This window comes from Hyperolius riggenbachi, chromosome 5 (assembly GCF_040937935.1).
Source record: "Hyperolius riggenbachi isolate aHypRig1 chromosome 5, aHypRig1.pri, whole genome shotgun sequence".
Classification (NCBI taxonomy): Eukaryota; Metazoa; Chordata; class Amphibia; order Anura; family Hyperoliidae; genus Hyperolius; species Hyperolius riggenbachi.
In genome coordinates, this window is record NC_090650.1 from 433,048,678 (window position 1) to 433,120,766 (window position 72,089).

General features: G+C 46.7%; 2 protein-coding genes across 2 annotated transcripts; both read right to left on the reverse strand.

Moving 5' to 3' along the window:
- Nucleotides 1–6,720: 6,720 nt before the first annotated feature.
- On the reverse strand, nucleotides 6,721–9,605 carry LOC137517899 (E3 ubiquitin/ISG15 ligase TRIM25-like). The gene has a single exon (XM_068234976.1). It carries the CDS (start codon nucleotides 9,603–9,605, stop codon nucleotides 8,382–8,384), a length of 1,224 nt encoding a protein of 407 aa, XP_068091077.1. The 3' UTR covers nucleotides 6,721–8,381.
- Nucleotides 9,606–18,298: 8,693 nt separating this feature from the next.
- LOC137517900 (E3 ubiquitin/ISG15 ligase TRIM25-like) lies at nucleotides 18,299–25,039 on the reverse strand. The gene is made up of 2 exons (XM_068234977.1): nucleotides 24,145–25,039; nucleotides 18,299–18,354 (listed from the first exon to the last, which is right to left on the reverse strand). The coding sequence occupies exons 1-2, from the start codon at nucleotides 25,037–25,039 to the stop codon at nucleotides 18,335–18,337; spliced, it is 915 nt and encodes a 304-aa protein (XP_068091078.1). The 3' UTR covers nucleotides 18,299–18,334.
- Between the last annotated feature and the right edge of the window lie 47,050 nt (nucleotides 25,040–72,089).

Genomic DNA, 72,089 nt, shown 5'->3' on the forward strand with positions numbered 1-72,089 from the left:
ACAGCTGCTATTAACCTCCTTGCCGGTCTAAAAAATCCGGCAAGGAGGCAGCGCCGCACTTTTTTTTTTTTTTTTTTAAATCATGTAGCGAGCCCAGGGCTCGCTACATGATAGCCGCTAAGCGGCGGCATCCCCCCACCCACTCCGATCGCCTTCGGCGATCAGAGTATGCAGGGAATCCCGTTGAGAACGGGATTTCCTGCAGGGCTTGCGACCGGGCAGGATGACGTCACCGACGTCATAGACGTCGTGACGTCAGAGGGAACCCCGATCCGCCCCTTAGCGCTGCCTGGCACTGATTGGCCAGGCTGCGCAGGGGTCTGGGGCGGGGGGGGGGGCGGCTCGGCGCGGCGGGTAGCGGCGAATCGGCGGCGAGCGGCGGCGATCGGCTACTACACGCAGCTAGCAAAGTGCTAGCTGCGTGTAGGGAAAAAAAATTGTGCAAATCGGCCCAGCGGGGCCTGAGAAATCCTCCTGCGCAGGTTACCCCGAACTGAGTTCGGGATAACCGGCAAGGAGGTTAAGTCATGTGTCTGTGTGTGCTGTGCACAGAGACCAGGCCTGCTGCGGCCTGCTATTAGCCACAATATAGGTTAGGGAATAGGATTACTGTGTTATTGTGTAGTTAGACATTTAGTGTGCACTAGTGTCTTCTCCTCTGCTGTCTGTCACTCCGTGCTGATTTGCTTTAAAGTCCAACCCCGATTTTAATAAAGTACAAGTACCTGTATGAAGTGGCTGGGGATCACTATGTCTGCCTTACCACCCTTTACCACCACCACAACCTCCTGCTCCTCCTGATTGTTAACTATGACTAACTAAGCTGTCTGGTTCACAATTTATTTACAGCCATGGTACCAACGCTACGTGCCACGTACATGTGCCACGTGCGGCATGCTGCTGGGCCTGGCACACGTTACACCTGCTGCTGCTGTTGCATTGCCCTGCTCCTGCTGCCTGTGCTTCTCCCACCGCCAGGGTGCCACAGGCCACTGCTGCTGTTGATACTACCTATATTTAACCCAAAACACAATTGCTACGTAGTTTTTCAAGGTGTCTGGGCTAAAAACTGTCATGTCCCAGTTGTGCGGTTGAACTTTGGACTCAATGTGGGCTGCACGACCGCTGTCTGTAATCTAGGCCTGATGTTAATGTACAGCCCTTTTTTTTGCTTTTTTGTTTTGTATTTTAACTCCCCACATATTAAAGTGAACCTAAAGTCAAAGGAAAAAAATGACATTTACTCACCTGGGGCTTCCCTCAGCCCCCTGCAGCCGATCGGTGGCCTCGCAGCCCCGCTCTGACGCTCCAGGACCCGCCGGCGAACACTTCCGGTTTGGGAACGCGAGTGATTCTTCGCGTTCCCAGCCTGTATATCGCCCCCTATGCTGCTATTGCGACCTCCTGGCCGCAATAGCAGCATAGGGGGCGATATACAGGCTGGGAACGCAAAGAATCACTCGCGTTCCCATGCCTGTCGGCCGGTGACGGCCAAACCGGAAGTGTTCGCCGGCGGGTGCAGGAGCATCTGAGCGGGGCTGCGAGGGCACCGATCGGCTGCAGGGGGCTAAGGGAAGCCCCAGGTGAGTAAATCTCGTTTTTTTCCTTTGACTTTAGGTTCACTTTAAATTAGTGTTTCCCTTTAAAAAACCATGATGCTACATTACATGCATCATTTACCTTAAAAAACGTTTTGGAAGCAATTTAAAGGCCACTTCAGGTTTTCTATCCGGATATCCGAATCCGCCCGGATATCCCGGATATTAGGTTCCGATATCCGATATCCGCAAAATTCAGATTCGGATATTCAATCAGGATATCTGGGTATCCGGATCCGAATCAATTCGGATTTTAAAAAGGGGTATCCGAGCACCCCTGGTCTCAACTAACCGGCATGCCAGGCCGGCTTCCAGGTCGGGCTCTTCTGCGCTCCAAAATGCATCTCACTGGTGCGCGCTGACGTCATCGGACGTCCTCCGGGCTGTACTGCGCAGGCGCAGCACTACTGCGCCTGCGCAGTACAGCCCGGAGGACGTCCGATGATGTCAGCGCACACGCGTGAGACGCATTTTGGAGCGCAGAAGAGCCCGGCCTGGAAGCCGGCCTGGCCAGGTCAGGTGCGCCACCGAAGAAGACCGGGAGCCTCCTGAGCGGCGTCGAGGGCACGTCCTGCCTGCCATGGGCTGGAGGAAGCCCCAGGTAAGTGGATTAGCATTTTTTTATTTTTTTGTAGTGGACCGTGAACCTTCCCTTTAATTGTTTTTACCAAACCTTTGAATGAGAGTATATGTGTAATAAAAGTTTGTTATATTTTCATTAACTATTCAGGGGTCCCCAACTCCTGGGCCGTGTCCCACTGGTGGGCCGCAGGCTGCTCTGAGCTGGGCCGTGCAGTCTATCATGACTCATCACAGTGCAGAGAGAAGTGTCACTGAAGTTTGCCGGAAGCTATAGAGAAGAGCCGTCTGCAGCCACGGTTAATGCAGCCACCTGGTGTCTGTTATTTGTAATGCAGCATGCTTTCTGTCTGTCCGGACACCAGGTGGCAGCAGTGAGGACGACTGGGACGCTCTGGTCTCTTGCCAGCCACAGAGTTCAGTCTGCACTGAGGAGAGCAGCTGATGCTTGGAAGCTGGGGTGAGAAGAAGATTGGAAGGGTAAAAGTGAGTGTGGGGAGGAGGGAAGTGGGTGTAGGGAGGAGGAATGGGTGAATCGAGTGCGGGGAGGAGGGTAAAGGGGCTGTGGGGAGGATGGAAGGGGTACAAGTGAGGGGAGGCAGATGAGGGTAGGAAATGACTGTGCCAGTAGATAAGGAAGCCTAGGCAGAATCCCCCTTCACACCACCTGACACACCAAATGTACTCTTCCAAAGTGCTGAGGGTGATGAAGATAGTGGTTGGGGAGGGCTGGTGTTCCAGGACTTTTTTATGTAATGACCCTGCCTGTAGAACAAGCTCGCAACCCCCGGTGCAATAACCCCACCATCCCACGCATCTGCCCGGTCCTTGGAAAAATTTCCTGATGCTGATGCGGTCATTGGGTCAAAAAAGGTTGGGGACCACTGATTTATAGTGTAGTGCTGTTTCTATGTGCTTTTTTTGCTTCTCTTTGTATCCCAATATCCAGCTCCGTTACGAGTGGTGGATGGTAGCTGTACAGTTTTCTTTTCAACCCCTAGGGAGACTTCAGACTGGTTGGATACAAGGCCTAATCATGGTCAGGTTTAATATATTTTGCATTAAAGCTTAGATTGGCCACAGTATGGATCATTATTTATTTTTTATTTATTGTATTTATAAAGCGCCAACATATTACGCAGTGCTGGACATTAGTTTAGGTTACAGACAATATTTAGGGGTGACATACAGCAATAAGACAAATCAGGAATACATGCAAACCAGATCAGGCAGCACAGTATGAATACAAGGTAATGCTTAGTCAGTCACTGGATAGGAGCGTGGAGATAAGGCAAGCCGAGTTTACTCAAGAGTTCACTCAGATCCATAGGATGGGTGTACGGTGATGGAGGTGTGTGAACAGATAGGAGACATAAGGAGGAGGGCCCTGCCCGAAGGCTTGCAATCTAGATGGAACACTCTAGGTGCTGGTCATGATGCTGAATGACCTGAACTGCACCTTAAATGTCTTATATTGTTCCATTTGGTCCCTTTTTGTCTTCAGGACATTCAGTTAAATTATTCCCTATCTAAATCACTTAAAAAAAATCTGTAATGAAAAAACCTCCGTGGGGGGGGGGGGGGGTACTTACCTCGGGTAAGGGGAGTCTCCGGATCCTATTGAGACTTCCCCATCCTCCTCGGTCCCACGGCGGTGGTGAAAATCCTCCGGGGGCAGCGATGTAAATATTTACCTCCTGGGCTCCAGCGCAGGCGCAGTATCCGCTCTTCTGAAAGAGATAGACGCAAAATAGCCGATCTCCGTTGGGCCGCTCTACTGCACAGGCGCAAGTCTCCTGCACCTGCGGAGTACAGCGGACCCGACGGAGATCGGCTGTTTTCGCCTATCTCTGTCAGAAGAGCCGCAACAGCGCCCCCGCTGGAGCCAAAAAAGGTAAATATTGCACGCCTGTGCGTTCCGGGGGCTGCAGCAAGGCCGCCGTGGGACACAGGAGGACGGGGGAAGCCTCGATAGGGTCCAGAGGCTTCCCCCTACTGAGGTGAGTACCCCCAGGGAAACTTTTTTCACTACAGGTTTTCTTTAAAGAATAAATTACTTCGTACATTTTTAGCAGCCACCAGAATTTTCATAGCAGCCAAATGGTTTTTTGAAGATGTTGATTGGAATTCAATTGTCTCAAAAGTAAACCATATACAGTATGTCTAAACGAATATTTGACTAGCTACTTTATAAACGATATTGACTTCCTTCATGGAAATGTGGTATGTTTGGTTAAATTCCCCCCCTGGGTTCCCACTTAGGCCCGGTTCACACAAGCGTTAAAAAACGGTACATTTGCGGATCGGAACGTATCCTATCGGATGTAAATGGATCCAATGTCAACCTATGGATCCGTTCACATCCGTTCGTTCAAACTGATCCGTTCCGCACAATCCGCAAGCTTCCTACTGCAGCTATTTTTCCAGAGGATGAAGCCCTGCATTGGGGGCAATGAAAAAAACAACATTTCTTTACACTAGTGAAGTAACTGACTTTTCTAAAGCGCAAAATTCACTTTGGGGGTGGGGTTCTGGGGGGGATGTGGGGAAACGGAACGGAGGCAACGGAACAGAAACGGAGTGCCAAAGGATCAGATCGACCGGTAATCAGATCCATTTTCACGGTTCCGTTTGCCACTTTAACACAAGTGTGAACCGGGCCTTATGATCTCAATTACCTCAAAAAAAATCAGACATTACACATCCACCTATTCAGTCTGTGTAGGATACTTAACTGTTCTCATTTGAGATTGATTAATAATAATAATCCGAACATTTGTATAGTGCTTTTCTCCTGTCGGAGGCAAAGCGCTCAAGAGCTGCAGCCACTGGGACGCGTTCAAGAGGCCTCCCTGCAGTGTTGGGGAGTCTTGCCTTGAACTCCTTACTGAATAGGTACAGACCCTAGCCAGGATTGGAACACTCCATTACCTACGATGCCCAACTTTTCTCATAAATCTATTTAGATTGAACCTCATTCCCTCTATACTTGCTCCCGTGTCCTTTACTACCCTGCGATACAGGATTCCTTGATTTAATTTTCTCTATTTGTCAAGACAATTCAGTTTACTGCTTTGATGTAACTCTCAATATGTGTTCCATTGTTCTGGAATGTTTTTTCAATGTTTCAATAAAAATCTTTGAAAGAAAAAAATCCCACACAAAGAAACTGTAACTTGTGTAGAAAAACCATTCTATAGCATTGGTGAGGTGCCCATACACTCATCAATCTCCTGGTACATTGAGACACCACGATTAAATCCCCCAAATAGTCGTATTTTGAACAATACCCATCTGGCATCAATAAAAATTATTGATTGCTCTGGCCAGGAGGGGGAGCATCTATGGTTGGCTGATGAACCACAAAGGTCTACCTCACAATGGTGATCCCCGGGCCCATGCAGAGTGCTCTGTCTTCATCTCCATTGGCCGCCTGTTCTCTATGATTAGAGGGTATGTAGTGAGACTAATTACACACCGCGGGGTCACAGAGGACATGCACTCCGGGGGAGTCACAGAGGACAGCCCCCCCGGTGGGTCACAGAGGACAAGTGCCCCGGCGGGTCACAGAGGACAGGCCCCCCCAACAGGGTTACAGAGGACAGGTGCCCCGGCGGGTCAGAGAGGACAGGCGGGGTCACAGAGGACAGGCCCCCCCCAACAGGGTTACAGAGGACAGGTACCCCGGCGGGTCAGAGAGGACAGGCGGGGTCACAGAGGACAGGCACTCCGGCAGGGAAAAAGGCAGAAGGACATGGGAGGGGCCAGCAGATAGATGAGTGTGCTCTGCTGTGAGCACCCTGCAGGGGACCCTGCAGGGGATCACTATTAGATGGAGAGAACGCGGGGGTGCGTCAGCTGCAGTGTGTGGCAGGAACAGATCCCTCTATATTCAGATCTCTATCAGGGAGGGATCTGTCTGTTGGACACGTCGGGCAGCCATCTGCCAGTGTATGGCCACCTGTAGCAGCTAGAAGCGGTGATGAAGTTGTGGCTGAAGCAATAGGGACAGAGCTGAAATGTGACAACTGCTCTGGGCCAGAAGGTGACAACAGCCTCTAGATGTGACGTGGTGACTCTGCAGCTTCTATACACATCATACAGCATTATCTTATATTATACATAAATCGATGTATAAATGACTTGCTGCACCAACTCATAGATCTTCATCTCCTCCTCAGTGACCTCCAGCTGCCTGCTCACTCCCAGTCAGACTGAAACACCCCCCCTTTAGTCACATGGACATGTAGGAGGGAGAGTGATTGCTCTATCAGCTGAAGCCACACCTCCCTACTGCCTGATGGAGATGGGCCGAACGGTTTGCCGGCGAACGGTTCCCATGGAACTTCGGTGGTTCGCGATCGCGGCAAACCGCAAACTTTTCTGGAAGTTCGATTCGCCCCCATAGTGCATCATTAGGGTCAACTTTGACCCTCTACATCACAGTCAGCAGGCACATTGTAGCCAATTAGGCTACACTCCCTCCTGGAGCCCCCCCCCCCCCCCCTTATAAATGGCAGGCAGAGTCAGGCTTTTCACTCACTCATGTGCCTGCAGTAATTAGTGAAGAGACAGGTGCAGCTGCTGCTGCAGTCAGACTCTCATAGGGAAAGCTTAGTTAGGCTCTTGTAGGCTTCTTAGCTTGCTCATAGCTGATTCTTATTGCTAAAAAAGCACCCCTCAACAGCTCTTTGGAGAGCTAATCTTGTTCTTGTGATCTAATTTTTTTTTTTTTGTGTGGCCCACTTGCATTAGATACAGCCCTGTCAGTCAGTCGCAGCTGGCCTTTGGCCCCTTGGTGGTAATTCCTACTGTGCCACTGCCAGGCCGAGCACATTCAGTGAGTGACTACCTGTGTGTGTGACCGGCAGCTGCACATTTGTAATCCCAATTACTGCACCTGTTCACTGTTCAGTGCACCTACCTACCTACCTACCTACGTGAGTGCACACATTGTTAATACCACCAGTCATTGCACCTGTTCACGGTACGTGTGTGCGACAGGTGCACATTTGTAATACCCATCACTGCATATACCTACCTGTTGTTCATTACACCCACTTACCTACGGGAGTGCATGCAGTGTGATATTTAATACCAACAGTCACTGCACTTCACTGTACTGTTGTTCTGTCATTGAGCTACCTCAGCCCGGTGACCATATGGGCTTGAAAACTGCTATTGCCTGCACTCTGGCCATGGTGCGTAGTAGTCCAGCACGGCCGCCACTACACAAACAGCTGTTTGCGGTGCATTACACAGTGAGTTTGGTCTGTAAGTGTGAAGCAGTACACTAATTACACTACCTGATTGATGTATACCCATGCAGGATGTTTAAAAGCACTTTAGGCCTCCAATTACCATGCAATGTGATTTCTGCCCTTAAAACGCTGCTGTGCATCAAATCCGTAATTTTCCCCGGGACTTTTGGCATGTATCTCACTCCGCTATGCCCCCCTCCAGGTGTTAGACCCCTTGAAACATCTTTTCCATCACTTTTCTGGCCAGCATAAGTGTTTCTAGTTTTCAAAGTTCGCCTCCCCATTGAAGCCTATTGCAGTTCGCAAAAGTTCGCAAGTTCGCGAACCTTTGCGGAAGTTGCGAACCGAAAATCGGAGGTTCGGGCCATCTCTACTGCCTGATAACCTCTCATGGATGTCAGTCTCTAGCAGGGAGGTGTGGCGTTAGACATGGGTGGGAGAAGTGGGGAAGTGAGCAGGCAGCTGTTAGTCACTGAGGAGGGGAGGAGGAGCTATAAACTGGTGTCGCAAATACCTTGCCTGTTTTTAATAGAGCCATTTGAATAAACAAATAAAGCGTATATTAGCAGCCCTACATTATATTATCTCACATCTCCTGCTTGCTTCTCTTCCCACATATCTTTATAGAACCTTTTCCTACCCATAATGCAGCATGGAGGGGCTCAGTGAATGTAGCAGTGAAGGTGTGGAGGTGTCTGATCGGGACATACAGATCATAAAAGGACAACTGCCCCGCCTCATAATCCAGATATATCCTGACTCTATTACTGGAGACGTCAGGTACCAGATTACCTTTACTGTCATGGTGCACATAACACTGTTCCTTACACCTGAACAGACACCAGGACTTGTTATTATTTCCAAGCATTGACTGCCATTCTCCCCTGTCTATAATGGGGTAATACATTCCTACACCCCACCACTCTGTTTTACTGACATCCACTTACCAGTAATGTCGCCCTGAGGAGAAACTCTGTCTGCTTATCACCTGACTGCAACTCTCAAATCTCTCTGGTGTTTCTGGGCGATTCTGGCTGATACGGGAGCTGGAAATAATTTTCATGTCATCTGATATATGTAGACCATTACAAGCTGTGTTTATATCCAGTGATATGTCTGTAGCCTCCTGTATGATGCAGCCTCCAGTTACCCCTGCTATTATATCAGATAACCCTGTGTATAATGTGTGTGAGATGAGAGCCACATCCAGATCCCGCCCATCATGTCTCTCTCTGTCCTCCTTATCCCCCTCCTCAGTGTCACACAAGTCACCTGTGTGTGATTCCTGTAAGACAGTCAGTGGGTCAGTCATGTTACACAGCTCCTCAATGTGACACATCTTCCTGGACAGCTCGGCCTTCTTTATTTCCAGCTGCTGAATGAAATCAGCCAATGCCAGAGAAAGCTGCTCCTCCTGCCTGGAGACCTCTCTCAGGACTCTCTTCTCTAGGTCGTCCAGCTGTCTCCTGAGGTCTCTAAACAGGCCAGTGACTCTCTCTGTTACACCAGATGACTTTTCATGGACTTTTCTTTTGTTCTCCTGCAGACTCTGGACTTCTTTCTCAGCCTCCTCTGTCTTAGTGATCAGTTCCTGCAGATCATTTCTTAGTTTCTGCTTCTTCTTCTCTGAGGCCTCATCCAGCATCTCCACATTGTGACCCTGGTGGTCTCCGGCCAAACTGCAGGACCCACAGATACAGGCAGCATCTGCAAGGCAGTAATACTCCAATATCTTCTTATGGACGGAGCATTTCCTGTTCTCCAGAGAAGTGGTGGGGTCACACAAGACGTGTTCTGGTGACTTGCTGTGGACTCTCAGGTGATTGTCACACAGAGAAGCTTCACACATCAGACAGGACATAACAGCCGGTACAGGAGAGTGAATACAGTAAGTACAGAAGACTCCAGTCTCTTCCTGATCTGGCTGAGCAGAGCGGAAACTCTCCACAATGTTACACAATGTTATGTTCCTCTGCAGTGCCGGCCGTTCCTGAAACTCTTCTCTGCAGTCAGGACAGGAATAAACTCCAGCCCCCTCCTGTGTATCCAACACCTGATCTATACAGAGTCGGCAGAAGTTGTGTCCACATCTCAGGGTCACAGGATCTGTATAAATGGTCAGACAGATGGAACAGTCCAGCTCCTTCCTCAGATCAGCAGACGCCATTCCTGACAGCAGAGGAGAGAAATGAGAGTGAAAGTCTGAGAAGTGCAGAAACTAGAGGGAGTCTCACATTTCCTGTACAGGGTGTGGTGGAGATGACCTCCCAGCCTCTCTGTAGGACAAACACACTTATACTAGAACAGAAAATGTCCTAATGTTATAGATTCTCCTGAAATGCCTTTAAAAATGTGATTCTGGTGTCTTAAAGCAAATATGCCTTTACTGAAACAAGATAACTCAGTTCAGCTCCTGCAGGGACTTATGCTGGGCATACACAAGTCGATTAGCCGCCGAATCGACTCTCGCCGCGTCCCAGCGCATCCCCGCTCATCCCCGCGGCCGTCCAGATCGATTCCCACTCGTCCACACGGGCGCTTTCTTATCTCCGCTCGATTCCCCTGCTATTGTCCGCCCGCGGGGATCGAGCGTGGAATCGATCCGCCGCGTGATCGGACACGTCGGAAATTGTCAATCGAGCCATCAGCGGCTCGATTGATAAGCTTCTAGCTCGCCGTGTATGCCCAGCATAACAGCAAAAATTAATTCAGCTTGCTGACCTAATACTCAGCACAGCTATTCCAAAGTATTCTTAGTAGAAGCAGCAGATGCCAGCCTGCTGCAATCAGTGGATTTTGGACCCTGAAGAAGCAGTGGAGAACCACAACACATGTCAGGCCAGGCCTCTCCTCCACCTCCAGGCTGCCTTACTATGGATCCCTTTCCCTGGACATGGGGGATTATTCCCCATACACTTCCCTGAACTATGGCAGATTATGGCCATTGGGCATTGCACAGATTGTAGGATAAGTTACATTGGGGGAGATTAGTATAGACATGGGCAGGGCCGGCCCTGAGCAAGACTTGACTGTAATGCCCCTCCTGAGGAATTCGACCCCCACACTAGGTCATTAAACAGTACTGACAAATAAGTGACAGACAAGCACATTGGGGTATATTCACTAAACAGAGGTAACATTGCTGTGTGTATGAAGAGTACAGTAAATTCAATGCTGCCTTATACAGTATGTGTGGTTTTGGAGGGAAAAGTTGTTGTCTAATCGCCTTTAGAGTCACTTTGCCTATGTTTTGGGAAAAAACTCTGGGCCCTTTTGGGTTTCTGTTATAGTACAGTTGGCCATGCCCACCAGCAAAAATGATCACATTGAGTGGAGCAGAAAAAAGGCGCATGCAGCAAATTGACTAAATGGGCCCCGCCCTGAGCGCCTATACAAAATAGGGCCTTTGGGCACCAGAGCAGAAATTTGGAAATATTCGCTATATATCGGGCATTGTGGGTGCCCAAAAGCCGCTATCCTGCGGCACCTGACAACGTCTTGGTAGCTTTTAATGTGGTGCGATCATCATGAAATTTGAATATTAATCTCAGTCACCCAGTGACCAACTGTGCAGTTTGAGAACCCTACCATTAACAGTGTGAGGGCTGGTGCACACCAAGGGCTCGATATAAGCGCTTTTGCGCGTGATAACTAATGACTTCGCACACAAAGGCGGGAAATCACATGATAAGCATCAGTATCACATGATATCACTGCAGATCTGTAACGATTGGTGTCAGCACGCAGAGAGAATCTGATTATTGGTGATCTGCAGTATCACCAAGAATGCAGATATATACCTGATTATTGAGGTTGGGCAAGCCAGGTCGGCAACACACGGTCAGATAAAGTACATAGACAGAAGGCTGATTCGGTATCCAAGGCTAGCAGGGTTGGCAACAGAGTATCAGATATGCGAGGTACAGAATCAGAGATCAGAGGGATAGTCAGGAAAGCAGAAAGTCATAACAGATATCAAACAATGCCTAGTCTGGGTGTGAGGTCCTTGGTCTCTACACCCTGGAACTAGTCTGATGTATAACAGAATGATCGCACAAATTCCCTAGTCTTGGGTGTGAGGTCCGTGGTCTCAGCACCCCGGAACTAGTCTGGAGTAGAACACAGATGATAATGCAAGTTCCCTAGTCTGGGTGTGAGGCCCGTGGTCTCTACACCCTGGAACTAGTCTGGAGTATAACACAGATGATAATACAGTTCCCTAATCTTGGGTGCGAGGTCCGTGGTCTCAGCACCCTGGAACTAGACTGGAGTATAACACAGATGATAATGCAAGTTCCCTAGTCTGGGTGTGAGGTCCGTGGTCTCTACTCCCTGGAACTAGTCTAAGCATAAACAGAATAACAATTCAAGTGAACTGGCTCAGTGTGAATTCCTAGGTCCTCCTGGTTCAAACACTGTAGGATCTGACTAAGGTCTGATTGCTTCCACGTAGTGATCGCAACGGCAGACAACTTGAGACTGGCCAGCAGTAACTAAATATGGAGTAGTGCTCACCGGCACTACCCCTAATTGATCAACCAATAGTAACCTGCTCTGGAGTCAGCTGATCGGCGTGATCAGCTGACCTCTCCTTGCCAAGTATAAGAGTTCTGCCTCTCAGCGCGCGCGCGTGTATTCCTAAGCCTGTGTGCACTAACAGACCCAGCCACACCAGACACACGCTGCCGCGTGCAAACCGCCGCGCTGGACGCGGAAGCAGCCACCCTACTGTTGTTACATGCGGTGGCTTTTCCGCGTTCTGCCCTGTTACCAGCCGCACGCCTCCGCGTGCAAACCGCCGCATCGGACGCGGAAACAGCCACCTCCTCAACAGCACACGCGGCGGCTTTTCCGCGTTCTCTCACAAGATCACATGAACGGAATGCAGATCACGCGTTATAACTGCACACATCACGCGACCCACTTGAAACTTTGCACCCGATCAGCGTAGAACAAACCCCCCCCCCCCCCCCCCCCCTCAAAAAAACCCTTATTTGTACACACACACTAAATAGTCCAATTGAAAACAGCAGGAAACTAAATTACACACTGCACGCAAAGAATATCGCACGCAATGAATTATGCCGTAATTGAATTAACTCACATGTGCACTGTAGTCCCTGACCAGCCCCACTGGAAAGGTCTGGTTAAATTATACAGGCACATCTTCTGACAATACCTTGCCAGCTCCTCTGGTAAGGTTCCGTCAAACTATTAAGTACAGTGCTGCTAGGCCTCCCAGCTCCTCTTTGTTTACTGTTGCACCAATCACTATCACACAGTACCTTGTGAGTTATACTTGCATTATTGGTGATTCTGCAGATCACCACATAATCAGGTATAGTGTCTGCATTATTGGTGATACTGCAGATCACCCAATAATCAGACGTCTGAGTTGCAGCACCCAATCGTTACAGGTTTACAGTTGTGCCATACTCCTTCCATTTCTGAATGATCGCTTGAACGGTGCTCCTTGGGATGTTCAAGGCTTTGGAAATCTTTTTGTAGCCTAAGCCTGCTTTAAATTTCTCAATAACTTGATCCCTGACCTGTCTTGGACCTGTCTTGTGTGTTCTTTGGACTTCACGGTGTTGTTGCTCCCAATATTCTCTTAGACAACCTCTGAGGCCCTCACCGAGCAGCTGTATTTGTACTGACATTAGATTACACACAGGTGCACTCTATTTAGTCATTAGCACTCATCAGGCAATGTCTATAGGCAACTGACTGCACTCAGATCAATGGGGGCCAAATAATTATGCACACACCACTTTGCAGTTATTTATTTGTAAAAAATGTTTGGAATCACGTATGATTTTCGTTCCACTTCTCATGTGTACACCACTTTGTGTTGGTCTTTCATGTGAAATTCCAATTCATGTTTGTGGCAGTAATATGACAAAATGTGGAAAACTTCAAGGGGGCCGAATACTTTTGCAACCCACTGTGTATATATATATATATGTGTGTGTGTATATAGTCGAGTGGAGGTCAGCAGCTGTCACAGTAGTCCCTTAGTGGGTGGGTGTGCACGCAGCCAGGGGTGCCTAGTATAATATAGAAAAACAGACGTGGGGTTGCAGCACACAGCTCTTTTTTTATTAGAGCAATCACAGTATATACAGGCAAGGCAGACAGTTTCGGTCGTCCCCGACCTTTCTCAATACCAACACATAATGAAATGAAAAAGGTCAATATATACCAAACAGACAGGAAATGGTAATATGGTAATGTGGGACCATGCCCAGTAACAACCAGGAAGTGTTTGCATCACACTTAGCTGTAAAGCAATAGAGTCCATAGTCCATATTATCTGTATCCAATCGTTCCTGGTCCATATACACAGTTAGGTCAGGCAATCTAAGTCAGCAGGAGGGTGAAAGCTCTAATAGCGGAGAAGTTGGTTTCGGTCAGTGGGCTTTTGATAAAAATCTCAGACCAAGGCATTGTTCTGTAATTTGATAGTGGTATTGAGGAAATGTATCTCCAATTTGTCATATATCACATCAAATTTGATGTTCGTATGTGACCGGTTGCGGTCATCATGAAAGGTCAGTAGGGATCCAATGTCACCCCGCCAAACGGCAAAAACGTCATCAATGTAGCGCCACCACACGCCGCAATGTGTGGCGAATGCCACATTGTTGTAGACATATATGCTTTCAAATTGGTGCATAAAAGCACCTGCAAACGACGGAGCGACATTGGATCCCATAGCTGTACCGCGTCTTTGGAGAAAAAAGTCCTCTTTAAATAAAAAGTAATTATTGTCAAGAACAAAATGGAGAAGAGTTTCAAAAAACAAATCTGTTGTTCAGTGTATTCACCACTTGTTCTGACAAGATCAATACATGCCTTGATCCCCTCCGTTTGAGGTTTGAGGGATTGATGTGTATAGGGAGCGAACGTCCCAACTGACCAACCAGATTTGCGCAGCAGGATTCAAAGTTAAATTGGACACCTTGTGGAGGAAATCAGTAGTATCCCTGAGATAAGACCGTGTTTATTTGACCAAGGGGGACAGTACTCGATCCAATAGGGTGGCACAGGGTGTAAACACAGATCCTATGCCTGCCACTATCGGTCGGCCAGGGAGTTGTGTGGGATGTTTATGTACTTTTGACAAAGTATATAGTATAGGTACAATAGGGTGTTGTACAAATAAGTAATCACTTAAAGGGATACTGTAGGGGGGGTCGGGGGAAAATGAGTTGAAGTTACCCGGGGCTTCTAATGGTCCCCCGCAGACATCCTGTGCCCGCGCAGCCACTCACCGATGCTCCGGCCCCGCCTCCAGTTCACTTCTGGAATTTCTGACTTTAAAGTCAGAAAACCACTGCGCCTGCATTGGCGTGTCATCGCTCCCGCTGGTGGCACCAGGAGCATACTGCGCAGACCAAAGACCATACTGGACTTGTGCAATACACTCCTGGTGACATCAGCGGGAGCGAGGACACGGCAATGCAGGCGCAGTGGTTTTCTGACTTTAAAGTCTGCGGGGGACCATTAGAAGCCCCGGGTAACTTCAACTCATTTTCCCCCGACCCCCCCCCTACATTATCCCTTTAAATCCCTTGCAATCACCTGACTAGATACAGCTTTGTCAAAAGATGGCTCTTAACATGGTTTTGAGCCGAGGGGCGGGGTCACCTGGTAGTTTGCTATAAACGTTTGTGTCAGCAAGTTGTGACAAAATTTCTGCTTCATAATCCCTGGTATTCATGACTACCAGGGCCCCGCCCTTATCAGCAGGTTTCAAAACAATGTCTCTCGGTTTTTTCAAATCCTGCAATGCATTTCTTTCACCAGCAGTTAAATTGTTACAGGTATAGTCTTTACGAGTGCAATAAACGTTCAATGTCCTTTGTAGTTTTATCAATAAACATTTCCACCCCTGCAAAGGTAGTGGGGGGTATAAAGCGACTCTTAGAGAATAAATTGAAACGTTTACTGTTTAAAATGTAGCTGGGAACAGTCTTGGTGACACCAGGACGTAGTAGAAAATGGGCCTTGAGTCTCACTTGTCTAAAAAGTCTATAGACATCTTGTTTCAGCATAAAGGTGTCCATAGTGGCCCTAGGGGCAAACCCCAACCCCTTATTCAGGACACGTACCTCATCCTGGGTCAACTCCGCATCGAGAGAGATTCATTATGGCGTCTACCGGCGTTGACTGCGTGTCACCCGGCGTTCCGGCAACTCCCGTGATGGTGGTGGGGTGGAACCGGCCTCTCCGGTGTTTCCGGCCGGCACGATGATTGTATTGCGTCCTCTGCGGCGGCAACGGCTTTGGCGTGGACCCCGGCCTAAAAAACGGCTTGGTGCAGGGGAGGAGGATCCTGAGGACGGGACAGAAGGCGAGGATGGAGCGCGTTCAGCGCGTAACGTACGCCAGTCACGCCCACCTGTTGCGGTCCAATGATAGACCTCGTTTATATATATATATATACCTGCATTTCCTTAGTTACATCCGGACGCAAAGTTTTACGTAAAGTTGAAGCTTCGCTTAAAGCGGATCCGAGATGAAAAACTAACTATAAGGGCTCGTTTCCACTGTAGCGGTGCGGAATCGCCTGGATTCCACCGCTGAAGAAATCGCATGCGGCTGCGTTTCCGCATGCAGATTTACCCGCGATTTCGCATGCGATTTCGCATGGCAAGGAGCCATGCGAATTTAACCATGTCACTGCCTGTGTTAAGTTCCATTGGCTTTCATGCGAAATCGCATGCGAAATCGCGGGGAAATCCGCATGACAAAGCCGCATGCGATTTCCCTATTGAATACATTAGCGGCGATTCGCCCGCATTCCTGCCGCACGCGAATCTGCACGACCCTGTCGTGCAGATTTTCCCCGCACCGAAAAACGCCGCCGCCGCCGCACACGTGGAAACAGCCCCATCCACTAACATTAAGTATGCGAATCCGCATGCAGTGCCCGCATGCGGATTCGCTATAGTGGAAACGAGCCCTAACAAGTAACTTGTCTATATATCTTATCTAAAGTTTAAATAGTTTACACAGCAAATACAGCTGCAAACAGCTTTAATATAAAATGATTATTTCTTCCTGTGATACAATGACAGCAGCCATGTTGTTTGTAAACATTACACAGAGGCAGGCTTATCTGTATCTTGATCACTAAGCCTGTGAAAAAAAACTAATCCCCCCTCCTCCCCTCTGCCTCTGAAATCAATGGCTAGAAACACCTCCTCCTGCTCAGACTGAGCTCCCATAAGCCCTTGCTACTGCCAAGGCTCTCTGAAAACCTGTGGGTGTGGTTTATTTAGTTTAGAGGGAATTAGAGTATTAAAACAAAAACAAAACAGTATTTGGCTTGAGGAATGCTCTATAATCAATAGGAAAGGAACATAATTATACAATGAGTAAAAGTTCACCTCGGATCCACTTTAGAACTTCACAACCCTTCGTGTAACACTTAGCATTAATGCAAATTAGTAATCTAAGTTGGAAACGATATGGATTGCTAACTTCAATCGCAAAGGTGCCGTCTTCAAGCTCGAGGGGGGGGCATGGTCGAAGTTTAGAGCTTGAAGCAAGCACCACTTGTCTCAGGATGGGAGCAGCACAATACAACACTGGACTGCAGACAGGTGATATATAGTAATACTGGTACACGCTTCACTTGCCAAACCCTGCAGGGGAGGTGGGGGACCATCAGATGGGGGCACTATAAGGGACCACACTATAAGTGGGAGAAAATATCATCAAGATTGCTTTATAATGAGGTCACTGTATTTAGGATAGTAGAAACTACATGGACACATAAACTGGAAGCATGATTGAAGGTGATTATATTGGGGAGCACTATTAGGGGTTCACACTCGGGTGCGGTTCACACTCGGGTGCTTTTTGGGAGCATTTCTGCATTTTGCTGATCTGGCGATCTGCTGTGACAAATCTATTGCTATAGGATCATTCTCACTGCAGTGCTTGCAATTTGCATTTATATGCTGCAGGCTAAATTGTGGCAGCGGGCCGATGCGATAGCCTTTCTATTGATCGAACATCACAAATCGCAGTTGCATCGAAAAAAATGTACAATTTTTGCCCTGTTTTTCTGATCTTAGGGTGAACCCGGCCTTAGAAGAAAATTATAGAGGCCAAAGAAATAGGAGTCACTATAATGGGAGCACTGGAGGGAGACTCATGAGAATTGGGTCAGGTAAGAGGAACACATGGAATAAAAATGAAAATATTGTTTAAAGGATACCCGAAGTGACATGATGAGATAGACGTGTGTATGTAGAGTGCCAAGCACACAAATAACTATGCTGTGTTCCTTTTTTTCCTTCTCTGCCTGAAAGAGTTACATATCAGGTTTGCAAGTGGCTGACTCAGCCCTAACTCAGACAGGAAGTGACTACAGTGTGACCCTCACTGATAAGAAATTCCAACTATAAAACACTTTTCTAGCAGAAAAAATGCCTTCTGAGAGCAAGAAAGATAAAAAGGGGAATTTCTTATCAGTGAGGGTCACACTGTAGTCACTTCCTGTCTAAGTCAGGACTCAGTCAGCCACTTGCATACCTGATATTTAACTCTTTCAGGCAGAGAAAGAAAAAAAGGAACACAGCATAGGTATTTGTGTGCTAGGCACTGTACATACACATGTCTATCTCATCATGTCACATGTCACTTCGGGTATCCTTTAACACCTTTTATGACCATGCCCAGTTCAGGCCACACCCCCTACAAGATAGAAAAACACATACACAAAGCAGAAAAATATTTCTAAATCCATCACCATACATTGCAGCAGCTCCATGATTTATGTGCTGTGATAATCAGGAGAAAATAAATTCATAGTTTTATACACAGTCCATTTATTTTACAATTATAAATAGGTACAATCTGAGAAGGTGCGTATTCTTGTTTTCATTTTGCTTCTTTTGCCCCTGAAAATGATAAAACAAGATAATTTCTAATAAAAATCCCACACAAAAAAGTGTAACTTGTGTATGAAAGCCATTCTATACCTCAGTTCAGGTGCCCATACACTGATCAATTCAGACCCCATGATTAAATCCCCCAAATGATCATAATGTTAACCGATATCTGTCTGACATCAATCAACATTATTTATTGCTCTGGCAGGGGAAAGGGGAGGGGGCATAGACCTCACAGGTTGGCTGATAAACCCCACAGGTCTCCCCCCAAAAACAGTGATACCTGGGCCCCTGCAAAGTACTTCTCCCCTCCCCCCCAGGCCCCTGTCTTCATCCCCACTGGTCGGATGCCATGTGACTAATTATACACCGCAGGGTCACAGAGGACAGGGACCATTCCGGCACGGTCACAGAGGACAGGCGCCCCGGCGGGGTCACAGAGGACAGGCGCCCCGGCGGGGTCACAGAAGACAGGCGTACCAGCAGGGTCACAGAGGACAGGTGCCCCGGCGGGGTCACAGAGGACAGGCGCTCCGGCGGGGTCACAGAGGACAGGCGCCCCAGCAGGGTCACAGAGGACAGGCGCCCCGGCGGGGTCACAGAGGACAGGCGCCCCAGCAGGGTCACAGAGGACAGGCGCCCCGGCGGGGTCACAGAGGACAGGCGCTCCGGCGGGGTCACAGAGGACAGGCGCCCCGGCGGGGTCACAGAGGACAGGCGCCCCGGCAGGGTCACAGAGGTCAGGCGCCCCGGCAGGGTCACAGAGGACAGGGACCACCCCAGCGGGATCACAGAGGACAGGCGCCCTGGCGGGGTCACAGAGGACAGGCGTCCCGGCGGGGTCACTGAGGACAGGCGTCCCGGCGGGGTCACAGAGGACAGGCGCCCCAGCAGGGTCACAGAGGACAGGTGCCCCCGCGGGGTCACAGAGGACAGGTGCCCCGGCGGGGTCACAGAGGACAGGCGCGCCTGCGGGGCCACAGAGGACAGGCGCCCCGGCGGGGTCACAGAGGACAGGCGCCCCGGCGGGGTCACAGAGGACGCTCTGGTGGGGATGAAGGCGGAGGGACACGGGAGGGAGGGGCCATCAGACAGGTGAGTGCGCTCTGCCATGAGCACCCTGCAGGGGATCACTATTAGATGGGGAGACCTGGGGGGGGGGGGGGGGTGTCAGCAGGCCTTGCTGCGGCGGTTCCATAGATTGTGCAGTGTGTGGCAGGAACAGATTCCTCTATGATCAGATCTCTATCAGGGAGGGATCAGTCTGTTGGACACATCGGGCGGCCATCTGCCAGTGTATGGTCACCTGTAGCAGCTATAAGCGGTGATGAAGTTGTGGCTGAAGCAATAGGAACAGAGCTGAGATGTGACAACTGCTCTGGGCCAGAAGGAGACAACAGCCTCTAGATGTGACGTGGTGACACCGCAGCTTCTATACACATATCATACAGCATTATCTTATATTATACATAAATCGATGTATAAATGACTTGCTGCACCAACTCCTCATCTCCTCCTCAGTGACCTCCAGCTGCCTGCTCACTCCCAGTCAGACTGAAACACTCCACCTTTAAGGTGGCCATACACTGGCCCGATTCGCGCCCGCTTCGACAGCAGATTCGATCCTGGGATCGAATCTGCTGCCAATCGTTCGCGCTAAACGCACCCGCCGATCCTCCCGAAATTGGATCGGTCCGTCGATCGCGCCGTGCGTGAAATTACCGTCGATCGCCTGCGGGTAGGGTGCGCGTCGCTAGCGGCGGCCGATCCGATCAGGTATACATTACCTGACGCTGGCTCCCGGGCGTCTTCTCCGCGTCTTCTCCGCGCTGCACCCGCTCCATCCCGGCGCTTCCTGTCACTGCAGTGACCAGGAAGTTCAAATAGAGGACGCTCTATTTGAACTTCCTGGTCACGGAGTGACACAGGAAGCGCCGGGATGGAGCGGGTGCAGCGCTGAGAAGATGCGGAGAAGATGCCCGGAAGCCCGCATCAGGTAATGTATGCGCGGTGGGGGGGGGGGGGGGGGGACAGGCGGCAGCGGCGGCTCCACAGATTGTGATCGGTTTCAGGCTGAAATCGATTCACAATCTGTTTGCAGTAAAGGCAGCCATACGATCCCTCTCTGATCAGATTCGATCAGATAGGGATCTGTCAGCTGGTCGATCGAATGGCAAATCGACCAGTGTATGGCTACCTTTAAAGTCACATGGACATGCAGGAGGGAGAGTGATTGCTCTGTCAGCTGAAGCCACACCTCCCTGCTGCCTGATAGCCTATCATGGTTGTCAGTCTCTAGTAGGGAGGTGTGGCATTAGACATGGGTGGGAGGAGTGGGGAAGTGAGCAGGCAGCTGTTAGTCACTGAGGAGAGGAGGAGGAGCTATAAACTGGTGTCGCAAATACCTTGCCTATTCTTTTAGCAAAAAGTATGCTTGTATTACTTTCTTCATCCTGTTATTAAACTAAAGCTATATTACATACATATAACATCTCAGACATGGGCGGGAGGAGTGGGGAAGTGATCAGGCAGCTCTCGGTCGCTGAGAAGCTATAAACTGGTGCAGCAGCATTTTACTTTTATATTTTGCAAAAAGTTTATCTATAGAACATTCTATGAAATGCATATAAAATATCTCTGGCTAAACTCGTGTGACGTCCTGTATGAGAGACGCATCTGACAGTCTAATCTGCACATCTGTATGTTGTGTCCTCCTCAGGCCTCCAATGTGTGGCAGTGATTTAGAATGGAAGGACAAATCTGAATCCCCCCTTCAGCTTCACCAATCTTCTATATTACAGGAGCCTCTGTCCCTCTCTCATTATAAATGTTCCCTTACCGGGAAATTCCACTTTTCTTATAAATTACCATAACTATAGAGAAGTGCTGCACAAGTCTCTCTGCAATTTAATGTTACTAAACATTATCATTCACTCTGCAGCCGGCTAACAATTACCACATACAGACAGCAAATCAATTTACTGTTCTGTGTAACCATGGCAACTGTACTTTGGAGTACTGCCACGGTGAGCCTGTCAAGAACAGTGGTGGGCAAATTTTAAAGGAGAACTGTAGTGAGAGGGATATGGAGGCTGCCATATTTATTTCCTTTTAAGCAATACCAGTTGCCTGGCAGCCCTGATGGTCTATTTGCCTAAAGAAGTGTCTGAATCACACCAGAAACAAGCATGCAGCTAATCTTGTCATATCTGTCTAAATTTGTCAGAAACACCTGATCTGCTGCATGCTTGTTCAGGGCCTATGGCTGAAAGTATTAGAGGCAGAGGATTAGCTGAATAGCCAGGCAACTGGTATTGCTTAAAAGGAAATAAATATGGCAGCCTCCATATACCTCTCACTACAGTTCTCCTTTAAGTACTGCAGGCTGTGGACTGTGGACAGCATTTCTCTTCCTCTCCTTCCTGCCTCCCTCCCACCTTGTGGAGTTGCAAGCAGGGCAGTAATTACAGGGTTAACTCAACTAATCTCTGCATCCAGCACCGATCTACATGGCCACAGCAGCATCAGGAGATTCACTGTCAGTGCGTGTCTGCATGTCACATGACATAGCTGTTGCCATGGGCATTGGCGGTAGAAGAGGTGATTAGGTCAGTTAACCCTGTAATTACTGCTCCACTTGCATCTATGCAGGGAGGGGAGGGGGAGAGGAATCCGGCACTCCAGCGGCAGGCCGGGATCATAGCGCTTATGAATACAGCCTGTAGTTTGCCCAGCGCAGGTCTAGAAACACTCACCTTGCTGCACAAGTAATTTGCTGCTCAGAGGAGCATATAGGGAATTAGGGATACTTGTTCCTGTACTTTGCTCTGACTTCCTGTGAGATGTGAGACAGGAAGTGGTGAGAAATCCTCTCTATGGCCTCACAGACCGCAATATATACAAAGGCTTCCCCTGTCCTCAGTATTCAAAACACGAAAAAAGAAAACTAGATGTTCAGATCTCCTGGTAATCTGGTTGCTATGCAGTAATATCACCTGTTTTAATGCAGCAGTTTGAATAAATGAATAAAGTTTATATTAGCATTACATTATATCCAGGGCCGGCCCTAGACTTTTTGCCGCCTGAGGCAAATTTTGAAAAAATTATTGCTGGGGGGCGCCGCCGCCGCCGAGCTGGAGGGGTAACGGGTAGGAAGGGGGTATTGGGCCTAGCGGCGGGAAGGGGGGTTGGACCCACCCTTGCCTGGGTCCCCCGATTTGCGCTCCCCTCCAGCCTTAAAAAGATCAGAAGCAGCCGCTATTCGTAAGAGGCACGGGCGGGGGGGGACTCACCTCTTCCTCGTTCCAGGCCAGCGTGCGCTTCACTGACGTCACTTCCTTCAACGTCGCCCACTGTATTGTAAGTGGAAGGCGTTACAGGAAATGACGTCAGTGGAGCGCACGCTGGAACGAGAAAGAGGTGAGTCCCCCCCGCCCGTGCCTCTTACGAGTAGCGGCTGCTTCTGATCTATTTTATGCTACGTACACACATGCGACAACGATCGTTCGTTGAGAACGACGAACGAACTTTTAATTGATGAAAGAACGACCTAAGTAAAGATAGTTTTAAAAGGTGTGTAACGATCTGATCGTTAGAACGAACGTTACATCACGTAAAGCAACTATTGCGCCTGCGCATAAAATTGAAAAGTTTCACAGAGAAATAGTGAAATGCACATGTCAAGCCTAGTACGAACGACCGTTTCCAACGATGTACCACTTTTGCAAACGATCGTCGTTGGTTAAAATCCGCTGAGACAGAACTTTCTTTTGTAGCGATTTGGCTCGTTCATCGTTTGCCTTAATAGTCGGTGGTTCGTTTTTTGTAACGATCGTCGTTGGTAAAGATCGGGGAACGATCGTTACAAACGACTATAGTCGCATGTGTGTACGCACCTTAAGGCTGGAGGGGAGCGCAGATCGGGGGACCCAGGCGAGGGAGGGGGGGTCCGACTCCCCTCCCCGCCGCTAGGCCCAATAACCCCGTCCTGCCCGCTACCCCTCCAGCTCGGCGGCCGGCTCCCCGCACCTACTGACGGGCGGATGCCGCCCCTAGAAATGTGCCGCCTGAGGCAAAAGTTTCACCCTGCCTCATGAGCGGGCCGGCCCTGATTATATCACATCTCCTGGTTGCTTCTCTCCACACATATCTTTATAGAACCTTTTCCTACACATAATGCAGCATGGAGGGGCTCAGTAAAGTTTGCAGTGAAGGTGTGGAGGTGTCTGATCGGGACACACAGATCATAAAAGGACAGCCGCCCGGCCTCATAATCCAGATATATCCTGACTCTGTTACTGGAGACATTGTCAGGTAACTGGATACCTTTACTGTCATGTCCCACATAACACTTATTCTTCCTACCCAAACACCAGGACTTATTACCCCTTAACCATGACTGCCCTCCTCTCCTGGCTATACTGGGGTAACACATTCCTACACGCCACCTCTCTGATTTACTGACATCCACTTCCCAGTAATGTCGCCCTGAGGAGAAACTCTGTCTGCTCATCACCTGACAGTATCCCTGAAATCTCTCTGGTGTTTCTGGGCGATTCTGGCTGATATCTGACCTGGATACAATTTTCATGTCATCTGATATATGTAGATTATTATGAGCTGTGTTTATATCCAGTAATATGTCTGTAGCTCCCTGTATGATGCAGCCTCCAGTTACCCCGGCTATTATATCAGATAACCCCGTGTGTAATGTGTGTGAGATGAGAGCCACATCCAGATCCCGCCCATCATGTCTCTCTCTGTCCTCCTTATCCCCCTCCTCAGTGTCACACAAGTCACCTGTGTGTGATTCCTGTAAGACAGTCAGTGGGTCAGTCATGTTACACAGCTCCTCAATGTGACACATCTTCCTGGACAGCTCGGCCTTCTTTATTTCCAGCCGCTGAATGAAATCAGCCAATGCCAGAGAAAGCTGCTCCTCCTGCCTGGAGACCTCTCTCAGGACTCTCTTCTCCAGGTCGTCCAGCTGTTTCCTGAGGTCTCTAAACAGGCCAGTGACTCTCTCTGTTACACCAGATGACTTTTCATGGACTATTCTTTTGTTCTCCTGCAGCCTCTGGACTTCTTTCTCAGTCTCCTCTGTCTTAGTGATCAGTTCCTGCAGATCATTTCTTAGTAGCTGCTTCTTCTTCTCAGAAGCCTCATCCAGCGTCTCCACCTTGTGACCCTGGTGGTCTCCATCCAGCCTGCAGGACACACAGATACAGGCGGAGTCCACAGTGCAGTAATATTTATACAGTTCTCTATGGACGGAGCATTTCCTGTTCTCCAGGGAAGTGGTGGGGTCACACAAGACGTGTTCTGGTGACTTGCTGTGGACTCTCAGGTGATTGTCACACAGAGAAGCTTCACACATCAGACAGGACATAACAGCCAGTACAGGAGAGTGAATACAGTAAGTACAGAAGACTCCAGTCTCTTCCTGATCTGGCTGAGCAGAGCGGAAACTCTCCACAATGTTACACAATGTTATGTTCCTCTGCAGTGCCGGCCGTTCCTGAAACTCTTCTCTGCATTCAGGACAGGAATAAACTCCAGCCCCCTCCTGTGTATCCAACACCTGATCTATACAGAGCCGGCAGAAGTTGTGTCCACATCTCAGGTTCACAGGATCTGTATAAATGCTCAGACAGATGGAACAGTCCAGCTCCTTCCTCAGATCAGCAGACGCCATTCCTGACAGCAGAGGAGAGAAATGAGAGTGAAAGTCTGAGAAGTGCAGAAACTAGACAGAGTCTCACATTTCCTGTACAGGGTGTGGTGGAGAGAACCTCCCAGTCTCTCTGTATGGAAAACATACTTAGGGGCTGCAGTAGTGTCTGAATCACACCAGAAACAAGCATGCAGCTAATCTTGTCAGATCTGACAATAATGTCAGAAACACCTGATCTGCTGCATTCTTGTTCAGGGTCTATGGCTGAAAGTATTAGAGGCAGAGGATCAGAAGGACAGCCAGGCAACTGACATTGCTTAAAAGGAAATAAATATGGCAGCCTCCATATACCTCTAACCTCAGGTTCACTTTAAGAGGCCTGATTGTGCAGTCCACATACTGAATACGACATATCAAGTGAAAAATCATACATACAACAAGATGGAATGGAATAGTACTCCTAGGTCACCAAAACCAATCCGAAGGAGTGGTCCTTTGATGTTTAACTCTTTCAGGCAGAGAAAGAAGAAAAGAAACACAGCCTAGTTATTAGTGTGCTAGGCACTGTACATACCCATGTCTATCTCATCATGTCACTGCGGGTATCCTTGAACCCCTTCCCGACCACCTAATGCCGGCATCAGGAAGGTGGCAGCCAAAGGACTGCCTAATGCTAAAAGGCGTTAAGAGCAGGGGGCGGGGATTGAAGGGGATCGCATCACCGCTGAGTGACAGAGTGGAGTTCCGTGATCATTGTTTCATCACTGCTAATGGTGATGAAACATTTAAAAAAAACTTTTTTTATATTTGTACAGCGATGCAATCTAGTGCAGCACTGTACAGGGGCCATTTAACTGTCCCTCCGAGCGGCTTCCACTGAAATCCCGCCAATGAGAGAAGGATAAGCTATGCGATCGCTGCATAGGGTCAATTTAGAGGGGGGAGGGAGGGTTAAGTACTGTATAGTAATTTAAAAAAAAAAAAGTCTCCTTTTTACATAAAAAAACTAACGATCGCAGCAGTGATCAGACACCACAACAAGGGAGGCCTGTAAGTGACAAGAAAAGGAGGTAAGACACACTTGTCTGCTAAGTTGTATGGCTCTGCAGCGAGCATTTAAAGCTGCAGAGTGCTGAATTGTAAATAATCGCCTGATCACTATGGGGTTGTAAGCCTGCGGTCCTCAAGTGGTTAAAGTGTAGCTGAAGGGAAGAAAAGTGCCCTTAGGGGGTATTTACCTCGGGAGGGGGAATCCTAAAGAGTCTTACCCTTCCTCCTTGTCAGGAACCGGCCCGCGGCACACCTGCGTATACGGTTCCCGCCTGCGGGTTTGACCAGATCAAGCGGGGAACAGCCTTATTCAAGCTACAGACAAGGCTGGGACCCCTCAAACGCTCCTTACTGCCACCACTAGCTGTTGCTAGAAACGTCCACTCTGCGGTCGAGTGCTCATGCAATCCGCGTTTTCGTATTCGGGTCAGCTTTGGGCTTAGGCCGAATACGGGAACGCCACGCACGCACACGCACACTTGCAATCTTACACTGTAGTGAAGCAAAACCACTAACAGTCGTTCCGAACGATATTGTTAGCCGCTCTGCTGTCGAGCTGCTCGCACTGGCGTTTTCGTACGTTGGGTCAGCTGCGCGCTTTAGACCAGCGTATGACAAACGCTTCCACACACAATGCAATTACAATCGTATACGGTAGTGTCGCTCAATCATACAATCAGGCATGAACTTAGTTACACTTCAGTCTCTTCTAGGCTATGAGTGTTAGTTTAGTACAGCAGAAGTCAATTTTATTAAATAACAATTTAATATTCCAGAAAAAGAAATGGAACAATGCAGAAAATAATATATACAAGATGTACAAAAAAACAAAGTAAAAAAGTTACAAAGTAAAAGTTACAAGATACACACAAGACAAGTTGCCAAAAATAAAAATGGAATAAACGTAAAGTGAACTTTTACCATCGCAAATGTCCAACCGTGGAGAGACACGGATTTACCGATTTCCTCGGGATCATCTCTAACGATGAGCTACTCTCGGGAGAAGATAATTTTTAGGTATCTGGCCCTGCTTTTTATTCTGGGATATACGCCTGGAGGCTGCAAATTCCTTGGGAAGGGGAGGAACTAGTTTTAATTAACTTTCCAGACAATTCCCCTCTCCCCATCTCTAATTTCCACAGGTAAAAGTGTATTTTAGCACATACATGAAAAGACTTCCCTAGTCCAAGTTACAGGTGACAAACACATTGTTGACAGTATTTCCTAGCCAACCAAAGGTAAGGGGACGGCTGCTATTGGCCTGATAAGCCATCTCCTAATTAGAGGCTGGGTAGACAGTCCCTAATTGCAGAGATTTCCCATCTCCCAATAGATGTAATTTACAGGCTATAGTTTGCACCTCCACCAATAATTTAATTTCCTCACAATGAAATAGTGTTTAACACACGTCAAATGTTTGGTGAGGAGGCTTTTCCTGGCTAGTCTAGAGTTCTTCACAATGCTTTAATATCCTTCATCAACAGAAGTGTAAATGTTTCAGTTGTCAATGACTTCAAAGCTTCAACTCCAGATAAGGTGGAACAAAACCCTTCACTTCTGCCATTGTCTGATTAACCATGTCCTTGCTGGAGGCTAACACCCCAGCTCTATTCACTGAAGTCCGCTTTAGATGCAAATGTAGTACAGCCAGATGACAATCGCTTCAAAGCAGAATACACATGTGAGAAATAGCAGACAAACAAGATGGCAGTTACCTCTAATATCATGACAATATCATAAATAGTCGCCATGTTCTGCGTATTACTGTACATATCGTCATCACCACATATATCATCCATATCCTCACACCATATCCTCACACTCCTCACCAGAGGGGATCCGCTTCCTCCCCCAGAAGTTCCCTTATCGCTGCTTGTCAGAGTTGAGAGCAGGCGCAGTAGCAGCTTTCCAATGGGCTCAGTCGGAAATAACTGAGCCTGATTGGGAAAGCGATAGTGTGCACCCGCCGCATGTACTGTATATTCTGGCGTATAAGACTCATTTTTAATTCTTGAAATTCTTCAGAAAAGTCAGGGGTCGTCTTATAAGTCGGGTGTCATTGATGCCGGGTGATACGCCCTATCCTGTTACAGACTCTCAGATCTTGCAGCTGAGGACTGTAGTGAAACAGTGCTTGTGCACATGTGCAAGATCTGAGAGGCAGAGGAAGCGGTAAATAGGATACAAGGGCGGGGCCAGAAGGGTGAAAGAGGCGTGTTTTATGGGCACAGCGGGCAGAGTAGTGCTTTTCAGCGCTGCTAGATTTTGGCGCAGCAAGCGCCGGCTTAGACTATAATGGGAATCAGTCTAAAGTGGCGCTCAGTGAGTAACGTCGGTGCCGAGGTTGCTTAAAAATCACAATAATTCGGCCTCTAGCAATCGCTGAAAGCCGAATTATTTCATTCCCTACCATCCATGGCGGCCTGGAGGGGGAATAGTAATTAACACGGCCCGGACTTGTGCAGAAGCAGGACCAGCCATATACTGGCTGTGTCCTGCGCCGAAGTCTACTGGCGCCGATTTCAAATGTACTCACAGCGGGATCTATTCTTCCATACCGCTCTGATAAACAAGTAGACAAGGAGAGCTGACCAATCCGCTTAGGGAGAGGGAGAGTTGACCAATCCAACCAGTCAATCACCTGTATACTGTTATATGCTGGGTACCACATACAGTACAACACCAGTATCTGTTCATACATAGCACCAGTCAGGGCCGTTTCTTGGGCAGTGCAGGCAGGGCGACCGTCCTGGGTGCAGACCAGCAAGTAAAAGAAGGGGGGTGCAGGCAGAAGGAAATAACCGCTATGGAACTGGTGATGCGCGATGCAGAAAGAAGATTACCAGGGCGATCACCTTCCTTGACTCCTCCTGTGCTGCCTGCGTCAGATGTCAAGTCATCATCACGCCCCCACCGCCCCCCCCCCCCCCCCCCACGGTGGGGGGTAAGGGGGTGCAATTTTTACATCCTCGCCCTGGGTGCAATTTAGCCTAGAAACTGTCCTGGCACCAGTATATGATTTTTTACATTTGTATTTGGTGTGTGTTGGAAGAGGGGTAGTCTAATACGGTGAGTATATCCCAAACTCTACATTTTAGCTGGAAAAGTTGGGGGGTCGTCTTATACGCCGGAATATACGGTAATTATTATTGTGTGTGTCGCTGCGGGGGAGCCAGCACTGGAACAAGCTGGCTGTGGATGAAGGGGGATGCCTCAGTATCCTGAGGCTTCCCCCTCTCAAGGTAAGTACCCCCCAAGGAGCACTTTTTTCCATACAGGTTTACTTTAAGCCTGTCTGGATAGGTGCACAGCTACATACAAGATTTTTCAATCTAAAAAGTTTTCCAAACATATTACTGTACTTATAATTTACACTAATCAACATGATTGCTTTTAGGACTTTCCTTGTTTAACCTCCCTGGCGGTGCATTTCTGTCTGGAATTATGAGTCAAAAGCAGTCCATTTTTTTCAAGAATTTTGTGTGTGCGCGCGCCGCGATCACTCGAAAACGGCTTGACCGATTTCAACGAAACTTGGTATACAGATCCCTTACTACCTGGGATAATATGTTCTGGGGGTCTCGCAGCCCCCCTGCACACGTGGGCGGAGCTACAAACAGCAAATCAGATTCCACCCATTCAAGTCACAGGAAAAAATGTAAAAGGCTGCCATTCTGACAGTACTCAAGCCAGAGTCCCCACACATGGCACAGTTGGTCACTTGGTGACTGAGGATACAAATCCAGGAAAAGTTGGCGGAGCATAAAACAGCCAATCAAATTTCAGCCGTTCATTTTAAATGGGAAAATGTAAACTGCAGCCATTCTTACACTGTTAGTCGCAGGGTTCTCAAACTTGGCACAGTTGGTCACTGGGTGAATGTGATTAAGATTCAAGAAAATGGGTGGAGCCTACAACAGCCAATCAAAATTCACCTATTGATTTTCAAGGGGAATATTTAACCCATTCAGGTTCCGTGGTTTTCACGTGAGAAATGTTCACCTCCCATTCATTAGCCTATAACTTTATCACTACTTATCACAATGAACTGATCTATATCTTGTTTTTTCCGCCACCAATTAGGCTTTCTTTGGGGGGTACATTTTGCTAAGAGCCACTTTACTGTAAACGCATTTTAACAGGAAGAATAAGAAAAAAATGGAAAAATGCATTATTTCTCAGTTTTCAGCCATTATAGTTTTAAAATAATACATGCCTCCATAATTAAAACTCACGTATTGTATTTGCCCATATGTCCCGGTTATTACACCGTTAAAATTATGTCCCTATCACAATGTATGGCGACAATATTTTATTTGGAAATAAAGGTGCATTTTTTCCATTTTGCATCTATCACTATTAACAAGTTTAAAATAAAAAAATATAGAAATATTTCATCTTTACATTGATATTTAAAAAGTTTAGACCCTTAGGTAAATATTTACATGTTTTTTTTTTTTTTTATTGTAATGGTTTTTTTTTTTTTATAGTAAACATTTTATTTGGGTAGTTTAGATTTATAATGTAAGTGTGTGTTCATTTTAATTTATTTTTATTTTCAGTTGTAGTATTACTTTTTGGCCACAAGATGGCGGCCATGAGTTTGTTTACATGACGTCACTCTAAGCGTAACACACGCTTAGAGTGACGCATCGGGGAGGGAACGGCCAGAAAAGGCGCAGCTTCCGAGAGAAGCTGTCGCTTTTTCAGCGGGGAAGAGGAATCAGTGATCGGGCACCATAGCCCGGTACATTGATTCCCTGGCTACCGAATCCGCGGCTGGGATTGCGCGTGCACGCGCGCCATCGGCCATGGGAGCGCGCGGTGGCGCGCATGGTTCCTGGACGTAGTTCCTACGTCCAGGAACCAAACTAGGTTAAACTGCTGCTATTCTTACACTTTTAATGGCAGAGGCTTCAAACTTGCTACAGTCGGTCATTGGGTGACTGGGGTCCAAATTCACTAAAGGGGCGGGGCCACCTACAGCCAATCAGATTTCCTTGGTGGATAAACTGCTTCCATTAACACATTTTTGATGCCAGGAACCTGAAAGCTCACAAACTTGGTCATTGAGTGACTGTGTGTCCAGGTTACACAAAGTGGGCGGAGCCAAAACAACCTTTGCTGGGAAAATATAAACTGCAGCCATTCTTACACCGTTAATGGCAGGGTTCTCAAACTGTGCACAGTTGGTCATTGGGTGACTGAGATTAAGATTTTGGAAGGTGGGTGGAGAATACAACAGCCAATAAAAATTCACCTTTTGATTTTCAAAGGGAATATTTCATCTGTTACCATTCTCTTATACTGTTAAAAGCAGATGCCTCAAACCTGGTACAGTTGGTCACTGGGTGACTAGGGTCCAAAATCAGAAAGGGGGGCGGAGCCACAAACAGCCAGATTTGTTTATTTTTCATTGGGAATATACAAAGTATTGATACCAAGGACCCCAAAGCTGATAAACTTGATAATTGAGTGACTGTATGTCAAGGTTAGAAAAAGTGGGCGGTGCCAACAACTACATTTTTAACATGGCAGGGTTCCCAAACTTTACACAATTGGCCACTGGGTGACTGGGATGAATATTCAGAAATGTGGGTGGAGCCTACAACAGCCAATCAAAATGTACCTATTGATTTTCAAAGGGAATCTTCACATTGCTACCATTCTTACACTGTTAGTGGCAGAGGCCTCAAACCTGATACAATCAGTCATTGGGTTACTGGGGTCCAAATTCACTAAAGGGGTGGAGCCACAAACAGCCAATCAGATTTGTTAGATTGATTTCAGCCATTCTGTTATTGGCAGGGTTCTCAAACGTGACACAGTTGGCCACTGGGTGACTGGGACTAATATTAAGAAAAGTGGGTGGAGCCTACTGCAGCCAATCAAAATTCACCTTTTGATTTTCAAGGGGAATATTTACATTGCTGCCATTCATGCACTCTTAATGGCAGAGACCTAAAATCTGGTACAGTCAGTCACTGGGAGACTGGGGTTTAAATTTTTAAGGGAGCTGGCCAAAAACAGCCAATCAGATTTGTTTAATTTCAATGGTAAAATGCAACTTATTGATGCCAAGGACCCCAAAGCTCATAAACTTGGTCATTAAGTGACTGTATGACAAGATTAGAAAGATTGGGCGGAGCCAAAAACAACTAACTTTTTACATGGGGAAATGTAAACTGCAGCTTTTCTTACACTGTTAATGGCAGGGTTCTCAAACTTCACACAGTTGGTCACTGGGTGACTAGGATTAATATTCGGAAAAGTAGGTGTAGCCTATAAGAGCCAATGAAAATTCATCTATTGATTTTCAAGGGTAATATTGAAACTGCAGCCATTCTCACACTGTTAATAGCAGAGGCCTCAAACCTACTACAGTCGGTCGTTAAGTGTCTGAGGTTCAAATTCAGTAAAGGGGCGGAGCCAAAAACAACCATATTTATTTGCTGGATAAACTGCTTCCATTAGCACAATTTTGATGCCAGGAACCCAAAAGCTCACAAAATTAAGTAGTGACTGAGGTTACAAAAAGTGGGTGGAGTTAAAAACAGATTTTTCTGGGAAATTGTAAACTGCAGCCCTTCTTCACCGTTAATGGCAGGGTTCTCAAACTTAGCATAGCTGGTTACTGGGTGACTGGGATTAATATTCAGAAAAGTGGGTGGAGCCTAAAAATGCCAATCAAAAATCACATGTCACTTTTCAAGGAGAATATTAAAATTGCTTCCATTCTTGCACTGTTAATGGCACAAGCCTCAAACCTGGTACAGTTGCTCATTGGGTCACTGGGGTTCAAATTCAGAAAAGGGGACAGAGCCACAAACAGTTATAAATCCATGAAAAGTGGGCGGAGCATAAAACAGCCAATCAAATTTCAGCCGTTCATTTACAATGGGAAAATATAAACTGCAGCCATTCTTAGACTGTTAATCGCAGGGTTCCCAAACTTGCAACAGTTGGTCACTGGGTGAATGCGATTAAGATTTGAGAAAGTGGGTGGAGCCTAAAAAAGCCAATCAAAATTCACCTATTGATTTTCAAGGGGAATATTTAAACTGCTGCTATTCTTACACTGTTATTGGCAGAGGCTTCAAACTTCCTACAGTGAGTCTTTGGGTAACTGGGGTCCAAATTCACTAAAGGGACGGGGCCACAAACAGCCAATCAGATTTCCTTGGTGGATAAACTGCTTCCATTCACACATTTTTGATGCCAGGAACCTGAAAGCTCACAAACTTGGTCATTGAGTGACTGTGTGTCCAGGTTACAAAAAGTGGGCGGAGCCAAAACAAATTTGTTGTAGGCATTCTTACACCATTAATGGCAGGGTTCTCAAACTTTGCACAGTCAATTTGCTACAGTCGATCATCAAGTTTGCACAATTGGTTACTGGATTGCCCGGCGTTGCCTGGGTATGTATTTGGCTGGTGTTGGCTCTGCATACTTCTTCTAACCCTAACACACATTTACTCACTGACCAAGTTTGTGATTTGCATTGAAATGAAAAAATCTGATTGGCTGTTTGTGGCTCCACACCCTTTTCTGAATTTGAACCCCAGTCACCCAATAACCAACTGTACCAGGTTTGAGGCCTGTGCCATTAACAGTTCAAGAATGGTAGCAATTTAATATTCCCCTTGAAAAGCAATAGGTGAAGTTTGATTCACTTTTGTAGGCTCCACCCACTTTTCTGAATATTAATCCCAGTCACCCAGTGACCAACTGTGCAAAGTTTAAAAACCCTCCCATTAACAGTGTAAGAATGGTTGCAGTGTACATGTCCCCAGTGAAATTTGTATTTGTCTCCACCCACTGATGACCCGGCGTTGCCCAGGCATGTATTTGACTGGTGTTGGCTCCGCCCACTTTCTAACCCTAACACACAAACACTCAATGACCAAGTTTGTGAGCTTTGGGGTCCTTGGCATCAATAATTTGTATATTCCCATAGAAATTAAAGAAATCAGATTGGCTGTTTGTGGCTCTGCCCCTCTCCAGCATTTGAATCCCAGTCACCCAATGACCAACTGTACCAGGTTTGAGGCATCTGCTATTAACAGTGTAAAAATGGCAACAATTTAAATATTCCAGTGTTCCACTTGAAAATCAACAGGTGAATTTTGATTGGTTATTATAGGCTCCACCCACTTCCCTGAATATTAATCTCAGTCACTCAGTGAGCATCTGGGAAAAGTTTGGGAACCCTGTTTGTGGCTCTGTCCTCTTTTCTGAATTTGAACCCCAGTGACCCAATGACCAACTGTACCAGGTTTGAGGCTTGTGCCATTAACAGTGCAAGAATGGCAGCAATTTTAATATTCTCCTTGAAAAGTGACATGTGATTTTTGATTGGCATTTTTAGGCTCCACGCACATTTCTGAATATTAATCCCAGTCACCCAGTAACTATCTATGCTAAGTTTGAGAACACTGCCATTAACAGTGAAGAAGGGCTGCTGCAGTTTACAATTTCCCAGAAATTTTTTTTTTTAACTCCACCCACTTTTTGTAACCTGGACACACAGTCACTACTTAATTTTGTGAGCTTTTGGGTTCCTGGCATCAAAATTGTGCTAATGGAAGCAGTTTATGCAGCAAATAAATCTGGTTGTTTTTGGCTCCGCCCCTTTACTGAATTTGAACCCCAGACATTCAACGACTGACTGTAGCAGGTTTGAGGCCTCTGCTATTAACAATGTGAGAATGGCTGCAGTTTCAATATTCCCCTTGAAAATCAATAGATCAATTTTGATTGGCTCTTGTAGGCTACACCTACTTTTCTGAATATTAATCCTAGTCACCCAGTGACCAACTGTGTGAAGTTTGAGAACCCTGCCATTAACAGTGTAAGAAAAGCTGCAGTTTACATTTTCCCATGTAAAAGTTAGTTGTTTTTGGCTCCGCCCACTATTTCTAATCTTGACATACAGTCACTTAATGACCAAGTTTATGAGCTTTGGGGTCCTTGGCATCAATAAGTTGCATTTTACCATTGAAATTAAACAAATCTGATTGGCTGTTTTTGGCCCGCTCCCTTCAAAATTTAAACCCGTCTCCCAGTGACTGATTGTAGCAGATTTTAGGTCTTTGCCATTAAGAGTGCATGAATGGCAGCAATGTAAATATTCCCCTTGAAAATCAAAAGGTGAATTTTGATTGGTTGCAGTAGGCTCCACCCACTTTTCTGAATATTAGTCCCAGTCACCCAGTGTTCAACTGTGTCACGTTTGAGAACCCTGCCAATAACAGAAGGGCTGAAATCAATCTAACAAATCTGATTGGCTGTTTGTGGCTCCAACCCTTTAGTGAATTTGGACCCCAGTCACCCAATGACTGATTGTATTCTTACACTAACAGTGTAAGAATGGTAGCAATGTGAAGATTCCCTTTGAAAATCAATAGGTACATTTTGATTGGCTGTTGTAGGCTCCACCCACATTTCTGAATATTCATCCCAGTCACTCAGTGGCCAATTGTGTAAAGTTTGGGAACCCTGCCATGTTAAAAATTTAGTTGTTGGCACCGCCCACTTTTTCTAACCTTGACATACAGTCACTCAATTATCAAGTTTATCAGCTTTGGGGTCCTTGGTATTAATACTTTGTATATTCCCAATGAAAAATAAACAAATCTGGCTGTTTGTGGCTCTGCCCCCTTTCTGAATTTGGACCCTAGTCACCCAGTGACCAACTGTACTAGGTTTGAGGCATCTGCTTTTAACAGTATAAGCGAATGGTAGCAGATGATTCCCTTTGAAAATCAAAAGGTGAATTTTTATTGGCTGTTGTATTCTCCACCCACCTTCCAAAATCTTAATCTCAGTCACCCAATGACCAACTGTGCAAAGTTTGAGAACCCTGCCATTAACGGTGTAAGAATAGCTGCAGTTTATATTTTCTCAGCAAAGGTTGTTTTGGCTCCGCCCACTTTGTGTAACCTTGACACACAGTCACTCAATCACCAAGTTTGTGAGCTTTCAGGTTCCTGGCATCAAAAATGTGTGAATGGAAGCAGTTTATCCACCAAGGAAATCTGATTGGCTGTAGGTGGCCCCGCCCCTTTAGTGAATTTGGACCCCAGTCACCCAATGACCGACTGTAGCAAGTTTGAAGCCTCTGCCATTAAAAGTGTAAGAATAGCAGCAGTTTAAATATTCCCCTTGAAAATCAATAGGTGAATTTTGATTGGCTGTTGTAGGCTCCACCCATTTTCTTGAATCTTAATTGCATTCACCCAGTGACCAACTGTGGCAAGTTTGAGAACCCTGCCATTAACAGTGTAAGAATGGCTGCAGTTTACATTTTCCCATTTAAAATGAACGGCTGAAATTTGATTAGCTGTTTTATGCTCCGCCCACTTTTCCTGGATTTGTAAGCTCGGTCACCAAGTGACCCACTGTGCCATGTGTGGGGACTCTGGCTTGATTACTGTCAGAATGGCAGCCTATTCCATTTTTTCCATTGACTTCAATGGGTGAGATCTGATTTGCTGTTTGTAGCTCTGCCCACGTGTACGGGGGGGGGGGGGGGGGGGGGGTGGACGCGAGACCCCCAGAAAGAACATATCATCCCAGATAGTCAGGGATCTGTATGCCAAGTATCGTTCAAATCGGTCAAGCAGTTTTCGAGTGATCGCGGCACATACACACACACATACATACATACATACGATTTTATATAGATACTAGCTGATTGCCCGGCGTTGCCCCGGGAATATATTTGGCTGGTGTCGGCTCCACCCACTTTTTCTAACCCTAACAATTAATCAATGACCAAGTTTGTGAGCTTTGTGGTCTTTGCAGGGCCGGCCCTAGACTTTTTGCCGCCTGAGGCAAAAAAAATTTTTCCGCCGCCACCCCCCCGGGGCGCTCTGGGGGGCCGCCGAGCTGGAGGGGTAGCTGGCAGGACGGGGGTATTGGGCCTAGCGGCGGGGAGGGGGTCGTACCCCCCCCTCCCTCGCCTGGGTCCCCCGAACTGCGCTCCCCTCCAGCCTTACATAGAAGAAGCAGCCGCTATTTGTAAGACGCACGGGCGGGGAGGACTCACCTCTTCCCAGCGTGCGCTCCACTGACATCACTTCCTGCAGCGTTGCAGGAAGTGACGTCAGTGGAGCGCAGGCTGGATCGAGGAGGAGGGGAGTCCTCCCCGCCCGTGCCTCTTACAAATAGCGGCTGCTTCTATGTAAGGCTGGAGGGGAGCGGAGGACGGGGGACCCAGGCGAGGGAGGGGGGGGGGGGGGTCCGACCCTCCCCTCCCCGCCGCTAGGCCCAATACCCCCGTCCTGCCAGCTACACCTCCAGCTCGGCGGCCGGCTCCCCGCACGGACGGGCGGATGCCGCCCCTGGAAATTTGCCGCCTGAGGCAAAAGTTTCACCCCGCCTCATGAGCGGGCCGGCCCTGGGTCTTTGGCATCAATAATTTGTATTGAAATGAAAAAATATGATGGGTTGTTTGTGGCTCCACTCTCTTTTCTGAATTTGAACCCCAGTCAGCCAATGACCAACTGTACCAGGTTTGAGGCCTGTGCCATTAACAGTGCAAGAATGGCAGCAATTCAATATTCCCCTTGAAAAGCAATAGGTGAAGCTTTATACACTACTAGCTGATTGCCTGGCGTTGCCCGGGAATATATTTGGCTGGTGTCGGCTCCATGCACTTTTTCTAACCCTAACAATTAATCAATGACCAAGTTTGTGAGCTTTGTGGTCTTTGGCATCAATAATTTGTATTGAAATGAAAAAATATGATGGGTTGTTTGTGGCTCCACTCCCTTTTCTGAATTTGAACCCCAGTCACACAATGACCAACTGTACCAGGTTTGAGGCCTGTGCCATTAACAGTGCAAGAATGGCAGCAATACAATATTCCCCTTGAAAAGCAATAGGTGAAGCTTTATACACTATTGTAGGCTCCACCCACTTTTCTGAATATTAATCCCATTTACTGAGTGAGCAACTGTGCAAAGTTTAAGAACCCTGCCATTAACAGTGTAAGAAAGGCTGCAGTTTACATTTTCCCAATGAAATTTGTATTTGTCTCCACCCACTGATGACCCGGCATTGCCCGGGTATGTATTTCACAGGTGTTGGTTCCGCCCACTTCTTCTAACCCTAACGCACAAACACTCAGTGACCAAGTTTTTGAGCTTTGGGGTCTTTAGCATCAATAATTTGTATATTCCCATAGAAATTAAACTAATCAGATTGGCTGTTTGTGGCTTCACCCCCTCTCCAGCATTTGAACCCCAGTCACTCAATGACCAACTGTAGCAGGTTTGAGGCATCTGCTATTACCAGTGTAAAAATGGCAGCAATTTAAATATTCTCCTTGAAAATCAACAGGTGAATTTTGATTGGCTATTATAGGCTCCACCTACTTCTCTGAATATTAAAGCGGAATATAACCCTGCATTTCAACTTTGCTCTAAATCATTATTTACAGCATATTATATGCAACAAGCTTTTTTTTTTTTACTAGACCAGCATTGGAAGGGTTAAACACAGATGGAGAGATATGCAGAAGTTCAGATTGTTACATTCTATTTAGTTAAATGTATCTATTGAGAAATGTTACACACTCTTTGGCTGTCCTCCAGCTCCTGAGGGAGTGAGTCACATTCAACACTTAGATACATTTATGTAAAGAAAATGTATCTTTGTCAGCTTCGGATGCGTCTGCAGAAATCTCCAGGAACTTTAAAGCTGTGTGTAACCCTTCCAATGCTGGTCTAGTAAAAAAAAATGCTGGTTGCATATAATATACTGTAAATAATGTTTTAGAGCAAAGTTGAAATGCAGGGTTATATTCCGCTTTAATCTCAGTCACTCAGTGACCATCTGGGCAAAGTTTGGGAACCCTGCCATTAACAATGTAAGAATGGCTGCAGTTTACATTTTCCCAGTGAAATTTGTTTTTGGCTCCGCCCACTTTTTGTAACCTGGACATACAGTCACTCAATGACCAAGTTTATGAGCTTTGGGGTCCTTGGCATCAATAATTTGTATTTTCCAAGAAATGAAACTGTTTGTGCCTCTGTCCCCTTTTCTGAATTTGAACCCCAATGACTAACTGTACCAGGTTTGAGGCTTGTGCCATTAACAGTGCAAGAATGGCAGCAATTTTAATATTCCCCTTGAAAATCAACAGGTGATTTTGATTGGCTTTTTTAGGCTCCACCCACTTTTATGAATATTAATGCCAGTCACCCAGTAACCAATTGTGCAAACTTTGAGAACCCTGCCATTAACAGTGAAGAAGGGCTGCAGTTTACAATTTCCCAGAAAATCTGTTTTTGACTCCACCGACTTTTTGTAACCTTGACACACAGTCACTACTCAATGACCAATTTTGTGAGCTTTTGGGTTCCTGGCATCAAAATTGTGTGAATGGAAGCAGTTTATCCAAAAAAAGCAAATCTGATTGGATTTTTGTGGCTCCACCCCTTTAGTGAATTTGAACCACAGTCACTTGATGATCGACTGTAGCAAATCGACTGTGCAAAGTTTGAGAACCCTGCCATTAATGGTGTAAGAATGCCTACAACAAATTTGTTTTGGCTCCGCCCACTTTTTGTAACCTGGACACACAGTCACTCAATGACCAAGTTTGTGAGCTTTCAGGTTCCTGGCATCAAAAATGTGTGAATGGAAGCAGTTTATCCACCAAGGAAATCTGATTGGCTGTTTGTGGCCCCATCCCTTTAGTGAATTTGGACCCCAGTTACCCAAAGACTCACTGTAGGAAGTTTGAAGCCTCTGCCAATAACAGTGTAAGAATAGCAGCAGTTTAAATATTCCCCTTGAAAATCAATAGGTGAATTTTGATTGGCTTTTTTAGGCTCCACCCACTTTCTCAAATCTTAATCGCATTCACCCAGTGACCAACTGTTGCAAGTTTGGGAACCCTGCGATTAACAGTCTAAGAATGGCTGCAGTTTATATTTTCCCATTGTAAATGAACAGCTGAAATTTGATTGGCTGTTTTATGCTCCGCCCACTTTTCCTGGATTTGTAACCTCGGTCACCAACTGTGCCATGTGTGGGGACTGTGGCTTGATTACCGCCAGAATGGCAGCTTTTTACATTTTTTCCATTGACTTGAATGGGTGAAATCTGATTCGCTGTTTGTAGCTCCGCCCACATGTGCAGGGGGGCCGCGAGACCCCCAGAACATATCATCCCAGGTAGTAAGGGATCTGTATACCAAGTTTCGTTCAAATCGGTCAAGCCGTTTTCGCGTGATCGCGGCACATACACACACACACATACACACATACATCCGATTTTTTATATATAGAAGATAATATATACTAGCTGCTTGCACGGCGTTGCCCAGGTATGTATTTGGCTGGTGTTGGCTCCACCCACTTTTTCTAACCCTAATAATTACTCAATGACCAAGTTTGTGAGCTTTGTGGTCTTTGGCATTAATAATTTGTATTGAATTGAAAAAATCTGATGGGTTGTTTGTGGCTCCACCCCCTTTTTATGAATTTGAACCCCAGTCACCCAATGACCAACTGTACCAGGTTTGAGGCCTGTGCCATTAACAGTGCAAGAATGGTAGCAATTAAATATTCCCTTGAAAAGCAATAGGTGAAGCTTTACCCACTTTTCTAAATATTAATCCCATTCACTGAGTGACTGTGCAAAGTTTAAGAACCCTCCGATTAACAGTGTAAGAATGGCTGCAGTTTACATTTTCCCAGTGAAATTTTATTTGTCTCCACCCACTGATGACCCGGCATTGCCCGGGTATGTATTTGACTGGTGTTGGCTCCGCCCACTTTCTAACCCTAACACACAAACACTCAATTTCCAAGTTTGTGAGCTTTGGGGTCCTTGGCATCAATAATTTGTATATTCCCATAGAAATTAAACAAATCAGATTGGCTGTTTGTGGCTCTGCCCCTCTCCAGCATTTGAACCCCAGTCACCCAATGACCAACTGTAGAAGGTTTGAGGCATCTGCTATTACCAGTTTAAAAATGGCAACAATTTAAATATTCCCCTTAAAAATCAACAGGTGAATTTTGATTGGCTATTATAGGCTCCACCCACTTCCCTGAATATTAATCTCAGTCACCCAGTGACCATGTGGGCAAAGTTTGGGAACCCTGCCATTAACAGTGTAAGAAGGGCTGCAGTCTACATTTTCCCAGTGAAATTTGGTTTTGGCTCCGCCTATTTTTTGTAACCTGGACATACAGTTACTCAATGACCAAGTTGATGAGCTTTGGGGTCCTTGGCATCAATAATTTGTATTTTCCAAGAAATGAAACTGTTTGTGGCTCTGTCCCCTTTCTGAATTTGAACCCCAATGACTAACTGTACCAGGTTTGAGGCTTGTGCCATTAACAGTGCAAGAATGGCAGCAATTTTAATATTCCCTTTGAAAATCAACAGGTGATTTTGATAGGCTCCACCCACTTTTATGAATATTAATCCCAGTCACCCAGTAACCAATTGTGCAAAGTTTGAGAACCCTGCCATTAACAGTGTAAGAAGGGCTGCAGTTTACAATTTCCCAGAAAAATCTGTTTTTGACTCCATCTAATTTTTGTAACCTTGACACACAGTCGACCAAGTTTGTGAGCTTTTGGGTTCCAGGCATCAAAATTGTGTGAATGGAAGCAGTTTATCCAAAAAAAGCAAATCTGATTGGATTTTTGTGGCTCCATCCCTTTAGTGAATTCGAACCACAGTCACTTGATGATCGACTGTAGCAGGTTTGAGGCCTCTGCCATTAAAGAGGAACTGAACCAAAAAAAAGTCACTAAATTGAGCCTCCTCATCCCTTTGAAATGAATGATTAGACCCAAAACACTTGTGAAGGGCAATATAAAAGTAGATATATTAGTGCAATACAACTATGAATAAAAGAGAATGGCAGGCTCCATCTTGCAACTCTCTCCCTCCATTTTGCAGCTCTCACTCCATGGGAGGTGCAGAGTCTGATTCTGTGGGCGGTGTTATTATTATTATTATTATTATTTATTGTATTTATAAAGCGCCAACATCTTACGCAGCGCTGCACAATAGATAAATGGGTTAACATACAGGTAGAACATACGGAAACTCACAACAAAACAAGATCATGCAAATGATTTGATAACAATACAGTATCATAGGTCAAAATAGAGACTGTTCGAGTCTACAAGAGGGGTGGTTGCGAGTAAGATTGCATAATCAAGCTGGATACGTTAGGGAGGAGGGCCCTGCCGGAGGCTTACAATCTAAGGGGTGAGGTTGGAGACAATAGGTGCATCTTTTGAGAGGGGGTCTAACAGAACATATTATGGTGCTGGTGTAGGGGGGTATGCGAGCGTGAAGAGGTGAGTCTTGAGAGCTTGTTTGAAGGAATTAAAGGTGGGGGCGAGTCTGACGGATGGTGGGAGAGAGTTCCAGAGAGTAGGGGCAGCCCTGGTGAAGTCCTGCAATCGTGCGTGTGACTGAGTTATGCATGGTGCGACTAGGCGCAGGTCATTGGAGGATCGGAGGGGGCGGGCTGGTATGTGCCTGTGGACCAGATCAGAGATGTAGGTTGGGCAGGTCTTGTGCACTGATTTGTAGGCAAAGCACAGGATTTTGAAATTGATCCTAAAGCTGATGGGGAGCCAGTGTAGTGCTTTACAGAGCGGAGTTGTAGAGGCGCTGCGGTGAGAAGAATGTATCAGTCTGGCTGCCGCATTCATTACCAATTTAAGTGGGTCAGTACGGTTAGAGGGGAGGCCAGATAAAAGAGAATTGCAGTAGTCTAGGCGGGAGATGACAAGGGCGTGGATAAGGAGTTTAGTGGTGTCAGGGGACAGGTAGGAGCGGATCTTGGAGATGTTGCGGAGGTGGAAGTTGCAAGATCTGGCAATACAGTTGGAGTTAGACATGCCCATTCACGCCCACAGAATGAGATTTGCAGCCCAGTGTCATGAGGCCATCATCAGTCGCCCTGTTACAGGAAAGTGACAGCTGTGGCTTCTGCTGCTGCCCTGCACTGTACAGGCACATGCCTTGATAAAGTATTATTTTTTCTCTAACTATGCCTCCTGCAGTGTGAGATCCTCTGCTTGTCATCCTGTAGCTCTCCCCATTCGTTTTGTGCCAGATCCCATATCATGTCCTGTAGTCATGCAGCTCTCCCCTTTATTACTTCACTCTTGTTAATTTCAGGAAAAACTTTTTTTTTTTTGCCAAAAAGCAACCCACAATCTCCCCCTCTCGCTATCAGTTTACATACTGTAAGGCTTGGTGGTGTATTCTCCACAGTCAGCATGCAACGCATGAGCTGACGTGGAGGAGGTACACACACTAGCACCAGGAAACAGGCTATCCCTAGTATAGTGGAGGGGAGGACTGACTCCAATAGGAGATTGAGGCGCACAGAGCCGGTGCAGATCTGACAGCCACAAACAATGCTTTCGTTATAACGTCTCAGCGCAAAGTAGCGCTGAGCGCATAAACCAGAACTGAGGAGATCAGGACAGGTAGACAGAATGAACGCTTGCTAGCTAGCGGCTACTTAGCGACAGCAAGCGTCCAAAACCAGACAGACTGGAATGAGGCAGCCAATGCGTTGCGGCGATGGCGTGCCTCACAAAGACAGGACAGGATAGTCAGGAAATAGCAGGATCAAGATAGATGAACGTAACACAGATAAATATACAATAAGTATGTTTTCCTAGCGTATTACAATTACAGCTATCAATGAAACTATTTGTAACGTCTGACTAACATATGTATATATCGGCAATGAACCGATATATGACATAAGCAGGAACGCTGACTAGGACTGGAGTAATACAGGGAACAGGACTCAGAAGGATTCGCTATCTCTTCGCAGAGATGAACGCAATCCACAAACGGTAACAGAACAGGATTCAGAAGGATTCGTTATCTCTTCGCAGAGATGAACGCAATCCACAAACAGTAACAGAACAGGATTCAGAAGGATTCGTTATCTCTTCGCAGAGATGAACGCAATCCACAAACAGGACCAGGAACAGGATAACTAGCTCAGCACGGGTGCTCACGGTACGCGCAAACTACCAAAACGTGCTGGAAGGCTGACTAACTGAACACAGGAAATAAACAGTTCGTGTACGTATATATCAGCGACACTGATGTATCAACGTAACACGAATACAAGGAAAATAATAAACGTGCTGGTATGCATATATATTGGCAATGAACCAATATATGATGCAAAACCAGCAAAGTATCTTTAGAACAAGAAACACGATCGGGGGCTGAAGCGACAGCAAGACATGCTTAAACTGAAGCTATGAAAACCCAAGGAAACCCTGCAGGAAGCAGATCTTTATACTGAGGTCATCCAATGGGAGCAGACATGCAGATTCCCACACAGGTGAATGATAATCAGTCACAAGCTGACAGCAGGGAAAGGCAGACAAAGCTATGCAGCTTGCATGAAAAGAGATCAGAACTGCCTGAGCTGCAGCACTACTACTTCCAGCAATAGCTGCTGCAGCAGCGATCATTACACATACACACTAATAGAGGTTTGGCGCTTCACAGTGTAAAAAGGACTGTTATATTTTTTTATTGGATATTTGTTTAGTTTTATATAGAGTGAAGCATTAACAGTGAAGCATATATATTCATTCATGTTTTTTTCTGGGAAAACCGTGTTCAGTCCTTTTTACACTGTGAAGCGCTTCACTGATATTACTTCACTCTTGCTAATTTCAGAAAAAAACTTTTTTTTGCCAAAAAGCAACCCTTTTATATACACAATAGGCTTGATTCACAAAGCCGTGCTAACTGTTTAGCACGGGCGTGCTAAACAGTTAGCACGTGAAGTGCCGCTCGCGGACTTTTGCGCGTGCAAAGTGCCGCGATATCGTGCGCAAATGTCCGCAATCGCAGCACTTCACGTGCTAACTGTTTAGCACGCCCGTGCTAAACAGTTAGCACGGCTTTGTAAATCAAGCCCAATGTCCCTCTCTCGTTATCAGTTCACATACACACTGAGAGGTTTGGTGCTTCACAGTGTAAGAAGGACTGTTATATGTTTTTAGTGGACATTTGTTTAGTTTTATATAGAGTGAAGCATTAACAGTGAAGCATATATATGTATTCATGTTTTTTCAGGGAAAAACTTGTTCAGTCCTTTTGAAGCACTATAAGCGCTTTTATGAGCACTTTGTAGCCATCAGGGCTCCCATTGGCTTACATTAAAATCGCGATCGCGGTAAAATCGCTCAGAAAAGCGCTTATAGTGTGTCTGAGCCCTTATGCAGAGAAGGGGAGAAATGGTGAGGAGAGAAAAGCTGAAAGAGAGGGGAAAAGATAGTTAAGTGACAAGACAATATGCTCTGTACAGCACTGAGAAAGATGGCGCTATATAAATCCTATATAATAATAGGCAACTGTCCCTGCGTACAGCAGGGACAGTTGTCTCTGTTAGAGATGTAGCGAACGGTTCGCCGGCGAACGGTTCCAGGCGAACTTTGGGGGTTCGCGTTCGCCTGCACCAGGCGAACTTTTGCGGAAGTTCGATTCGCCCCATAATGCACTATGAGGGTCAACTTTGACCCTCTGCATCACAGTCAGCAGGCACATTGTAGCCATTCAGGCTACACTAAGCCCTGGAGCCCCAACCCCCCTTATATAAGGCAGGCTGCGGCGGCCATTAGCCTCACTCGTGTGCCTGCTAGAGACAGACTAGAGACAGCTGCTGCAGACTTGTTCTTCTAGGGACAGATTAGTTAGGTTCTTGGCTGCTTAGCTTGCTCCTGGCTGATTGTTATTGCTTTTATAGCACCCCTCAATAGCTCTTGTCAGAGCTCATCCTGTATTTTTTTTTTTTTTTTTTTGTGTGTGTGTGTCAAACTGACACTTTTGTTGCATGCACAGCCTTGCTAATTGATAGTGTGTGTGCCACTGCCAGCAGCCCAGCACATTCAGTGACTACCTGTGTGTGTGACAGGGAGCTGCACATTGTACTGCCCAGTACTGCATATACCCCAACAGGGGCGTAACTAGGCCCCACCGGGCCCCCTCTGCAGATTTTCAGAGCGGGCCCCCCCTCCCCCCCCCCCTGGGGCCCGCTCGGAGTTTTGTGGGTGCTGGAGGGGTGGCAGCATGAGGGGAAAGCCTTGCCCACAGTCGGCGGGGAGAGGGGTAGTTCCCCCCTCTCCCTCACCTCGGGGCTCTCCCCTCTGCGCTCCCCTCCAGCTCGTAAGTGTGTGGGGCTGTGGTGGGCAGCGGGCAGCGGCGGGCAGATACATACCTGCTTCCGTGCGTTCCATCGGAGACTTCTCCCTCTAGCGGCTGACGTCACTTCCGGAAGTGACGTCAGCCGCTAGAGGGAGAAGTCGTCGATGGAACGCACGGAAGCAGGTATGTATCTGCCTGCCGCTGCCCGCTGCCCACCACAGCCCCACACACTTACGAGCTGGAGGGGAGCGCAGAGGGGAGAGCCCCGAGGTGAGGGAGAGGGAGGAACTACCCCTCTCCCCGCCGACTGTGGGCAAGGCTTTCCCCTCATGCTGCCACCCCTCCAGCACCCACAAAACGGCCCCAAGCGGGCCCCAGGGGGGGCCGGGCCCCCCCGCGGGCGCAGGGGCTGCAGGGCCTATTCCTACGCCCCTGTACCCCAGTACCTGTTGTGTTTACTTAACCCACCTCATCACTGCATATACCTACCTTTGTGTTGAGTGAACCCAGCTCACTGCATCTAACTACCTGTTGTGTTCAGTGAACCCACCTCACTGCATCTAAGTACCTTTACTGTTCAGTGAACCCGGCTCACTGCATCTCGCTACCTGTTGCGTTGAGTGAACCCACCTCACTGCATCTAGGTACCTTTACTGTTCAGTGAACCCAGCTCACTGCATCTTACTACCTGTTGTATTCAGTGAACCCACCTCACTGCATCTAAGTACCTTTACTGTTCAGTGAACCCAGCTCACTGCATCTTACTACCTGTTGTATTCAGTGAACCCACCTCACTGCATCTAAGTACCTTTACTGTTCAGTGAACCCAGCTCACTGCATCTTACTACCTGTTGTATTCAGTGAACCCACCTCACTGCATCTAAGTACCTTTACTGTTCAGTGAACCCAGCTCACTGCATCTTACTACCTGTTGTATTCAGTGAACCCAACTCACTGCATCTAAGTACCTTTATTGTTCAGTGAACCCAGCTCACTGCATCTTACTACCTGTTGTATTCAGTGAACCCAGCTCACTGCATTTAAGTACCTTTACTGTTCAGTGAACCCAGCGCACTGCATTTTACTACCTGTTGTATTCAATGAACCCAGCTCACTGCATCTAAGTACCTTTACTGTTCAGTGAACCCAGCTCACTGCATCTAACTACCTGTTGTGTTGAGTGAACTCAGCTCACTGCATATACCTAGCATCCCCCGAGATGGACAAAATGGACAAACCAGGTAGAGGAAGAGGTAGAGGTAGACCCAGAGGAAGGCCACCAGGCACCGACAGGTCTGTGCGAGGTGGTGTTGCTGTGATTTCGTGCGGACCTGGCCCAAAATACAGTGCTCAGAAGAAGGCACGTGCCATCACTTCCCAAGATCAGGACGTGCTTGACTATTTAACACAGAACACCTCATCTCCCGCAGCCACCAGCGCTACAACAAGCACCACATCTGCTGCATTTGACACTTCGCAGGAGTTATTTGGTGGTGGTGGTGAAATCACTGATTCACACCCACTACTGCAACAACAAGAAGAAGGCGCAGGTACACCACCTCATACGTCTGAGTTAGGTGGCGATAGTATGGATGTAACGTGTGAGGAGGGGGATGATGAACCACCTGAAGTTGGTGCAGTTGAGGAGGTGTCTGAGGAAAGCGAAGCTGGCCAGGAGGATTATGATGACGATTATACTGATACCACATATGTTCCCGGTAGAGGAGATGACCATGGGGACAGTTCAGAGGAGGAGTCAGAGAGGAGTAGGAGGAGACGACTCCATGATAGAAGCAGAGGGAGCTCGTCCTCAGAAACAGCTGGGGGCAGTGTCCGGCGCCATGTATCGCCAGCTATGGCCAGCCAGCCAACATGCCCTTCAACGTCAGCTGCTGATGCCACCGTAGCGCCATCACCCCAGGGGGGCTCAGCGGTTTGGAAATTTTTTCACGTGTGTCTCAGATCGGAGCAAAGCCATCTGTTGTCTCTGCCAGCAAAAATTGAGCCGTGGAAAGGCCAACTCTCACGTAGGGACAAGTGCCTTACGAAGGCACCTGGAGAGAAGGCACAAACAGCTATGGCAAGAACACCTGAGGAAAAGCAGCACCCCTCAAAAGACAAGCCACCCTCCTTCTCCTCTTCCTCCTTCAGGTGCAACGTCTTCATCCACTTTCTCCCTTGCACCTTCACAGCCACCCTCCTCCACACCGCCTCTCCCCTTTAGCGGTTCCTTCTCCTCTGCCCACAGCAGTACCCAGATGTCCGTGAAGGAAGTATTTGAGCGTAAGAAGCAAATGTCTGCCAGTCACCCTCTTGCCCGGTGTCTGACAGCTGGCGTGGCGGAACTATTAGCTCGCCAGCTATTACCATACAAGCTGGTGGAGTCGGAGGCTTTCTGTAAGTTTGTGGCCATTGGTACACCGCAGTGGAAGATACCAGGCCGCAATTATTTTTCACAAAAGGCCATACCCAAACTGTACCGTACAGTTGAGAGGCAAGTGGTGTCATCTCTGGCACACAGCGTTGGGTCAAGGGTCCACCTGACCACGGATGCCTGGTCTGCCAAGCACGGGCAGGGCCACTACATTACATACACAGCCCATTGGGTCAACCTGGTGACCGATGGCAGCAAGTAGCGGACCGTCTTTTCACACCTCCACAGCTTGCAGGCAGGCCTCCAGCCACCTCCTCTCCACCTGCTACCACCGCTTCGCTGTCGTCATCCTCCTCCTCCTCCTTGGCTGGTGCTGCGATCTCCTCTCCAGCTACACAGCCCCAGCACCCCAGGGCCTATGCTGCATGCCAGGTATGACGGTGTCACGCAGTGTTAGACATGTCTTGCCTGAAAGCGGAGAGTCACACTGCAGCAGCTCTCCTGGCTGCTCTTAACAAACAGGTGGAGCAATGGCTGACCCCGCACAAGCTTGAGATCGGCAACGTGGTGTGTGACAACGGCAGCAATCTCATTGCTGCGTTGAATTTGGGAAAGCTGACACACATACCCTGCATGGCACATGTGCTGAATCTGGTCGTGCAAAGATTTGTGTCCAAGTACCCAGGCTTAGAGGACGTCCTGAAGCAGGCCAGGAAGTTGTGTGGGCATTTCAGGCGCTCTTACAAGGCCATGACACGCTTTGCGGACATTCAGCGTAGAAACAACTTGCCTGTGAGACACCTGATTTGCGATAGCCCGACTCGCTGGAATTCAACCCTGCTGATGTTCTCTCGCCTGCTAGACCAGGAGAAAGCCGTCACCCAGTACCTGTATCATTACAGTACAAGGACACAATCTGGGAGGATGGGGATGTTGTGGCCCAACAACTGGACACTGATGCGAAATGCATGCAGGGTCATGGAGCCCTTTGAGGAGGTGGCCAAACTGGTGAGTCGCGATGAGGGCACCATCAGCGACTTGATCCCCTACGCTTACTTCCTGGAGCGTGCCATGCGTAGAGTGGTGGATACAGCTGTGGAGGAGCGTGAACGAGAAGAGTTACGGCAGCAGGAGTCGTGGGAGCCATTTACACCCGAACCCGATGTTCCCACAACACCTGCGGCAGCACAGAGGGGGGAGGAGGAGGAAGAAGAGGAGTCGTGTGGGGAAGGAGAGGAGTCAAACTCTGATGATAGTGATGATGAGAAAGGTGTTTCTGTGGAGGAGGAAGAGGCGGCGGAAGAAGAACAACCGCTGCAGCCGTCACAGGGGGCTTCTGCTGCTCCACGTTCCCGTGGTATTGTTCGTGGCTGGGCGGAGGAAGAGGAGTTGCATCCCATCACTGAGGAAGAGCAAGAGGAGATTGAGAGTACGTCTGCATCCAGCTTTGTGCAGATATCCTCTTTCATGTTGTCCAGCCTGTTGAGGGACCCCCGTATCAAAAAACTCAAGGCGAATGACCTGTACTGGGTGGCCACGCTACTAGATCCTCGGTACAGGCACAAAGTGGCGGACCTGTTACCAACTCAACACAAGGCGGAAAGGATGCAGCACTTGCAGAACAAGCTGTCGATGATGCTTTACAATGCGTTTAAGGGTGATGTGGCTGCACAACGCAATCAAGGTACCACAGGCAGTAACCCTCCTCCTCCCAAGTCCACGCAGGCAAGGACAGGACGCTCCAGCGATCTCAGGGTGATGTCGGACATGCAGACGTTCTTTAGTCCAACTCCTCGCCATAGTCCTTCTGGATCCACCCTCCACCAACGCCTGGACCGGCAGGTAGCCGACTACCTGGCCTTGAGTGTGGATGTAGACACTGCGAAAAGCGACGATGAACCCTTGGACTACTGGTTGCGCAGGCTTGACCTGTGGCCAGAGCTGTCCCAATTTGCCATACAACTTCTCTCTTGCCCTGCCACAAGCGTCCTGTCAGAAAGAACCTTCAGTGCAACTGGAGGCATAGTTACTGAGAAGAGAAGTCGCCTAAGTCACGACAGTGTTTAGTACCTGACCTTTATCAAAATGAATGAGGAATGGATCACGGAGGGCTACTGCACGACCGAAGACTAAGTCAGTCCCCACACACAGCATCTCTGCCTGCAGGCCGCTTGCCTTCTCCGCCACTACCAACAGGGTCCAGGACTCTAGGCGGATTTCTGAATTTTTAAGGCCGCTAGCAGCGGCCGCTACACTAATTTTTCTGGTGCGTGTACATGCCTGGCTAATTTTTCTGGCTGCACTGCAACAAAAAAACAAAAGGCATGTACATGTGCCCATCCCCCTTCGTGATCATTACCTTGCCGCGGTGAAGGGGCTTGCGTATCACAATGAAGCAATGACCGCCGGCTATTTGAGTGTCTTGGGTGGGGGTGGCACACAAAAGATAATAAGGTCGTTGCTTCATTGTGGTCAGACCAAATTTGATCAGCTGGACAGTCACTGTTGTTCTATCATTGAGCTACCATAGCCCGGCGACCATATGGGCTTGAAAAACGCCACGGCCTACACTCTGGCCAAGTTGCGCACCAGTCCAGCACGGCCGTTACTACGCAAACAGCTGTTTGCGGTGCGTTACACAGTGAGTTTAGTGTGTCAGTGTGAAGCAGAACTCTAATTACACTACCTGATTGATGTATACACATGCAAGATGTTTGAAAGCACTTTAGGCCTGCAATTTAGCATTCAATGTGATTTCTGCCCTTAAAACGCTGCTTTGCATCAAATCCAGATTTTTCCCGGGGACTTTGGGCATGTATCCCACTCCGCCATGCCCCCCTCCAGGTGTTAGACCCCTTGAAACATCTTTTCCATCACTTTTGTGGCCAGCATAATTTTTTCTATTTTTCAAAGTTCGCCTCCCCTTTGAAGTCTATTGCGGTTTGCGAACTTTTACGCGAACCGAACCTTCCGCGAAGGTTCGCGAACCGAAAATCAGAGGTTCGCGACATCTCTAGTCTCTGTGTAGCTGGGTCCGTGCTTTTTGCCACTGCGCATGTGCACAGCATGGACCCAGCCTCACAGAGACAGGAGGACGGGGCCAGGGAGCCGAGCGGACGGCCGGATGTGCGGCGGGTGATCAGACCTAGAGCCCGTTTTTAAACCAAGAGTACTTCTGAGCGTTTTTCAAATCGACAGTGATTTGAAAAGCGCTTGGCTAATTTTACCCTATGACTGTGTTCTCCCAGCAGCGTAGTGATTTTTTTCAAAAACGCAAACACACTGCATGTAGCATTTTTTGGAACGATTCATTCAAAATCGCTCTAAAAATTGCTTCACAAAATCGCACCGACAATTTGCTAGCGATTGCTGTTGTGATTTTGGCGTGCTCTAGTCCAGAAAGAAGAGGTATAGGGAGAAATTGAGAATAGCCTGAGATGGAGCAGAGATCTTATCTGTATTGCAGACCCACATCACACAGAGGCTACTTGCCTGTTATAGGATTCCTGTCACTGCCAGTCTCTCATACAAGTCAGAAAGCAGCCCTCCTGGAGTCTAGGGACTGTCAAAAACTTTTCAATTTGTTCAAAGAGACTCCGTAACAAAAATTGCAACCTTTTTTTAATCTTCTTACAAGTTCCTTAAGCTATTCTAATGTGTTCTGGCTTACTGCAGCACTTTCTACTATCACAGTCTCTGTAATAAATCAATCTATCTTTCCCCTGTCAGACTTGTCGGCCTGTGTCTGGAAGGCTGCCAAGTTCTTCAGTGTTGTGGTTCTGCTATGAACTCCCCCTTCCAGGCCCCTCTATGTGCCTGTGTATTATTTAGATTAGGGCAGCTTCTCTCTTCTCTCTTATCTTTTACAAGCTGGATAAATCGTCCTCTGAGCTGGCTGGGCTTTCACATACTGAAGAATTACAGACAAGGGCAAAGCTGTTTGCAGGAAGAAACGAGCAGCCTGAAACTTCAGTGCATGAGAGCTGAAGGGGGAAAGAAACACACAAATGATCTCTTGAGATTCAAAAGGAAGGCTGTATACAGCCTGATTGTGTATGGATGTATTTTCTATGTGTGGACATACTGTACATCAACCTACTTCCTGTTTTGGTGGCCATTTTGTTTGTTTATAAACAAACTTTTAAAAACTGTTTTTAACTACTTTTAATGCGGCGAGGAGCTGCGAAATTGTGACAGAGGGTAATAGGAGATGTCCCCTAACGCACTGGTATGTTTACTTTTGTGCGATTTTAACAATACAGATTCTCTTTAACACCTTATCCAAACATGCAGTCATTATAACAATGTGGAGAGACCAGACAGATTTTTGCCCATGGACCCTCCATGCACAACTCTGCATCATGCTGCCCTCTAATTGCACTTTTATCAGCTAGCCATTGCCTTACAACAAAGTTAAGTTTCTACAGTCCCTAAGCTGGCTGTCAGGATTCTCTTTTGCCTCCTGATGACTCACTGTGTCAACAAACAAAGCTGCAGGGGATTTGCATAAGCAGGAGAAAATCTCCCATTGATCGCTGAGAGCCTTGCCAGGGCAGAGTAAGTCGCAGAGGGTGTGGCTTATCAATATAATTGTATATTATAGTTCATTTACATATTTTTGTACATATAGTGTACTGTTTTTGCCTGCAATTTTTAACATGGATTGTAATGCTCTGTTTTCATATTCTGAGTTCAGTTCCTCTTTAAAGGGGAACTGAAGAGAGAGCTATATGGAGGCTGTCATGTTTATTTCCTTTTAATCAATACCAGTTGCCTGGCAGCCCTGCTGGTCTATTTCTCTGCAGTAGTATCTGAATAAAACCAGAAACAAGCATGCAGCTAGTCTTGTCAGATCAGACTTATAAGTCTGAACAACTGAAACACCTGATCTGCTGAATGCTTGTTCAGGGGCTATGGTTAATAGTATTAGAGGCAGAGGATCAGCAGGGCAGCCAGGCAACTGGTATTGCTTAAAATGAAATAAACATGACAGCCTCCATATACCTCTATCTTCAGTTCCCCTTTAACAGTGTAAGAATAGCAGCAGTTTCAATATTCCCCTTGAAAATCAATAGGTGAATTTTGATTGGCTCTTGTAGGCTCCACCTACTTTTCCGTATATTAATCCAAGTCCCCCAGTGACCAACTGTGTCAAGTTTGAGAACCCTGCCATTAACAGTGTAAGAATAGCTGCAATTTATATTTTCCCATGTAAAAAGTTGTTTTTGGCTCCGCCCACTATTTCTAACCTTGACATACAGTCACTCACTGACCAAGTTTATGAGCTTTGTGGTCTTTGGCATCAATAAGTTGCATTTTACCATTGAAATTAAACAAATCTGATTGGCTGTTTTTGGCCCACTCCCTTTTCAGAATTTAAACCCCAGTCTCCCAGTGACTGACTGTACCAGATTTGAGGCCTCTGCCATCAAGAGTGTATGAATGGCAGCAATGTAAATATATCCCTTGAAAATCAAAAGGTGAATTTTGATTGGCTGCTGTAGGCTCCACCCACTTTCCCGAATATTAGTCCCAGTCACCCAGTGGCCAACTGTGTCAAGTTTGAGAACCCTGCCAATAACAGAATGGCTGAAATCAATCTAAAAAATCTGATTGGCTGTTTGTGGCTCTGCCCACTTTAGTGAATTGGGACCCCAGTCACCCAATAACTGACTGTATCAGGTTTGAGACCTCTGCCATTAACAGTGTAAGAATGGTAGCAATGTAAATGTTCCCCCTTGAAAATCAATAGGTAAATTTTGATTGGCTGTTTTTAGGCTCCACCCACATTTCTGAATATTAATCCCAGTCACCCAGTGGCCAATTGTGTCAAGTTTGGGAACCCTGCCATGTAAAAAAATTAAGTTGTTGGCGCCGCACACTTTTTCAAACCTTGACATACAGTCACTCTATCAAGTTTATCAGCTTTGGGGTCCTTGGTATCAATACTTTGTATATTCCCATTGAAAAATAAACAAATCTGATTGGCTGTTTGTGGCTCCGCCCCCTTTCTGATTTTGAACCCTAATCACCCAGTGACCAACTGTACCAGGTTTGAGGCATCTGCTATTAACAGTATAAGAATGGTAGCAGCTTAAATATTCCCTTTGAAAATCGAAAGGTGAATTTTATTGGCTGTTGTAGGCTCCACCTACCTTCCAAATTCTTAATCTCATTCACCCAGTGACCAACTGTGCAAAGTTTGAGAACCCTGCCATTAACGGTGTAAGAATGGCTACAGTTTATATTTTCCTAGTCAAATTTGTTTTTGGCTCCGCCCACTTTTTGTAACCTGGGCACACAGTCACTCAATGACCAAGTTTGTGAGCTTTCAGGTTCCTGGCATCAAAAATGTGCGATTAACAGTCTAAGAATGGCTGCAGTTTACATTTTCCTATTTAAAGTGAATGGCTGAAATTTGATTGGCTGTTTTATGCTCCGCGCACTTTTCCTGGATTTGTAACCTCGGTCACCAAGTGACCAACTGGGCCATGTGTGGGGATTCTGGCTTGATTACTGTGAGAATGGCAGCCTTTTACATTTTTTCCATTGACTTGAATGGGTGAAATCTGATTGGCTGTTTGTAGCTCCGCCCAGGTGTGCAGGGGGGACGCGAGACCCCCAGAACCTATCATCCCAGGTAGTACGGAATCTGTATACCAAGTTTCGTTCAAATCGGTCAAAGCGTATTCACGTGATCGCGGCACATACACACACACTGTCACGCTTGGAGGTGTATTCTCCACGGTCAGCTCGTGATGCATAAGCTGACGTGAAGGAGGTACACACACTAGCACAAGGAATCAGGATATCCCCAGTTTAGTGGAGGGGAGGACTGACTCCAACAAGAGATTGTGGCGCACAGAGCCGGTGCAGATCTGACAGCCACAAACAATGCTTTCGCTATAACGTCTCAGCGCAAAGTAGCGCTGAGCGCACAAACCAGAACTGAGGAGATCAGGACAGGTAAACAGAATGAACGCTTGCTAAACTAGCCACTACTTAGTGACAGCAAGCGTCCACAATAACACAGACTGGAATGAGGCAGCCAATGCGTTGCGGCGATGGCGTGCCTCACAAAGACAGGACAGGATAGTCAGGAAATAGCAGGAACAAAATAGATGAACGTAACACAGATAAATATACAATAAGTATGATTTCTTAGCGTATTACAATTACAGCTATCAATGAAACTATTTGTAACGTCTGACTAACATATGTATATATCGGCAATGAACCGATATATGACATAAGCAGGAACTCTGACTAAGGCTGGAGTAATACAGGGAACAGGACTCAGAAGGATTCGCTATCTCTTCGCAGAGATGAACGCAATCCACAAACAGGACCAGGAACAGGATAACTAGCTCAGCGTGCTGGAACGCTGACTAACGGAACATAGGATATAAACAGTTCGTGTACGTATATATCAGCGACACTGATGTATCAACGTAACACGAATACAAGGAAAATAATAAAATGCGCAAGTATGCGTATATATTGGCGATGAACCAATATATGACACAAGACAAGCAAAGTAACAACTTCTAGAAACAAGAGCAGAACTAGGAGGACTCGCTGACCCCTTCGCAGGAGTCAGCGCAGTCCACACGGATTAGGAACGAGGTGGGGCACGGGCAGAGTAACAGACAGGATCTGAGACTATGGTAGCCCATGAGACATTGCAGGAAGCAGTTCTTCATACTGAGGTCATCCAATGGGAGCAGACCTGCAGATTCCCACACAAGTGAATGGTAATTAATCACAGGCTGATAGCAGGAAAAGGCAGACAATGATATGCAGCCTGCAGGAAAGGGACTGCCCCTCCACTGCAGCAGACAATGTTTGTTTACACAAGAGCATGTTAAACTGTCATTAATTTCAGAGTGACTGCAGATGGATCAGCAACTAGTTTAAGTGCAAACCAAACTATGCAAGAAAATGCATGTAATGACATCAGAACTGCTTGGGTTACAATACCACTGCAGCCAGCAGTAAACGCTGCAGACATGATCATAACACACACACACACACACACACACGCACGCACGCACGCACGCACGCACACACACACACACACGATTTTATTTATATAGATATATGTATATACATGTACTGTATATACATACTGTATATATGTATATACATATATATGTGTATACATATATAAAGTGGGATGCAGAAGTTTGGGCAACCTTGTTAATAGTCATGATATTTGTAACGCTTGGTGGTGTATTCTCCACAGTCAGCATGCAACGCATGAGCTGACGTGGAGGAGGTACACACACTAGCACAAGGAAACAGGCTATCCCTAGTATAGTGGAGGGGAGGACTGACTCCAATAGGAGATTGTGGCGCACAGAGCCGGTGCAGATCTGACAGCCACAAACAATGCTTTCGTAATAACGTCTCAGCGCAAAGTAGCGCTGAGCGCACAAACCAGAACTGAGGAGATCAGGACAGGTAGACAGAATGAACGCTTGCTAGCTAGCGGCTACTTAGCGACAGCAAGCGTCCAAAACCAGACAGACTGGAATGAGGCAGCCAATGCGCTGCGGCGATGGCGTGCCTCACAAAGACAGGACAGGACAGTCAGAAAATAGCAGGATTAAGATAGATAAACGTAACACAGATAAATATACAATAAGTATGTTTTCCTAGCGTATTACAATTACAGCTATCAATGAAACTATTTGTAACGTCTGACTAACATATGTATATATCGGCAATGAACCGATATATGACATAAGCAGGAACGCTGACTAGGAATGGAGTAATACAGGGAACAGGACTCAGAAGGATTCGCTATCTCTTCGCAGAGATGAACGCAATCCACAAACGGTAACAGAACAGGATTCAGAAGGATTCGTTATCTCTTCGCAGAGATGAACGCAATCCACAAACAGGACCAGGAACAGGATAACTAGCTCAGCACGGGTGTTCACGGTACGCGCAAACTACCAAAACGTGCTGGAAACCTGACTAACTGAACACAGGATATAAACAGTTCGTGTACGTATACATCAGCGACACTGATGTATCAACGTAACACAAATACAAGGAAAATAATAAACGTGCTGGTATGCATATATATTGGCAATGAACCAATATATGATGCAAAACCAGCAAAGTATCTTTAGAACAAGAAACACGATCGGGGGCTAAAGCGACAGCAAGGCAGGCTTAAGCTGAAGCTATGAAAACCCAAGGAAACCCTGCAGGAAGCAGATCTTTATACTGAGGTCATCCAATGGGAGCAGACATGCAGATTCCCACACAGGTGAATGATAATCAGTCACAAGCTGACAGCAGGGAAAGACAGACAAAGCTATGCAACTTGCATGGAAATAGATCAGAACTGCCTGAGCTGCAGCACTACTACTTCCAGTAATAGCTGCTGCAGCAGCGATCATTACAGTACCCCCGCCTTTAAAAGCGGATTCCAGACGCTTTTCAAAACTGAAATTCCCAACAAAACAGTCTGACTGATAATTCATGATGACCGGGACAGCCCGGCAAGACCGAATTCCAGAATCAGTCCCCACAAGACTGGACCCATCAGAACCAGAACCTACAGAACCATGCCCATCAGTACTACAAGCCCCAGTGTGACACCCATCAGAACCATGATTTCCAGAAGAAAGCCCTCCGAAACTCCCTGAGCGATACCCACCGCCTTCCAGGAACCGTTCAGAAACGCCAAAGCCTTTGCAATGCCCACCGGTACTGTCTTTACCAACACAAAACCCACTGTTGAACCAGTCCAAGGCACCAGGACAAGTTTTCTCAGAGACCTCCCAGAACACCTTGAAGCTCCAAAGAGATCCCCATAGGTCAGAATGCCCCTTAGGCTCACATGGAGAACCATCAAGAACCCCTATGGAACCTAGGGCAATTCCCGAGTCAGGGCCACAAGGACAAACATCAATATCAGGGCTTTCAGGGACCAGAACCATCTCTGGGCATGCAGGCAGACTGGCAATATCAGAACGTGTTCCCACTAAGGAAGCATCAGAGCACGCTAACACCTTAGACACACTTGGGCATTCTGGCACACAAAGAACATCTGGGCACACCGGCACAAGAGAAACCTCTGGGCATGTCAAGGAACTGTGAGCCTCAGGGTCAGCCAAGACAGGACCAAAACCAGGACTGGCCAAAAAAAAATCATCATGACTAAACTTCGCAACTACTGGACTTTTACACGAGAATGCTGGATCAGACTTAGATGTCGCTGATTCCAGCAAAGTCAGTAACAAATCAGATTCAGGGGCACTAACAAGACAGGACAAATCTTCTGATGTATGCACTGAACCAGACAGGGACTCCACAACTACCTCTGGACTGGACAGAGACTCATTTAATACACTGGATTGGAGCTCATGAGGCGCTGCAGAACAAGTCAGTATTGCAGCAGCCCCCACTGGACTAGGCAAAACTGAGGAATTCCCTGGACAGGAAGGGAACTCTGGAACCTCTGCCACAGCGGCCAGAGAACCAGAATCTTTCAGGATACAGGGCTGGGTTTCAGGAACACTCATCAGACCGGACTGAAATTCTGAGATTTCTATTATTTTGACCAGAGAATCAGAATTATCCATGTTACAGGGCAAGACTTCTGAAACATTCAGAGGACAGGGCTGGAGTTCCTCGGCTGTTACAACACTGGAGAGGGACTCAACAACATTGGTTAAATCAGACTGTGTACAGGACAAGGTATCTGACACACTTGCTGACGAGGACAATATTTCAATGGCTTCTGCTTTGCTGGGCAGAAATTCATCAAGTTTTATTAGAGCAGACTGTAATTCCAAGACAGCTGCTAGACAAGTGAATATTACTGCAACACCAACTGAGGTAAGCAGTGCTTCAGCCTCCTCTGCTAGAGGGTTTAAAGTATCCAAAGTACTGGGTGAAGCATAAGACTCTGCGACCACAGCTTCACTGGACAGGATCACTGAACAGTCCATATTGCAGGGCAAAACCATGGAAGCACCTGCTGGACAGCATAATGATTCTGTGACCTGAGTTTCATTGGAGAGATCTACTGCACAATTCATGGTACAGGGCAAATTTATTGGAAAATTTTCTGAACAAGGTAATAATTCTGCGATTTCAGGTTCACATAGCAGATGCTCTGAGCTATTCACGAAACTAGAGCGAGGTGTAGAAATAGGAAGATCAAGACACAATGTTTGCGCATCTGAATCACCATTCATTTGTAAAATTGGAAAATTCAGATGCTGGGGTTCTGAGTTTACTAGACAGGATTGCTGGGACTCGGAAACTGATGTAGTGCATCTATTGGCATCTGCTGGATCAGACAGTAGTTGAACTTTATTAACACAGGTAATTTCTGCAGAAGTGTTTGCAGAGACAGGCAAGATTTTTCTGGTGTCTGTTTCACTAAACAAAGAGTCATGAGTACTGGCTAGGCTGGACTCGGAAGTCAGCAGGACCTCTGGATTCTCTGCTGAGAAATTTGCGCAGGGCAAGGTTAAGAATGTATCAGTGGCTTCTGTTTTACTGGGAAGTAACACTGAGTTATCCATGGTACAGGGTGGAATTGCAGGAACTTCAATTTCACACAAAAAGAGCTCCGAATCACCTGCTGAATCAGCCAAAGGTGCTGAAGCAGGCGGGTCAGAACGCCAAATTTGCGAATTCGGAGTCACATAAAAATCATCCAAAATCAGTTCCCACACATCAATCAAAGGAGCCACACAGTTATACCTACACACACCAGCCTCTATTAGGTTATAGGCTGACTTAATGCATGCGTTCAATACCATTTCACTTTTTGCACTGTAAAATTGACAAAATGAACTTGAATCATTCTTCCATTCACAGACCAGGGCTTCCATCTCTCCCCTCTCGAATGGAGGATCCCATGCATACTTAACAGCGAAACATTTAGGCTGATCACAGTCTGCAGATATGATTGTGGCAGGCACATGTATAGGGTTAATTAGCAGGTGATTGGCAGATTCCTTATTCTTAAGAATCTCCAATACCTGTAGCAAGTGTTGAACTGTAGTGTATGCAAACTTCCCTTGGTTCACAAATAAGTTGATTTGTTCAATACTCTGTAATATCTCATCATAATCATACTCAGATAATTCTTTTAAACAAAAATCTTTATTTTCCCTAGCCAGGGAGGAAAGTTCATTAGTAGTTTCATAAGTCCATTTAACTCCCCTGAAAGACAATTGCATTTCATTATCTGTTAATGGCAGAATCTCATTATAGGTCTCAGTCGCTAAGGATAACGATTCTGCAGATTGGACACGTTTCTTAGAACGTTTGCGTTTTGCCTTTGACCTTGCTGGTGATTTATTCAAAGCTGCAGGAAAATTATCAGTAACACTTTCTGCTTGCTGCTCATTCTTGCAAGCAATTGAAGGAGCAGCTGATTGGCCTGCTGCCAGGAGTTCATTAAGAGGAAAAGGCAATGGATCTATGCGCAACCAGTTATGGATCACAAACGCTAGAAATTCCAGCGGTCTATCTTTCAAATCGGAATGATTGAGAACATCAAATGCCCACTGGAATAATTCCCCTTTAAACAAAATATAACTTAGTTGGAGTGCCCAGGTTGAAACAGGAGTCGCTTGGAGATCAGGATTGGTCAGGAACCTGGCACATTCAGAGAAAAACTCATTTTCTGTTTCAGAGCTAAGTTCTTCAAATTTCTTAAAGGAACAGGAACCATAATTAACAGTGTCATACTTTCTGGGAATCCCCCCCACAATGGGGATTGGTAATGGGGTTTTCATAATGTAAGGCTTGGTGGTGTATTCTCCACAGTCAGCATGCAACGCATGAGCTGACGTGGAGGAGGTACACACACTAGCACAAGGAAACAGGCTATCCCTAGTATAGTGGAGGGGAGGACTGACTCCAATAGGAGATTGTGGCGCACAGAGCCGGTGCAGATCTGACAGCCACAAACAATGCTTTCGTAATAACGTCTCAGCGCAAAGTAGCGCTGAGCGCACAAACCAGAACTGAGGAGATCAGGACAGGTAGACAGAATGAACGCTTGCTAGCTAGCGGCTACTTAGCGACAGCAAGCGTCCAAAACCAGACAGACTGGAATGAGGCAGCCAATGCGCTGCGGCGATGGCGTGCCTCACAAAGACAGGACAGGACAGTCAGAAAATAGCAGGATTAAGATAGATAAACGTAACACAGATAAATATACAATAAGTATGTTTTCCTAGCGTATTACAATTACAGCTATCAATGAAACTATTTGTAACGTCTGACTAACATATGTATATATCGGCAATGAACCGATATATGACATAAGCAGGAACGCTGACTAGGAATGGAGTAATACAGGGAACAGGACTCAGAAGGATTCGCTATCTCTTCGCAGAGATGAACGCAATCCACAAACGGTAACAGAACAGGATTCAGAAGGATTCGTTATCTCTTCGCAGAGATGAACGCAATCCACAAACAGGACCAGGAACAGGATAACTAGCTCAGCACGGGTGTTCACGGTACGCGCAAACTACCAAAACGTGCTGGAAGGCTGACTAACTGAACACAGGAAATAAACAGTTCGTGTACGTATATATCAGCGACACTGATGTATCAACGTAACACAAATACAAGGAAAATAATAAACGTGCTGGTATGCATATATATTGGCAATGAACCAATATATGATGCAAAACCAGCAAAGTATCTTTAGAACAAGAAACACGATCGGGGGCTAAAGCGACAGCAAGGCAGGCTTAAGCTGAAGCTATGAAAACCCAAGGAAACCCTGCAGGAAGCAGATCTTTATACTGAGGTCATCCAATGGGAGCAGACATGCAGATTCCCACACAGGTGAATGATAATCAGTCACAAGCTGACAGCAGGGAAAGACAGACAAAGCTATGCAACTTGCATGGAAATAGATCAGAACTGCCTGAGCTGCAGCACTACTACTTCCAGTAATAGCTGCTGCAGCAGCGATCATTACAATATTCTTGTATAATTGTCATGCATTTCATTTCTGTTTTGTGGTGCCCAAATTTATGCACCTGCCTAATTTTATTTAAACAATTATTGCGCACTTTCTGTAAATCCAATAAACTTCATTTCACTTCTCAAATATCACTGGGTGTGTCTCCTATATGCAGGGCCGGCCCTAGACTTTTTGCCGCCTGAGGCAAATTTAGAAAAAATTGCCGCCCCCTCCCCCAAGCCGTGGGTGGGAAGGCCGCTGAGCTGGAGGGAGTAGCGGGCAGGAAGGGGGTATTGGGCCTAGCGGCGGGGAGGGGGGTCTGACCCCCCCTCCCTCGCCTGGGTCCCCCGATCTGCGCTCCACCTCCAGCTTTAAATAGTTCCGTAGCTGCCGATAGTAAGAGGGACGGGCGGGGATCACTCACCTCTTCCGGTTCCAGTGTGCGCTCCACTGACGTCACTTCCTGCAAAGCCGCTCACTTACAATACAGTGGGCGTCGTCGCAGGAAGTGACGTCAGTGGAGCGCACGCTGGAACCGGAAGAGGTGAGTGATCCCTGCCCATCCCTCTTACTATCGGCAGCTACGGAACTATTTAAATCTGGAGGTGGAGCACAGATCGGGGGAACCAGGTGAGGGAAAGGGGGGGGGGGGGGGTCTGACCCCCCTCCCCACCACTAGGCCCAATACCCCCTTCCTGCCCGCTACCCCTCCAGCTCGGCGGCCAGCCCCCCCGCACAGGCGGTTGCCGCCCCCCAAGAAGTGCTGCCTGAGGCAAAAGTTTCACCCCGCCTCATGAGCGGGCCGGCCCTGCCTATATGATAAATTTAACTGACATTTTTTATCGTAACAACCAACAATTTATACGGGAAAATCATGATGATTAACAAGGCTGCCCAAACTTTCGCATCCCACTGTTTGTATACATATACATAGATGTACAAGAAAAACACCGCTGCACTTGGGGCTATGAATAAGGACAGAATTGTTGAAACGTGTCAGCCTTTCTTTGCTGTTTTAGGGATGTCTAATAAAGCGTATGGAAGCTACTTGTTGGTAAGCGCGGACATTTTCCCTTATACATACTGTATATATATATATATATATATATATATATATATATATATATATATATATATATATATATATATATATATATACACACACACATGGGCAATCATAGTAAGAAAAAACAGAGCATCACTTATATTTTTTCCCCACCCCCGATGATGTCACGCCGCCCGACGTCACGCTGCCCTGCCACAAACCGCCGCTTGGATGTCTTGATTGGCCGCCGGGGATCACCAGACTAAGAGCGGAGCAGAAAGGGATCCGGGCGGCCGGGGGAGAGCATCCATCTGAAAATGGCGCCTGTGAATAATGGCACACAGTGTTGCCGCTAATCCGTTTGCCGCTTATCGCTATTTAACGTTAAAGCCTTATTGTTATTTAGCGTTAAAGCCTTATTGTTATTTAGCAATAAAGCATTATCGTTATTTAGCGTTAACACACAGAACCCTCTCTGTACCTATCCCTAACCCCTAAACCCACCCAGTGGTGCCTAACCCTAACCACCCCCCTGGTGGTGCCTAACCCTAACCACCCCCCTGGTGGTGCCTAACCCTAACCACCCCCTTGGTGGTGTATATTGTACTGTAACTATACCTAACCCTACTCTCACACAGAACCCTTCCTGTACCTAACCCTAAACACCCCCTTGGTGGTGCCTAACCCTAAGACGCCCCTGGTGGTGCCTAACCCTAACCACCCCCTTGGTGGTGCCTAACCCTAAGACCCCCCTGGTGGTGCCTAACCCTAAGACCCCCCCCCAGTGGTGCCTAACCCTAACCTTGACAGTGTTACATTAAATCCATTCACCGTTTTGCAGTTAAATAACTTCTGCAGTTTGGCTTATGTAGGGCGCTATTGATAAATAACGTTAGTGTGTGCCACTATTGATAAATAACGTTAGTGTGTGCCACTATTGATAAATAACGTTACTGTGTGCCACTATTGATAAATAATGTTAGTGTGTGCCATTTCTCTTCTTTTTTTCCCTGTGCGCCATTATTATGCAGTACTAACGATAAATAGCGATAAGCGTATCTTTTTAATGCGGCGCCATTTTTATGCATAGGCGCTGTGCGCCATTATTCACTGATCCCGGGGGAGATGCCTGGGTTCCGCTGGCAGCGCCGATCGTGCGCGGGACCCAGGAAAGTTCAGCACGCGGCAAATTTGGGCCAGCCCGAGCTGACCTCGCGACTACCACTCTGGGTAAGTGAGACCCAGCCTGAGCTCAGCTCGGGAATACCGCCAGGGGGGTTAATAAAGGGTTGTGCTGCTCCTCCCTTGTGTCCTCCTGTGTCCCCATTTTTGTCCCCCATGTGTCAGCCTCTGTCCCCCTCTGTCCCCCTGTGTCCCTGCTTTGTCCCCCGTGTGTTTGCCTATCCCCCCCCCCACTGCCTGCGCAGTGCGACACGGATAACGTGGCCATGATTGCCAGCGGCACTTCATGCAGGCGCAGTAAGGATAACCTCGAGGTCGTCCTCTTTCAGTTTTCAGCCATTATAGTTTTAAAATAAAAACCCACACATTTAATTTGCTCAGTTGTCCCGGTTATTGCAAATGGTTAAAATATATCCCTAGTACAATGTATGGCGCAAATATTTTAATTTGAAATAAAGGTACATTTTTTCAGTTTTGCGTCCATCACTATTTACAAGCCCATAGTTTCAAAATTAACAGTAATATATCCTCTTGACATACATATTTAAAAAATTCAGTCCCTAAGGTAACTATTTACATTCTTTTTTTTTTAACTGTAATTTTTTTTTTCAAATGCAAACATTTTTGAGGGTAATTATGGGATAGTGTGGGAGGTAAAATGTTACTTTTTAATGTATTTGTGGGCCTTTTAAAAAACGTGTTCCATCGGAAGTAACAAATGATCGCGGTATCTCATCGATCCTGGCAATCGTTCACAAAGGGACATGCAAAAAGTACTTATGGAAACTTGGGCACCTTAAATATAGGCTAGTGGAATATGCATAAATTTACCTATATTTTACTATTATGAATTGTAAATGATGATAGTAAAATAATAGTAAATGATACCGATATTTTACTACAGCTAAACTGAACCCTATTCTCACACAGACAGAACTCTCCTTCTACCAGTGCCTAACTATAACCATCCCTCCTGCCAGTGTCTAACCCTAACCCCCACGCCCCCGATGCCTAACCCTAACCACCCCCCTCCAATGCCTAACCTTAACCACCACCCTCTGATGCCAAACCCTAACTACCACCCTCTGATGCCTAATCTTAACCACGCCCTGTAACGATTGGTGTCAGCAAGCACCGCTATTCTGATTATTGGTGATCTGCAGTATCACCAATAATACAGATGCTATACCTGATTATATGGTGATCTGCAGAATCACCAATAATGCAAGTATAGCGTGACACGATCCAATCGTATGCAAGAGGGTGCTGGGTACCAGGGCCGGGCCGAGGCATAGGCTGGAGAGGCTCCAGCCTCAGGGCGCAGTGTAGGAGGGGGCGCAGAATTCATTCAGCTGTCATTCCTAATTGTGTTTGAAGCAGAAAGAAATAAGAAAAGGGGATACATGGCAGTGACTGCAAGCCATATAACTAGATATTAAGGTGTTGGGGAGGTTGTTTGCCCTGTGGCGCCTCTTAGTCTAATAGCAATCAGTGTGTGACGGCTGGGGTGGGAGGGGTGGAGGGGCGCACTTTGGTGTCTCAGCCTTGGGTGCTGGAGGACCTTGTCCCGGCTCTGCTGGGTACAATAGAGTCTCTCTATAGGGCACAGCGATACAACCTCCAGCAAGCTGGAACAGCAGACAACAATAATAATATACAGTGTAAATTCAAATCTGTGGAAATATCCACCACACCGTAATTCCTCAGGTGTGGTTATGTCACGATCTGCATCTGCTGGTAACATCATGAACTCTATGAATGAACTTCCTATGTCTCACCAGCAGATGTCACCAATCTCTTCAGGGATTGTGCAGCCTGAACTGCTCTCTGCCCACCAGCAGAGGTCTCTATTTTCAGAAACATTTCACATGGACATTGTCACCTGACCTCCCAGCACACCATTTAATCAGCTTCAGCAGAACAGTTCAGTGCTAGTTCATCAAGCCTGTTTCCTGGACCTGATTCCCGAGTTCTAGCCTTTCCTGCCTCGCTCTTGTTACATGCTGTTGCTGTGTATGACCCTTGGTCTCGACTAACCTTTTGCCTAAGCGATTATATCATTGTATGATTTTCTGGTTTGACTCTGCTTGTATGACTATCCGTTGCCTGTCGATATCTGGTTTAGTTGCCTCGTGTATGTATATATTGTATATAGTTTGTGTATATATATTAACCAGGTTCCAGGGTTTAGTGTGCACACTAGCGATATACAGGGGCGTTTCTAGGGTCCTTGGAGATCAGTGGCACCTGTGGGCACCAGGCGGGGAGGTGCAAAAATTGGGCGTGGCCATGCGGTGAGTGGGCGTGGCCATGGGTGGGGCCAAATGTACATGAACTTAGCAGCGGTGTAAGCTACGGATAACGGGCCTGCCCATCGAAATATTGGACGGAGCCCCCTGTCCTTTATTTCGATCATTTACAATCAGTATAGGCATAGATCAAAGATGTATACGCACATACAATTTTGATTGGTCAATCACTGACCCCCAATTTCCCACCCCCGTGCAGTAAGTGGGCCAACAGAGCTAAAATTGGCTAATCAAAATTGTATGTGTGTACCAGGCTTTACAGCTAATACTGTACATACTGAAAGTAGCAGGGATCAGCATACAATACAGCTGGTTTACAATCAATAAAGGCACAGAGTAACACCTTACACTGTACACACTGGAGGTAAATCAGCACACAGTGCAAGCACTAGAGAACAGCGTATACTGTACATACTGTAGGCAGCAGAATTCAGCACACTGCAGCTAGCGTGCCAAAAATATGACGATCACGTTGTGCGGCGTGCTTATCGCGTCGCACCAAAAAATGGGTGGGCCATGGACCAGAATATAGGTGTGGTAACGGGTGGAGACAAATTTACATGAACCTAGCAATGGTGGGACATCAGATTAGGACAGTGGTGGCGAACCTTTTGGAGGCCGAGTGCCCAAACTGCAACCCAAAAGTCACTTACCGGTATCTATCGCAAAGTGGCAACAGCAATTTAAACTAAATACTGTACAAACGTTTTAACTCATACATGAACATTATGGAAAATCCAAGTTGAAAATAAACTGTGAAGATAAACAATTTCATCCATCCTACTCCTGAAAAATGTATTCAATTTTGTAGAACCTCCCAGTTTTATTTTCTGTTTCACAACGCTAAAAAAGTAGGTTTAATGCTATTGTCTCATATAATAAGGATTCAGCTTTTCCCATAGTCTCGCAGTTAGCAATCATGTGACCCCCAACAAGACATATTCAGCAATCATGAGGCCCCCAACAAATCAGGAGGCCCCCAACAAGACAAATTCAGCAATCATGAGGCCTCCAACAAATCATGAGGCCCCCAACAAGACAAATTCAGCAATCATGAGGCCCCCAACAAGACAAATTCAGCAATCATGAGGCCCGCAACAAATCATGAGGCCCCCAACAAGACAAATTCAGCAATCATGAGGCCCCCAACAAATCATAAGGCTCCCAACAAGACACATTCAGCAGTCATGAGGCACATAAATAGACAGCATTTCACATAAATAGGCAGAATGCCCCTGTTATGATCGCTTCTGCAGCGTTTACTGCTGACTGCAGTGGTATTGCAAACCAAGCAGTTCTAATGTCATTACATGCATTTGCTTGCATAGTTTGGTTTGCACTTGAACTGGTTGCTGATTCCATCTGCAGTCGCTCTGAGGTTAATGACAGTTTAATATGCTTTTGTGTAAACAGACATTGTCTGCTGCAGTGGAGGGGCAGTCCCTTTCCTGCAGGCTGCATATCATTGTCTGCCTTTTCCTGCTATCAGCCTGTGATTAATTACCATTCACTTGTGTGGGAATCTGCAGGTCTGCTCCCATTGGATGACCTCAGTATAAAGAACTGCTTCCTGCAATGTCTCATGGGCTACCATAGTCTCAGATTCAGTCTGTTACTCTGCCCGTGCCCCACCTCGTTCCTAGTCCGTGTGGACTGCGCTGACTCCTGCGAAGGGGTCAGCGAGTCCTCCTAGTTCTGCTCTTGTTCTAGAAGTTGTTACTTTGCTTGTCTTGTGTCATATATTGGTTCATCGCCAATATATACGCATACTTGCACGTTTATTATTTTCCTTGTATTCGTGTTACGTTGATACATCAGTGTCGCTGATGTATACGTACACGAACTGTTTATATCCTGTGTTCCATTAGTCAGCGTTCCAGCACGTTTTGGTAGTTTGCGCGTACCGTGAGCACCCGTGCTGAGCTAGTTATCCTGTTCCTGATCCTGTTTGTGGATTGTGTTCATCTCTGCGAAGAGATAACGAATCCTTCTGAATCCTGTTCTGTTACCGTTTGTGGATTGCGTTCATCTCTGCGAAGGGATAGCGAATCCTTCTGAGTCCTGTTCCCTGTATTACTCCAGTCCTAGTCAGCGTTCCTGCTTATGTCATATATCGGTTCATTGCCGATATATACATATGTTAGTCAGACGTTACAAATAGTTTCATTGATAGCTGTAATTGTAATACGCTAGGAAAACATACTTATTGTATATTTATCTGTGTTACGTTCATCTATCTTGATCCTGCTATTTCCTGACTATCCTGTCCTGTCTTTGTGAGGCACGCCATCGCCGCAACGCATTGGCTGCCTCATTCTAGTCTGTCTGTTTTGGACGCTTGCTGTCGCTAAGTAGCCGCTAGCTAGCAAGCGTTCATTCTGTCTACCTGCCCTGATCTCCTCAGTCCTGGTTTATGCGCTCAGCGCTACTTTGCGCTGAGACGTTATTACGAAAGTGTTGTTTGTGGCTGTTCGGATCTGCACCGGCTCTGTGCACCACAATCTCCTATTGGAGTCAGTCCTCTCCTCCACTAAACTGGGGATATCCTGATCCCTTGTGCTGGTGTGTGTACCTCCTTCACGTCAGCTTATGTGTTGTATGCTGACTGTGGAGATTACACCTCCAAGCTTAACATTATGGTAGCCCCCTTACCAATCCCCATTGTGGGGGGGGTTCCCAGCAAAAATGACACTGTTTGTTATGGTTCCTGTTCCTTTAAGAAATTTGAAAAACTAAATTCTGAAACAGAAAATGAGTTTTTTTCTGAATGTACCAGGTTCCTGGCCAATCCCGAGCTCCAGGCTACTCCTGTTTCAACGTGGGCCCCCCAGTTAATTTATGTTTTGTTTAAGGGAAATTTGTTCCAGTGGGCGTACGATGTCTTGGATCATACCAATTTAAAAGAGAGACCACTGGAATTTCTAGCGTTTGTGATCCATAACTGGCTGCGCAAAACCGATTTGCCTAGCCCTTTTGATAAGCTCCTGGCAGCTTGTCAATCAGCTGCTCCTTCTACTGCCTACAAAAATAATCAGCAAGCAGGTAATTGTTCTGATAACTTTTCTTCTGCTAAGGTAGCAGGGTCTAAAGCCAAACGTAAACGCTCCAAAAGAAAAGCGTTACAATCAGCGGAGTCGTTGCCCTTGGCGACTGCGCATCAGATCTGTAATGAGACTCCGCTAGTAGCAGATAATGAAATGCAGTCACCATTCAGGGGAGTCAAATGGACCTATGAAACTACTAATGAACTTTCATTGCTAGCCAGGGAAAATAAAAGTTCTTGTTTAAATGAATTATCTGAATATGATTATGAAGATATATTACAGAGTATTGAACAGATCAATTTATTCGTGCAGCAAGGGAAATTTGCATACACTACAGTTCAACACTTGCTACAGGTATTGGAGATCCTTAGGAATAAGAAATCGGCCAATCACCTGCTAAATAACCCAATGTATGTTTCTGCCACTAACACATTTGCAAACTCTGATCAGCCGGAATGCTCAGCTGTTAAGTATGCATGGGATCCTCCATTTGAGAAAGGAGAGATGGAAGCCCTGGTCTATGAATGGAAGAAAGATGCAAGTTCATTTTGTCAGTTTTACAGTGCAAAAAGTGAATTAGTATTGAATGCATGCATTGAGTCTGCCTATAACCTAATAAAGACTGGTGTGTGTGGGTATGACTTTGTGGTTCCATTGATCGATGTGTGGAAGATGATTTTGGACGATTTTTATGCGATTCAATCAGTTGATACCAGGGAAGACACACTGTCAATTGGAGACTGTCCCACTTCTCCAGTTACTGAGTCCCTGCCATGTCTTGTGAATGTTCCTGTAACTCCACCCTGTACCGTGGATAACTCAGTGTTACTTCCCAGTAAAACAGAAGCCACTGATACTTTCTTAACTTTGCCCTGCACAAATTTCTCAGCAGAGAATCCAGAGGTCCTGCTGACTTCTGAGTCCAGCCTAGCCAGTACTCATGAGTCTTTGTTCAGTGAAACAGACACCAGAAAAATCTTGCCTGTCTCTGCAAACACTTCTGCAGAAATTACCTGTGTTAATAAAGTTCAACTTCTGTCTGATCCAGCAGATGCCAGTAGATGCACTACATTAGTTTCTGAGTCCCAGCAATCCTGTCTAGAAACCTCAGAACCCCAGCATCTGAATTTTCCAATTTTCCAATTGAATAGTGCTTCAGATGCACAAACTTTGTGTCTTGATCTTCCTGTCTCTACACCTCGCTCTAGTTTCATGAATAGCTCAGAGCATCTGCTATGTGAACCTGAAATCGTAGAATTATTACCTTGTTCAGAAAATGTTCTAGTAAATTTGCCCTGTACCATGAATTGTGCAGTAGATCTTCCCAATGAAACTCAGGTCACAGAATCATTATGCTGTCCAGCAGGTGCTTCCATGGTTTTGCCCTGCAATATGGACTGTTCAGTGATCCTGTCCAGTGAAGCTGTGGTCGCAGAGTCTTATGCTTCACCCAGTACTTTGGATACTTCAAACCCTCTAGCAGAGGAGTCTGAGGCACTGCTTACCTCAGTTGGTGTTGCAGTAATATTCACTTGTCTAGCAGCTGTTTTGGAATTACAGTCTGCTCTAATGAAACTTGATGAATTTCTGCCCAGCGAAGCAGAAGCCATTGAAATATTGTCCTCGTCAGCAAGTGTGTTAGATACCTTGCCCTGTACACAGTCTGATTTAACCAATGTTGTTGAGTCCCTCTCCAGTGTTGTAACAGCCGAGGAACTCCAGCCCTGTCCTCTGAATGTTTCAAAAGTCTTGCCCTGTAACATGGATAATTCTGACTCGCTGGAAAAAATAATAGAAATCTCAGAATTTCAGTCCGGGTTAATGAGTGTTTCTGAAACCCAGCCCTGTATCCTGGAAAATTCTGGTTCTCTGGCCGGTGTGGCAGAAGTTCCAGAGTCCCCTTTCTGTCCAGTGAGTTACTCAGTT

Coding starts and splice junctions, on each gene's coding strand:
- LOC137517899 (XM_068234976.1), bottom strand. CDS start 9,605: ATGGCGTCTGCTGATCTGAGGAAGGAGCTGGACTGTTCCATCTGTCTG.
- LOC137517900 (XM_068234977.1), bottom strand. CDS start 25,039: ATGGCGTCTGCTGATCTGAGGAAGGAGCTGGACTGTTCCATCTGTCTG. Junction 18,355..24,144: donor CTTACAGGAATCACACACAG/GTGACTTGTGTG, acceptor TATCATTTTCAG/GGGCAAAAGAAGCAAAATGA.